The sequence below is a fragment of the Hibiscus syriacus genome, unplaced genomic scaffold (assembly GCF_006381635.1).
Source record: "Hibiscus syriacus cultivar Baekdansim isolate YM2019G1 unplaced genomic scaffold, ASM638163v2 tig00110015_pilon, whole genome shotgun sequence".
NCBI lineage: Eukaryota > Viridiplantae > Streptophyta > Magnoliopsida > Malvales > Malvaceae > Hibiscus > Hibiscus syriacus.
This window is the reverse complement of record NW_024062564.1, coordinates 1644224-1716312: the sequence shown is the minus strand read 5'-3', so window position 1 is coordinate 1716312 and position 72089 is coordinate 1644224. Positions and strand designations below refer to the sequence as shown.

Genomic DNA, 72089 nt, shown 5'->3' with positions numbered 1-72089 from the left:
AATTCTATTTAATTTAGGACCAAATTGATTATATAAATAATAAAGACTGGGTGTATAATAATGTCAATTCCTTTTAACTGCCACATCATCATTTTTATCAATTGGTAACAACTAGTGGCTTAGTTGAAACAATTAAATAATTATGTTGTATGATTGATAAATTTAAAAGATCGATGACAAAAGTAAAAAGGGCTAGATAGTTAAGTTGTCAACCTAGTAGTTTACACTTTTATTTATACGTCAAAATAACATTTTATAAATTTAAAATTCGAATTATTTTCAACCTCTTCTATATCCTAACTACTTTTTTTAATTAAAAAATTTCTTCAACTGATAAGAATTATACTATTATATTTATATAAAAAATACGTATCACATGAAATAAGATGAAATTAAATAATAATAAATCTGACATAATTGAATTTAATTGAATTATTTTGGAATTTATGGTTTAGAATGAAATTGAATTACTTTGGAAATTGGGGTTTAGAATGAAATTGAGGGATGTTTTGCAAGTTTTAAAAGTTAGGGGACCTAAATTCAAGTGTCTGAAAAGTTCAATAACCTTTTATATAATTTACCCTAATTTCTAACGGTGGTTTAAGTTGGGGGACCATATTGCAAACGGAATAAATGTTGGGGGATTGTATTGCAAGTTTTAAAAGTTGGGGACCTAAATGCAAGCTTCAAAAATGTTCAGTGACCATTACTATACTTTACCCTAAAAAAATAAATTATACCTAAAAAACGATTTGATGTTTAAATAAATATTTTTGTTAAAAATAGAATTTTTTTTGTTACATTTTTAATTGTCCGACATTAAAAGACACGTGTCACCCTCATATTTTCTGAAATTTTTATTTAAAAAAAGGAAGAAAACGAAAATTATTATAATTATTTTTAAAAAATCCTTATGTTTTCATTCTTTTCACAAAACACCCCAAAATCATAAAACCCCAAATACTCCCCAAGTCCCTAAATCAAATTCTGGCGAACTCCACCCACTGATGGCGAAACCCACTACCAACCATCCCTAACCCAAAGTCCGGTGAAGCTCAGCCATCGTCTTCGACCGATTTGCGCACGATTTGAGATGATTTGCGCAACGTTGTTTCCAATTTTGCTTGTGATTTACAGCGATTTGAGGCTGATTTTTAACCGATGACCGGTTTAGGGTGACGACTAGGGGTGGGAATAGGCCAGGCCGGCCTCCAGGGGCCTGGGCCTGGCCTGTATAAAGCCTGGCCTGGCCTGGCCTATTTAACTAAACAGGTCAGGTCCAGGCATTTTTAAAAGCATATTTAACTAAACAGGCCAGGCTTAGGCCTATTAAAAAGCCTTATAAGCCTGATAGGTCAGCCTATTTAGAGTGACTACTTTGTAAAATATACTAAGTTAGAGTGACTTAATAGGGATTTTATTCTAAAATTAATGACTAAACTGAAAATATTAAATGTTTATTGTTAAACAGGCTTTTAAACAGGCCAGGCTTTTAAATAGGCCCAGGCCAGGCCTAAATAAAAGCCTTTGACAGGCCACAGGCCAGGCCCAGGCCTATTAAAGCCTGGCCTGGCCTGGCCTATTCCCACCCCTAGTGACGACAAGGGACTTGACAGCAGTAGAATCCGACGCCCGGTGGGTATGCAATGACGACAGCAACAAAAGATTTTAATGATTTGGGTTTCGAAATCAAGGGATCATTTTGATATTTTTGAAACATTTGAGTTTTTAAAAATCTAAAGACGACACGTGTTAGTTCACAACTAATTTTAACGGTCATGCACCTAAAAGTGTAACGAAAAAAACGTTATGTACATAATTTTAACAAAAATTTCTTTAGACACTAAAACGTTTTTCAATACATAATTTGGGCACTTATTTTTATATTAAGTTTTTTTTATTACAATGAGATTATAAAGTAGTATATATTTTGAAAAAAAATTGATCATTTGACTATGAAGACTCAAACATTCATGTATACATCACGACTAAACACAATAACAATACTTCTAATAATAATAATCATCTCTTAATTACTAAGATAGTTTAATTTGTGTCCTATTAATTTTTTTTCTCGTCTCTTAGAATGAAATTACATCACCATTGTGCATGTTAAAGGTAATAAATATTTTTACTTTTTATATAGTAAAATTTTAGTTTTTTAATATAATTATTTAAAAATTTAAATTTAATTAATAATATTAGAGCTATGCTGGTTTAGAATATATCATATTTTTTTATTAAAAAATCACCTTAATAATTTAAAATCACGTCATAATAAATTTTTATAATATTTAGTTTAAATAAAAAAACCATCTAGGAAAAAACAGAGGGACTAAATCAATGGGGAAATAGAAGAAAATGATGAGTTATTGAATTATGTTATCATGTGTTTCCGTTTTCAACAGTATTTGAAAAATTCAATTTTACGAATGTTGAGTTCAAATTTCTAGTAGAAAATGTAGTTTTATGTATCAAGTACAATAAAAGAGAGGGATAGATTCGTAATAATTCAACTTCTCTAGATAGCATTGTCTAGAGTGCGTCCCTCAATGCTCAAGCATCTAATAAACCGTCAGTCGATCGCAATGAGTAAAAGTTACTGTTGTAAAACCACGTGCTTAAACCATGTTTCAGTTTCATTCTCCCTACAACTCGATCACGAGCTAATTCCATGGCTGATATCAACTTAAGCTCTGGTTTTGGACACACGTTTATTAGAAGTTAACACTGGATACAAACCCCAACTTCATCAAACACACCAAAAAGCATACAACGCAGAACACATGATGCAAAAACATAGTTAAAGTGTCAGTTGTAAGTCCTTAATACTCGGCCCTAGCTTCCTCTTCAACCACAGACGTCAAGAACGACCTGTTATTGGCATTCCTCACGGAGCAATTGGCACGAATTTCCCCGGTCTTACCGGTTAACACACTCAACTGGCTCATCTTCACCATGGCCACCACAAATTTCTCGAAGAAGAGAGTCTGGTTAACAGCAAAGCTAGTAACGATGCTCCTTGTTTTACCATTAGTGTACAGGTCTTGGTCCGATGTGAACAGCCCCTGCCGGTTCATCAGATCGACGTAGTACTTGTTGTCGAATTTGTTCGGGGTCCGAATGTCCAACACTGTGGTGTTTGAGGAATCTTCTGTAGGACAGACTCTCCTGAGATTTTTGGCGAAGGTTTGGTCCATGGTGGGGTCTTGATCAGGGTAAAGGCGCTCGGTGAATGAGCCGCAATGGCTGATGCCGATGGTGTGGCCACCTGAGAGGGCTACCACGTCGGTCGGGTTGAAGTTTTTGGTGGCGAGGCTGGATAGGATGGTGTCGGCATTGGCGAAGGGTGGCGGCAAGTTCTGCAATGTTGCGTCTCTTGTGGCGAAGGACAGTCCATCTCGCCTTCCCAATGGCACATCATAGTCCGGACCTCCAGACTGCAATGAAGAGAAAGGGAAAGGATTAGCATTGGATTCTACCTCAACAACATGATAATTGACTTTTCCTCCTATGTCCCCATAGTGAGGAAAGTTGGCACTACAAAATTGACTTTTCCTCCTATGTTCGGAAACTTTTTATAATAGAATATCAAGTAGTTCATTTAGATCCATTAAATCTAAGTTCATTTGAATTGAATGTTGATCAAACTTTGAGTCTCTCGAGTATAAGTAGTTTACTTAACTCATTATGAAATCGAATCAAGTTCATTTGAATGTTGATCAAATTTTGACGAAGTTAAATTTGGATAGATTATAATTTGTCTTGTGTCGTTTATAGCCACAGTCGTAGAAGAAAAAATAGGTAGGAAGTAGATAAGATATTAAATGAGTGGTTGAAGTAAATACCAGGTACACAGAGTCACGAGCAGCAAGAGCAGCGATATCAGCACAAGAGACGACTCTTCCACACTCCTTGTGGACAAGTGCACGCAAGTCATTTATTATTTTGAATCCTCTCAACGTCAGGTTCGGCGGAGCATCCTGTTCGCTTGGCCCACTTGCTGATCCATCCAGCAGCACCGATGCATCACACCCCTGCAAGTAATTTGACCTAATAATCGTAAATCTTCTATTAAAAATCCACCAACTCACTTTGACAACATTAAAATTGTCTTTTTTTTAAGCTGGAATCAAAGGCAATATTTCTTCACATCTTTTAGTCCTACGTTCTCAAGTAATCACTGGATTCAGTTCAGACAAGTGATCAAGTTTCAGACTAGTGTAAAAAGAAGATCCGTACTATCGTCCTTAACAAAAACAATTACTATTACTCCAACAGATCACCTGAACAAAGCAGTCATGGAAATGGAGACGAAGCAAGGCAGCAGCTTGGCCTATATCCTTCTTGAAAACCTTCTGCAGTTGTTTTCTAATGATGGATTCAACTTTGGGGCATGATTTTTGGTAGAATGTCCATGACAGACCACTCACTATAGGAAGAGCAGAGTTGTCTGCTTTTGAGACAGAAAAGTAAGAAGAAAGACACAGGAGACAGACCAAAAGGAAAGCAGTGAAGGGTGTAGCATTAGCCATGGCAGCTTCTTGTTTCCCTATGGACTTGGACTACACCATAAGCGTGTTATTTATAGGCTGATCACCAACTCATTTACTCACAATAGTCTTCCTTGTTTATCCTCTTCCCTTTACTTTTATTTCGATTTTCCACATACATTCATGTATCTAATATCTTCACGTGTCCATTGGTAAAAGATTAAAAGAAAAAAAAAAGTTGATAAAGACATTTTAGTATTTCCAAAAATTAGGAAGATGATTATGAAACTGCGAAATGGCATGTGGTGACCACGTTGCATCAGTACTAAACTAATAATGGGTCATAGTCGACCACTGAATTCATAATTCCAATTTCGTTTGATTTTTTTTAATTAATCATTGGTATCTGATTTATTGACCGATTAATTCAGATTAGATATTACAGAGACGAGGGCGATCTTCCCTACCCAGTTTGCTCCATTCGCAAACGTTAGGATTCGAACACCAGACCTTACTTAAAGGACCTAGTGTAATCATAATATATAAAATAATGTCATAATATATATTTTAAACAATTAAAATAATATAATTAATATTTGCAATATTTAATAAAATAAATTATATAATTTATGAAAAAATTTAATCACTTTATATTAAAAATTAAAGATACAATCATTTTTAAAGATTAAAAGATAATATATTCAAATAATTAATTAATTGTAATAATAGATCCAAGTATAATTTAATTGATGTACACGAAATACATAAGAAAAATAAAAAGATTAATTATAAATATAATTATAGTGAGGTAATTGTCATATTGATACTTCATGATGCAAAATAAGGAGAGAAAAACAAAACTTAAATCGTAAGATAAAGAAAAATATAATAAAATAGATTATTATTATTATTATTATTATTCTCATTCACCTAGATAGACAGTATTAAATCATAATAAATTTTGTTTCCTGCATATTTTTTAATGTTAATTTCACTATATTTTATTTTTGCTTAAGAATTTTTAACAAGTAATATCATAATCATGGTTTGAGTTACAAAATTTTAGAGAAATCTATTGTTGTGGATTTCATTTATGATATTGGAGACATATATGAGAAGTTTTACTGTAATGAGTTTTTAGTTACATATGCGTAATTTTCGATCGATCAAGTGGTACTTCGACTTAAAAATTGAAGTTGTTGATGGTGGAGCTTTAACATATAATTAGCTTACATAAAAACTGAAGTCGTTGAAGTTTTGAAGATTAATTTTCTAATGAAATGTATTTTCGTGGAGAGATTATTAGATACAGACTTAAATTCTATTTAGAAATTAAGTTGAATTTTATTATACTTTTGTTGGTTAAAGATTACTTAGTGATTAAGTTTATTTAACTAATAATTCTTACTGAATAAAAAATTACTTATTGACTAAGTATTTGACTCTACATGTAGAGAGTTTGTCTTAGCTTTTAGAGTTATGACATAAAATTATTTTTGAAAATATATAATCGTTTTATAGTCTTTGCAATTTTTATGGTTTACATTGTAGAGATGGTTTTGTAGAAATATTGAGAGAGTAATTTTAGAATATTTTAGTCTTGGTATAGATATTGAATTTTAGAATATATGTGATATCATGAATTATATTTACTCTTCATGATCTCAAAATTTATAATGGATTATTATTCTTCTCATCCAAGAAGATATGTAAGATTAAATCACGTTAAATTTCATCTATTGTGTGTGACCAATTTCATGTTGGTTTCGCTTTGTATATTTTTTTCCTACAAATTCCTACTATGAGGGGCAACTTTCATTAGAAAATTAGTCTTCGAATCTTTAACAATTTCAATTTTTACATAAGTCAAATATTAGTTAAAGCTTTATCGTGAAGCCTCCAACAACTTTAATTTTTAGGTAATAATTGTTGAAGTATTATTGGATTGATTGAGAAATACTCTCACGTAATTGAAAATCATTGCAATAAATCATCTCTTGCACGTGTCTTATTTATATTAACGTCACTTTTGTTATTTTTTGCTTGATAACCATAATATAAATCTTTGTTTTCCTCTAAAATTCGTTACACTCATGGAAAATAATTATGTCATGCTTCTCAAAATTGTTATACACATAAATTATTATTTTTAACCGGAAATCCTCTTCTATTTGATATAGATAATACATTTTTATCAGTAATGTCCTCATTTGACACAAATGAGGAAATAATAAATACATTGTCTAAAATTATTGAACTATATAAACATAAAATCTGACATTCTCTCTATGTTCTTTCACCACAGTGAGAGAATTCTTACAAATTTTCATAATTTTATCTTTCATGGGATATGTGTATTCTTTTAAATATAGAATATCCGATAAAATTAGATTTTTTTCCAAATCTATACTGATTTGAAGTTGATGTTATAATTTAACAACAAAATTTCATATTCTAAAAATTTTATTATCATGATTGAAACAAACAACATGAATACTCTAATATTATTTTCATAAATAATTTAATAAACAACATATGTAGCTAATAAAGACTGGGAAAAAATTTTGGACATGGAAATAAGCGTGTGTATTTTGCAGGACATTAAAAGGGGAAGAAGCCGTGGAGCGCGTGGCGCAATGATCAGGAAATCCAAGATATTTTCCTTTTGCACTTGTCCACTTGGTGATACCAATCCTAAATTTGACAACAATAATGGCTTTCAATTATGACGAGGGATTGGATTTTACAACATATTAAAACGGCATAGTTTAGTTTGAATTAACTTTTAAATATAGAATAAGTTAAACTAAAAATTCACTCACACTTTCAACTGAATCCATTTTGGTTTAAGGTTTTAGAAAATTTTAATTCATAATATAGTATTCAATTTTTGTTAAAAAAAAACTATCACATCAATAATTTTATTTTTCTCAATGATAAATGACAAAAATTCAAACTAAATTATTATATCATATAAATCTAAAAGAATAAGTAAATACGTACTTTATCCTTTATTTTATTGGGAAGTAGTTAAGAGGTCCAAAATTCTCCACATGGTCATGTTATTTTGTCATTACCTACTTCTCAACTAATGTGTTCAAATCGTCCATTATCCAGGTGGAACATATCACCGAAAGACTAAAATGTTCCGTCACGGTTCAAAACCCTATGAGCTGTAATTCTTTATTATATATATTTTATACACCTAATTACTCAGGTTTTAAACTTTTTAAAAATAATATATTTTATTATTTTTTCTCAATTATTGAGACGATTTAATAATTTTGTACGTTTATTAATTTTTATACTATGATTAAATTATACATTTATTAATTACATAATACATGTTGGCTTAAAATGATTAAATTAGATAAACGAAATAAAAACATGTATCTGATACAAAATTAAAAATTTAATAAATTTATTAATTACATGGATCATAAATTCATAGTTAAATCTTCAAAATATAAAAGTACATTAGTTAAAATTCCATTTCAAAATATAAAAGTTGTGACAAATCTGGATTGCTTGCTTGATGGGTTTGGAGACTAATTCCATTTCAAACTCTTGAGGGTGTGACCACTGATTTCTATTTGAACCCACCTACATTTAAATTTGTTATTGGAAATAAATGAGTTTTGTCAATTATAAATAATTTATATATTTTAATTTAAATAAAAATTATGATCAATGGATGAACGTTTATTGATTGATATTTTTATATTATAAAAAGGTCAGTCACGAGTAAAAGAAGAAGGATAGTTACAAAAGGTGTCTTCCTTCTACTTGACTAAGCGTAGATCCGAATACTGAGTACATCTGTTGGTTCAATCTTGAATTTTATTATGGTATATCATATGAGTCCAGAGGTCTTATCTATGTGTTGTGGTTGATTCAAAACTTTTTGTCGAGGGGTCAGGTTCTCTAAAGGCTCTGATAAGCAAAATGATCGATTCGGGACTTCTAGTTAATGAAAAACTAATGGTTTTTAGAGGTCATTCTCTAGAGAGATAACATGTCGTCCCCTTTAGAGAGAGAGAATTTTTTAGAGTGATTTCTCTTACTTGGTGAAAAATCATTTATCGAATCATTTATCGTGGATGATATATAATGATTTTTTTTTTTATAAATTTTATGGAAGTTTTTCAAAATATTTTTAAAATTGAAAGATGATTCTGAATTTTTGTTGAAAGATATTAATTTATTTATTTTTAAAATTGATAAGATATATATACATCAATTTATTAATTTACTTTTAATATCTAAATTATTAAAATTAAACTTTTTTATTAAAAATTAAGCTTAAACAAAACTGAAAATTTTATTTAAATAGATTTAAAGAAATAAACAATCAAATAATTTAAATTTACTAACTGAAAATTTATAGAAGAATTTAAAAAAAAAATCAAAATTTACTTAAATTAAGGATTAAAATTTGAGATGAGCATCAGATCTCCTAAGCAATGTTAAAGATTTGAATTTTCATGTTTATAAATGAAGTAAATTAAATTAGAAAAATAATCCTTATCTTTGCAATATATGATCCAAATTAATTAATTAATAAATCAGATAAATAATTATATAAAAATAAAAATCAGATTAAAAGAAGAAGATAAAAGTCGGCATACACAAAAATGCGACAAAATTTTCTCACAATGGTGTTTTCTAAGCAAATAGTGGATCCTTACCTTCTCGTCTACTTCCTTCCTTTACTTTTTTTATAATTTCAATATTAATTAATTAAGAACTACTACTTTAAATTAATCCTTGTATTTTAGAAATTAAAAAGTTAATTAATCAATTAAATATTTTAATATTACTTTAACCCTAAATTAATTTCGATTGCAATTTGCAAAGGCAGTGAAAATTTATTCCCAATTGCTTTTTCAAAAAAGGTTGGCTCTTCTTTTTAGGAAAGCTGTTAAATCTGTAGCGTGCTTGCCAGAGGAGTTGTTTATTATTTGAGATAATTATTTTTTTTGAAAAATATTAAAGCCTTTAATTTATAAATATTTTTAGTTAATTAAGATATTATTAATAATCATCTATTATTTATTAAGAATGATAAGAATGAACTAACAACTATTTGATCTAGATGTATTAGATCTTTTAAGTAAGGTAATAAATTTTATTTTATTTTTTTGTACAAAAAAAATTAGGTCGGGTGACTCCTCCAGTACAAGGTCAATGTATACCTAAGACCTAATTGAGATTTACATAGAAATTTATAGATTACCTACAAAAAAAAATGATAATGGTATGATTTGAACTTGACTTTACAAACTAAAATTCATGAATTTCAATTACTTATACCAACACTTGTTGCATTGAATTCCAATTATGATATTATGAATTAGAGTAAATTGGGTTATGAGGACTACTCTCATAATGGCCTTCTACGGTCTACAATACCTAATCTACAATCGACCAATATATTGAATCGGATTATTATAAATTTGATAAGAATATACTTTTATATATTTCTTGATCGAATAAAATTTTAACATTTTAGATCATATTAATTTTAAAATAATATATATTATTTGAATTTTCTTTTCATTTTTCATTGCATGAATAAATAAAATTTCTATAAAATTATTTGATTAATATTTAAAAATTAATTTTGATAATAATTTCTAATAACTTTTAATAGGATTATTTAAAATATTAACAATTTTGTTAATTAATTGAATAATATCATATATTATTAAATAATTAGATACTTTTTAACTACGATGTATTTTAGCAAATTAGAATAAAATGGTTTTAATATTACTTTAACACAAATTTTAAATATACTTTGAATACATTTTGCAAGGGTAGTGGAATTTATTCCTAGTTGCATTTTCAAAAGGGTGGCCTATTTGTTTCAAGAAAGGCTGCTAAACCTAAAAGTAGAAAGCTTCTTGTAATTAGGACCACGAACTTCTTTAGTTGAATGTGCATTTCTTTTGTGAAAGACACTGTTGTTTCTTTAAATATCTGGGTTTGAGTTGATCGTTAAAATAATCTGAATAAGTATTATTTTATAACCACATGAAACAAATTAATATGAGAAATAATAATTAATTGAGCAGGTAGTGGGCTAGACAATTAAAAATGTTGACAAAGCTGTAAAAAAGTTAGGTTTGCATTGAAAACGATAGTTGTTGTGATATTTTAATAGTTGCCATAAGTGCTGGATAATATTCTTAAAGATTTTTTCTTTTTAAGTTCAACACCTAATCTTAACACTTTTATGTTAGTTATTGGATAACTTATAATGTCTGTCCTAATTACAAAAAAAAATCAATCACCGAAAAGTTTATACATTTTTAACAATTTTCATTACTGCAACAAATGTTAAATAACTTTTATTAGTAGTTATAACTAAACTCGAATGTTTTATGTCATTTATCGGACGACTTAATAATAGCTACAAGAAAAGTTGAAACTAATTGAAAAATGGTTATAGCTACAGGAAATGTCGGACAACTTTCACAAATATGAAATCCATCTCCCAGAATTGTAGACCAACCTTCCATCAACAGAAAACAGCCCAGCTGTGGACAATGAATTGATAAAAAAAAAGGTATCACCAAACCTCGGGACGGAGCTCACCAGTTGCAGGGGGCATCCATCTCCCAGAATTGTATACATTTTCGCCTACTTTCCAACCGGGGACATCCTTCATCACTTCAGCCTCGTACTCGAGATACTTCTTCCACTCTTTGACAAATCTAAATGATGCAAGCAAGCAAACAAACAAACATGAAAATGATCAATGCAGTTTAGCTATGTACATTGAAGTGGTCTGGATTGTTAAATACCTTTCATCTTCTTCAGCTTGAAGCACAGGTAATATTGCTCTACGCGCAGCATACTTTTCTTCCTTCAGTGCTCTACAAGATGTAAATATTTCAGGCCTTTGTTCTAGAATGAAAAATATCAATTTGCATCTAGCATATGTATTCAAGTTAGTTTCTATGGTAAAAACTAAATCATGGATAAGAAAATGGAACTAGAATAGTTGTACAGGGTATACATTATAAAAAAATAGGTAAAGTACATAAATGGCCACCCGATCATAGGGTGTTGTTTTGTTGAGTCTCCCGACTATTAAAAGTTACAAAATTATCCCCCGAATTATAGGACATCATTTTGTTGAGTCTCCCAACTATTAAAAATTACAAAAAATGATCACCCAACTATTCATATGTTTCAAACTCGTCATTTTCCATTAGAAAAATAATAGTCATCTGAGTTGAACGTTAATATAATAACTGAAATATGATAAAATCATTTTAATGATGTCTATTGTCACTGTCGTTGCTTTCAAGCACTGGCTCGATGATATGATGTTTTCAAGCATTAGATCAATGACATAATGTAAACAGAGAGTCGATCCATAAAATACAACTCGAACGGTTCTAAGATTAAATATTATCATATATCAGTTAATAGCTGTGGCGGAACTTGGTGATAGAGTTTGAGGGGTCAACTTAAAACTTTAAAAAAATAGAGGTTTAAAATAAAATTTTCAAAAAAATTGAAGGGTTCAATTATATATATATTTTTTTAAAATTGGGACTAGTTAAAATTTTTGAAAATTTGAGAGATGAGATTTTTTTCAAATTATGAGAGGGGTTCAATTAAGAACATTAAAATATAAATCTTTAATATAAAATTTTAAAAATTTTGTGGGGGCCAAATTAAACTTTTTAAAAAAATTTAAATGTCTAAATTATAATTTTTCAACTTTTGAGGGGGCCATGGCCCTCACAAGTCCTAGCTACGTTTCGCCTCTTGTTAATAGGATAACGTCCAACTCAGACGACTGTAAATTTTATAACTGAAAAGAACAAGATTTGGAACATATGAATAGTTGAGGTGATCACTTTATAACTTTTAGTAATCAGAGAACTTAATAAAACAATATCCTATAACACATGATCATTTTATATCTTTTAGTAGTCAAGAAACTCAATAAAATACAACCTTATTGGGGCCATTTATGTACGTTAGCCTAAAAACATAGGCAAGGTCTTTAAATTACTAAATTAGAACATAGGCTGCGGCTCATGAAATTATCATCCATGGTTCACATATTCGGAACAAATAATATCATTGTCAGGAAATGTGTCAAAACTTTGTCTTGCCTTTTTCCTTTGTACCAGCTTCTTCATAGGTTACATGCTAAAAGCCATTTGAAAGAACCAGGAATCCTGAACTAATTGTTTTGCCTTGGGAAAAACCAACGAATTACTAAAATCAGTACATAAGCAGACTGCTGCAATTCCTAAACTCATATATAGGCAGGCTTATAAAATAGCCTCAGTGACCAAAAATTCCATATAATATACGATTTTAACTAACTTTTTTCGGATTTGCCAAAATGACCAACAAAATCGCAATGCGATCGCTAATTCGCAACACGATCTCCATTATCGCAAATTCGCGTTGCATTTTCGCAATGCGATAGTTGAAAATCGCGTTGCGATGGTCTACAGTATCGTTGCGATTTTTCCAATTCGCAATGCGAATAAATAAATCGCAACGCGAATTGGGAAAATCGCAATGCGAATAAGTAAATCGCAACGCGAATTGGGAAAATCGCAATGCGATACTTACTATCGCAATGCGATAATACAAAATCGCAACGAGATACTGACTTTCGCAACGCGATTTACATAGCGCCATTCGTATTAACGCGTATTTTTTTTTTCAAATTCCAAACACGAATTTTTTCTTAATAAATCGAAAAATGAACCGTCCACAGTAACGCAACTCATAACCTCAAACCCAAAAATACAACACTCAGTCCCATCTCCATCTCTCACTCTCTACGGCGAAATCCGTCCCCATCTCCGAAGATTTCCGTCCCCATCGCCGGCGAAATCCCTCACAACCATTCACAGTCAAAAATCCCTTACAATCATTCAGAAATGGAAAATCAACCTCCGAGAGTTAGTTTTTTTATTTTTATTTTGAAATTTTTGCATTATTTTAGGTTTTTCATATTGAGATTGATGATAAGTTTACTGGTAATTTCAATAATAGATTAACCATTTCACTTAGATTTCTTATTAAATTCATTCGATTGCTGCCAATACTGCAAAACTGTTTAGCCTGTGAAGTTGTATTTGTCTTTGCTTTGTCTTTTGGTTGAAGTAATGCAGAAGAAGAATAGTTTCGAGAATAAAATCGCAACACGGAAATAACTATCGCAACGCGAAATAAAAATCGCAACGCGAAACCAAAATAGCATTGCGATTTTCATTTCGCGTTGCGATTTTCATTTCGCGTTGCGATTTTTATTTCACGGTTGCGATTTTCATTTCGCGTTGCGATTGTCTGGTCGCGATAGTCATTTCGCGTTGCGATAGTCATTTCCGCGTTGCGATTCTCATTATCTCGTTGCGATTTTCATTTCAACCAAAAGACAAAAACAGTGTTGCAAATTTTAGTTTCAAAGAATAAACTACTATTTATGTTTATTATTTTGTTTTTGGTATATCTTGACAGTGTAATTTTTGGTATATCTAACTTGGTATGTTTATTGTTTTTTTGTAGAAATTTTTTTCGGCTTCATTGACATTAAGGAATAAAGTTAGCCTAGCCTCTTTGCAATCATACGCCACGTACAGTTTTTGTCAATCGTACACCTTGTTTCGAAACGATCTTTGCTTGATTTGTTAACTTTTAGTTGATAGCCATCTTCCACACATTTCGTATACAAAGCTATCTTCAAGTCTTCCTTTGTATCAAAACAATCATCTTTCTTGATACGAATAACTTTTGTGTAACAATCAACTGCTTTCTTTGCCAACTCTTCTTCCGGTAACTGAAGTAATTCTGGCATATTCCAGTTATACTCCCGTGGCATTTTCTTTTCTTCGGGGACTTTTTCTTCTTCTTTTTTCTTCTTCAGGATTATATGAATTACAGAATGGATGTTCAACATGTTCATTCACAGTCGTAACTTCCTCCTCATTATCATCAACAACATCTTCCTCGGCAACGGGTGTTTCATCATCAAAATTCGGGTATTAACCAATATCAAAATCATTACACGCAGGGTCTGTTTCTTCTTCTGAAACATCATCAAAATCCGTGTATTGACCAATATCAAAGTCCGGGTATTGACCAAGATCAAATTTCGAATACTGACTAGTACTCACAATTTTTTCTCTTGGCTCATCATCGTCTAATTGGTCAATACGAAAACCGGAATTTGGTGCTGAAAGTTGATTTAGATTTGGATTAGAGAAAGGCTGTGGGTTTTTTGACCCACTTAGTTGATTACTACCCGCTACTGACCCAACAATACTACTTCTAGGTTCAACAACATACAATGTAACATCATCACTTGAAACATTAATGTAAGCAATGAATTGTTCAACATCTTCATTGTCGGTTAACAAATAAACTTTACCATTTCTCTGATAAGATAGCCTAAATCCACTTAGGGGCTCTAAATTCAATTTCTTTGAAACACGTAACATTAGGGTTTCATAAGTTAACTTCTTTAATGACAGTTTTAGTTGAAGATTCATTGGTAAAGGCATATATTGTAAAACACCATGAACATTCTCCCATGACCCTCCAAAACACAAATCTATCCAAACATGATCAACATTAGATGATTTCATGGTTGTAACTAAACAAACGAGATGCGAAACTAAGACCTGTTGCCGGATGGGGAAGGATGTCGTTGGATATTGGAACGAATGTCGCCAGAGAGAGTGATAGATGGAGATGGAATGAGTTGCGATTTAGGGATTTAGGTTATGAGTTGTTGCTGCTGCGTATATATATATACACTAAAAATTTGGCTTGCGAAACTAAAACCTGTTGCGAACTTTGAAACTCGCATTGCGATTCTGTATTATCTCGTTGCGAAAGTCAGAATCGCGTTGCGAAAGGCAATCATTTGACCATCGCAATGCGAAATGCAAATCGCAACGATAGAATCGCAATGCGAAATGAAAAAGGCAACGAGGATTAACATGCATAAACTTTTAACAATTATTATTGAATTCTAGGTACTTAACCAAATATTTTCAAACCAAAAGGAGTATATATGTTAACAAAACTTGCATTATGTGTATTTTATGTGTGCACTTTTAACATTTTCAGTTAGGATGTATTAGTAACTTGAGTTTGAACATTGCTATGATCTGTTCAGTTGTCATCACTTATTAGACATTCATTTGACTATCGCAACGCGAAAATGGCTATTGCAACGCGAAAATGGTTATCGCAACGAGAAAATCGCAATGCGAAATGAAAATCGCATTGCGATTTTCTCGTTACGATTTACATTTCGCATTGCGATTTTCATTTCGCATTGCGATTTTCATTTCGCATTGCGATTTTCTCGTGGCGATAACCATTTCGCATTGCGATAGTCTGTTTTGCCTTCAACATGAAACAGATTAAAAATCAACAAATCAACTATTACATTTCAACACAAATTATGTACACATCAATTAAACAAATCAAGATTTACAAATCATCTTTTACAAATCAATTAAACAATAAAAAAATAATAATAATTCTTATTTCTATCAATTATTGAATCAATGAATCAACAACTTTGTGACCCCGTACATCCATTTCACGCAGCTCACTTAAGGATTAACCTGCAGAAACCAAACATTTGCTCAAACAAGACTTCCTACACATCTAAAACCTACAAACAGCAAATTATTGAATTCTAGGTACTTAACCAAACATTTTCAAATCAAAAGGAGTATATATATTAACAAAACTTGCATTTGACTTACCAATTAACAATGAACACTTTCATAACGCGGATGCAGGTAGGCAGCGTCTCGAATATATTGCTCTAGCCATATAATGCCGAAACCACAAGCCTACTGCAGCTCTATCTCTATCGGTGGGAGGTAAAAACTTTGTGCTTCTCGTCGTCAAACGCGCCAAGCAAAGGCATACGAGAGGACCACAATCCCCTCTGGCTCCCGGCGATTGCTGTGGCGCGTTTTCGTCTCTGACAACTGTGACATTGAACTTCTTTGGCTTCTTGTGTCCAGAATGACTCCAATACTTAATCCCATACAAGAATTTAGCCAAATGAGAGTTCCATCCCTTGAAAATATTTCTCAAATCAGACAGTGATATGTAATTGATCATGCTGTCATACACTATTATCTTCAGGGATGGGAGCTGAAGTTGGACGAGAAGCCAGTGACGACGTTCCAAAACAGGGATAAACACCTGCGATCATAAGTAATAATTCATTTATTTGCGCACTTATTTAGAACACCTTTAAAAAATTTAAAAAATAAATACTAACCTTATCGACCTCCCACCATGCAGGATAAAGTTTAGTTTGTCCATTGCCCAACAAAAATGATTCATCTCGTTGATTCTTCAAGTGAACTGCGTGAAAAGCCGTCGGCATAATTGTATATAGCGAATTTTTTTTATTTTTCCTAAGCTTCCTTATTATTAGTAGACGTGACACCCACGCATCGATATGCTGTTTTACAAAAAAATACATATATTAGTGAATTACATTAATTTTTAAACAAATTAATCAAAATCATATATAAGACAAATATAGTCTTACCTCCCCATCCAAATAGCCACTGTCTTCAACCCCTAATAGCACACCCCACCAAGACCGATCAAGCAACAAAAACATTTCATCGTTGAGTTTGCTGAGGTCAGTGTAACACCCTTGGCTCCGCTCATGTAGATAAAAATCAACTGCGGTCTTAGCCCAAAGGGTATTATCCACAATTGTTTCTGGTAGTTGTCTCCTCTCCACTTCAGATACCGGAAGGGTACTAGCCGGTAACTCATACGAGAGCCAACTCTCATCCATCATGTCCGGAACCGGTGGGGGTTTCTCAATACTTCGATATATTACCCCATGTGAATCGGGCTCTGGAATGGTGGGAGGGACCTCTTCAACGATGACAGTGGCATCTTGAACGGTGGGGGAGAATCTTAAGGGAGAATAGGTGCCTCTTGAACGATTGGAGGGGACTCTTGAGGGATGACCGGTGAGTCGGACTTCTTCTTGCGGAGTCTTCGCACCATTGGGGTGAACGGAGACGTAATAGCACGTCCACGCCGTCTGATGCGTGAACTCCGTCGTGCAAGGAAAACCCGACGTAAAGCATCCACCTTATCGGGCCGCTAAAAAAAATTAATACATAAATCAGTAAATAAACAGACATGATATTAAACAAAGACAAATATGTTTCAAACTAGCATTGTATTCACCCAAATCATTATTATATCATAGTTCACAAAATGCTCAGATAACATTCCAGAAGTAAGCACTTATATAAACATTTAAAATGACAACATATATAAACATTCCAGAAGAAGATAGTTTACTTTCGCAACACGAAACTTAAAATCGCAACGCGAAATGACTATCGCAACGCGGAAATGGCTATCGCAATGCGAAATGAAAATCGCAACGACAAAATCGCAACGCGAAATGAAATCGCAACGACAAAATCGCAACGCGAAACACAAATCGCATTGCGATTTTCATTTCGCGTTGCGATTTTGTCGTTGCGATTTCATTTCGCGTTGCGATTTTGTCGTTGCGATTTTCATTTCGCATTGCGATAGCCATTTCCGCGTTGCGATAGTCATTTTCGTGTTGCGAAAGTAAACTATTCTTCTTCTGCAAATTGAAACTTGAATGGATTGCATTACTTCAACCAAAAGACAAAAACAAAACCAAAAACAAATACTAACAACAACAGTTTAGCAGTATTGGCAGCAACCGAATGAATTACGAGTATGAAAAATCTTAAACTTACCTCGTTGCGTAGAGTATGAACCTCATTCTGCAACGATGCTACCATCTCACGTAGAGCGGCTACCTCACCGCGTAATGTAGACACCTCAACACGTCATGCACCATCGTCTTTGCGTAAAGTACCGACCTCCTCACGCAAGACATTGACCTCATCACGTAACTCCCCTAACTCATCCCGTTGAGGTGGAGGTGGAGAACAGGGAGATAAACGTCGTGGCATCTTTGCCGGTCGCCTATCTTGCGGTGATGGTGGAGAAGAGGCTTGATGATGTGACAGAATAGGTGATGGCTGTCGTTGTGGAGGTGTATAGCCGGGTCGATCAGATGATGGCTCTGGGTGAGGTGATAGCTCTGGGCGAGGTGATGGCTCCCGAAGTGGAGGCTGCTCATCAACCGTTCCATCAAAAAAACGCTTACTAGCTTGCCACCAATCAGTGGCAAGCTCAGCTTCCGTGGGTGTCAGCCTCTGTAGAGGAGTGTTGGCCTCCTAACAATATAAAAGCTCAAACAAAGTTAAACGTGTACTAGTAATAACTTGTTTATAAACATATGGTAGTATTTATGTTAACTTACATTATTTATTGTCGTATACCGTAGTAAATCTTCCCATTGCAAGGTCCGTTTCCTCTTCTAGGAAATAGTCCTGGGAATATCATTTGAAGTTTTTATTGCATATGTCTTCATGGCGGGAAAGGCCTCAAATATTTAAATCTACAAACAATATAATAACAAACATTAGTAATTGTTAAATAATTACTTATAATTTTGAAAACATCATATCAAAATTCTTACCTTAAAGGTTCAAATAAAGCCTGTCAAAGTGTATTTGGAACCATCGCCATGCAAAATTTTTCGATCATCCAAGGCAGACGATAACTTATTCCATGTAGCTTTCCATAAATACGAGCCTCACGGAAACATGTTCCACGCATTTAGGTCTTCTACCAATTTGATTAGATCATTTGGAATAGGTTGTCTGGCCTCTCTGCCTAAAAAGTCGGCATGTAAAAGAATTAGAAGGCATACTCGGACAACGTCGACGTCATCCATCCGAGTAAAACCATCTTTATTATTCAAAAATCTTGTCAGGTTTTCTACGTGTAGACTCGGCCTCTCCAGCTCAGGAAAAACCCGGGATAACCATGATGGGCGGGTAATGTGTCTAGTGTACCGACCTACATCATCGTGTCCGAAGCGTAGACCGGTGATTAAACAAAACTCGTCCCGCCCAAAACACGTATACGCCGGTGGAAAATCAAACCATATCTCTTCATCACGACGTTGTATAGTCTCTGGTAGATCGCTAGTCATGGTTTGAAGAAACAGGTGTGTCAACATCGCATCTCCACCGGGATGTTGTACTTTCAGCCATGGCCCGAAGCATGTATCCTCAAACATTTTTCTTTGTGCAGGTGAAAGCTTCGACGCAATTGTTTTGGCCAGGCTGACTTTATTTCTCAAGGTAAATTGAGCCGAATAAAAGTTCTACAAAAACAATAAACATACTAAATTAGATATACCAAAAACTACACTGTGAAGATATACCAAAAACAATAATAAACATAAATAGTAGTAGTTTATTCTTCAAACTTAAATATGCAACACTGTGAATTTCGTATTTGTCTTTGTTTTTTGGTTGAAGTAATGCAATTCATTCAAGTTTCAATTTGCAAAAGCAGAATAATTTCTGAAAATGAAAATCGCAACACGAAAATGACTATCGCAACGCGAAACTAAAATCGCGTTGCGATTTGCATTTCGCGTTGCGATTATTGGTTGATTTAATAAGCAATCTAAGTGAAATGGTTAATCTATTATTGAAATTACCAGTAAAATTATCATCAATTTCAATATGAAAAACCTAATAATAATGCAAAAATTTCAAAAAGAAAATAATTAAAAAAACTAACCCTCGTTGGTTGATTTGGTTGATTTTCCATTTCTGATTGTGAGTGTGACTCTCAGAGATTTAGATAGACGGATTTCGCCGGAGATGGGGACGGATTTCGTCGGAGATGGGTGAGAGAGTGAGAGATGGAGATGGGACTGAGTTGTGATTTTAGGTTGTAGGTTATGAGTTGCGATTACGGGATATACTGTGGACAGTTCAGTGTTCCAATATATTAATATTCATGTTTGGAATTTAAAAATAAAATACTTGGCCAGGATACTAATGGCGCTTTGAAAATCGCATTGCGATTATGTATTATCGCGTTGCGAAAGTCAGTATCGCGTTGCGAAGTAAGTATCTCGTTGCGATTTTTTATTATCGCATTGCGATAGTCAGTATCGCATTGCGATTTTCCCAATTCGCGTTGCGATTTACTTATTCGCATTGCGATTTTTCCAATTCGCGTTGCGATTTACTTATTCGCATTGCGAATTGGGAAAATCGCAACGATACTGTAGACCATCACAATGCGATTTTCAACTATCGCATTGCGAAAATGCAACGCGAATTTGCGATAATGGAGATCGCGTTGCGAATTAGCGATCGCATTGCGATTTTGTTGGTCATTTTGGCAAATCCGGAAAAAGTTGGTTAAAATCGTATATTATATGGGATTTTTGGTCACTGGGGTTATTTTCTCTATAAAATATTTGACAGATCTAAAAATATTTTTTAAAATAAACACATGTATATCAAATACATAAATTTTTTTTACAAACAAAATTTCAATACGGACACAATAGTTACTGCCACTGTTTTCAATATGACATGACAAAATAATGCCAGCCAGTCATAGCATGAAAGAACTAGCAAATATGAACGAAATATGATACTAATAATCAGTAGAATCCACCACATTTCCCAGGCTAATTTGAACAAACAACCTCAGATAAAGACCCATATATATGTAAAACAACAGAGCAAGATCTAACTCCAAGCTCCATCGAAAGCTAAAAATGTTTTCATTCCATCAAAAGCTTTCTAATAGAAGAGGTAAAGCAAAAGAATATTACCATACAAGATCAAGCAATGATCCCAAGCAACGAAATGAAAACAACAGTTTAAATGTAAACAAATACCATGAGCCAGATTGAAAAAAAACAACCCAGATAAGAAAATCCGGATAGAAGAAAAACAAGTACCTGCGGATCTTGTTCCCTTGGCCGACCCTGGTACATCCCATAGGAGAAAGCACCAAAAGCAGCTAGAAAGATAGCCATAGCACTGGGGCCCTTGTTGGGTATCCGACGGGCGTATCTGCAGGGGCGAACCCACCCGGAGGAGGACCAACATGGAAGATTGGCATGTCCTTTACACTCGCCATTCCTGACTTCTTTCTTATCACAGGCTCCGTCATTTTCCTTTCTTCTTTACTCGGAAAGTGAAGAATCTGGTGGCGGCGTTACAGAGGAGGGGTTGTCAAATCAGTTTGGGCTACGCTACCTGATGATTTATTTCCAGGAGCAGTTAGATTCAGTCACCATACTTTAAGGTTATAATTTCTCTCTCAAAGTTTTTAAAAAAATTCATGTGAATTATGGTGAGTATAAGGAGCCCCTTGATATACAATGAAGTTTTGTCAGTTTTATTATTATTTAAAATAAAAATTGATAAAAAAAATTTATATAAAATATTATTGTTTTTATTTAAAATTTTAAAATTTTTAACATTTTTAGTAAGTGTCCAACAATAATAAGACCGGTAGAAAAAATAATAAAATCAATAAAAATAATAATGTTTTCGTTAATTTTTTATCAGTTTTGTTATTTAAATAATAACAAAACCGATAATGTATTTTTAGGTGTATATTAAGGTTGTCGCATGTGATCATTTCCTGAATTATGATGTTTTATCATTCAATTATTTTTTCATTCATATTTTAATAATGGGTAAAGTATATAAACAATCCTCCAATTATAGAGTATTTTATTACCTACATACTATTAAAAAATATAAAATGATCTTTCAACTATATAAAGTTGCTTTGTTAAATCTCTTGACTATTAAAAGTTACAAAATGATCACTCAACTATTCATTATGTTTCAAATTCGTCCTTCTTCGTTAAAAAAATTGATGGTAGTCTAAGCTTTACATTAACCTATTGATTAAGATATAATAAAATATAATCTCATAATCTCAAACGACTATCATATCTCATTCAACATGCTTACATCCAACTGAGACGACAAATAATTTTTTAATGAAAAAGAACAAGTTTGGAACATAATAAATAGTCAAGTGACCATGTTGTAATTTTTAACAGTCAATGGACTCAATAAAACAACCCTATATTTAAAGAACATTTATAACTTTCAATAGTTAATAGATTCAATAAATGAATATACTATAATCGAATGATCGTTTTGTACTTGACCCTTTAATAATTGAAGTATAATTTTTAATTTAATTAATATAATTTTCTAATTATTCATTTTAAGATGATGTGATTTATTTTATTAATATTTTTATTAATATTTTTGGCTGAGAGCAATTACACTATAAACTTTTTGAAAGACTGAATTTGTTTAAATAAAAGTGAGGTCACGTTGCAATCCCTCTTTTCTTTTCTATATCTCTCGTCTTCTTCATACAAAACCTTATCTTCCTTCTTAGTAACTCGAGCAAAAGGTGAGAGCTTTACCAACCATCCTTCTAATCTTGGTTTGCGAAGGTAAGAATTGTCATCTCATTTTAGAGCTTCAATTCAAACCTCCAAATACAAATTTGATCATGGTAGCCATAGATGGGTTTTAGTAAGGTTTAGAGACCCAATAATTTTCAGTTCGTTTTCTGGGGGATTTGAGTCTTAAGAAGTGTTGTTAATCCCTCAATGAGTTTCAAATTAGAAATTAATTATTTCCTTAATCTTGTATAGTGAAAGAAGTGAGAGAAAGATCAAAGGCTAGAGGAAATGAGAAATTGATTTTTGGTTGAGTTGAGGACATTTTCGGAGGCTAGATCAAAGTCATTAGAATGCATCTAGCTAGTGGGTATTGAGTTTATGAAGCATGTATGAACCCGTGGTAAATTTGGTTGAAGTTGTAATCAACATGTTTATTGGCTATCATGACCCCTACTACCACACATAAGACTTAAATAACACTTGAGAACCTTAATGATTTTTTTTAGAGATTTGAGAAGTCTTTTTCATGCACAAATATGACTTTCTAGACTCGAGTATCAATACCGAAAGAATAGAACTGATATTGTTCTTTGATAGCCTAAAACGAGAGTTTTAGACTAGGGGTATCGATACTCGTTCATCGAGTATCAATACCATTAGCAAGTATCAATACCCGAGGGGTGGAGTATCGATACTAGGTTCAGGTCACAAATTCCAATAGTCCTTTTTGATATCGGTACTCATGTGAGTATCAGTACTAAGGGTAGGGTATCAATATGCTCAGTAGGGTTATCGATACTGAGTATTTTTTTAAAACATCGAAGAAAATTTGGTATCGATACTCAGGATGTTATTGATACCCCAACTTAGAATAATTAAGGTGGCGTTTGGATCGCTGGAATGTTTCTGAGGGAATTGGAATCTGTAAATGAATTGGAATCTGTCAGAAATTGGAATCCAATCCAATTATGTTTGGTTGGCAGGAAATGGAATTGGAATCCAATTCCATTTCTTTGGTTCGCAGACATGTCAGATGAATTTGATTTCAGTAATGTAAAATGACAGAATTGTCCTTGGTTTTTTTTGCTTTATTTTAGTTTATTTTACAACTTACATGTAGTAATATATTATAAAAAATTAAAAAAATATTAAATTTTTCATTTTATTGATTGATTATTCATTTCAATAATTATAAAAATCATGCTAATAAACATCATAAGTTAAAATCATCGCAATCAAAATGTTAATAAGTTACCAAAAGATATAACAATATTTCGATACATTCCAATCGGAGTATGTTAATTAGTTACCAAAAAATATACCAAAAACTATTTTATTCAATATATGAATTAGAAACCCGACACGACACGAAATAATAATAAAATTATTTTATTCAATAAAAACATTGACTTAATTGAAAAAAATTATATATAGAGGGGTATTATTGTAATTATTCCTAAATATAAGGTAAAATTATAATTTTTTTTCGGGTCGGGTCGGTTGTTTTCACCTAAACCCGAACCCGACCCGATCTGAATATCACACTTAAAAAACCCGACCCGACTCGACCCGAATATCACACTTAAAAATCCCTACCCGACCCGAACAAAATAAAGTTCACCGACCCGACCCGAAATAAAAAAAATATTTTTATTCAATAAAAATTGTGACTTAATTGAAAAAAATTATATATAGAGGGGTATTATTGTAATTATCCTAATTATATAAGGTAAAATTATATATATTTTCGGGTCGAGTATTTTCACCTTAAACCCGAACTCGACCCGACTGAATATCACACTTTAAAAAACGACCCGACTAAAATAAAGTTCACCCGACCCGACCCGAAATAAAAAAAAATATTTTTATTCAATATATGAATAAGTTACCAAATATTGATGATGGTAGTATAGTCAAATTCATTCCCTCCAACAGGGAATTGAATTCCATCCATTCTTGGATGGAATTCACTTCCTCATTTGATGGAAAGTTGAAGCCATGAGGGATTCAAATTCCCTTAGAAAACTTGAACCAAACATGGGAAAGTGTGGAATTGGATTCCAATTCCCCCAATTCCAAGGGATTCATGCCAACCAAACGTCACCTAAGGGTATCAACAATACACATTCTTCAAAGTTTCCAATAACCATTTAGTATCTGTACTAAAGAGTAAGTATCGATACTAAGGGGCTCAGTATCGGTACAATCGTACATTTTTGGGTAAGAAAACCAAGGGATTAAAGAGTTAGAATTGAGGGGCCAAATAATGCCAGAACACCATCGAATAAAACTAAAAGTGAAAACTGTGAAATACAATTACATTAGAAACAATATCAGCTAGGATGACATAAAATTGGCCTTGTTTGATGCTTGGGAAATAACCAAGACACTCGAGTTACTCTAGCAGTACGATGATCGTCTTATGTATAGAATATCTGGATATATCTAAGCAAGTACACGAGGTACTTCTATGGCTAACAAGGGCGCGAGGCCCGAGCACTCACGAGAAGTGGGTTAGTCGGGTGTTGTTTTTGATACAGAAATTTCAGATCTCACCCTAGGTATGCTAAAGGGATGTGTGTCCGAGATGTCGCAAACTCTCCTACCATACATGATGCCTACCCTAGATCCTGTACAACATACGTGTATGCTTATATTTATTTTACTTGTTAGCATGAGCATTTAATGAACCATGTAGTATGGTTAGTTGTTAGTGTGACATTGAGCTAGTGAGCTCATCGTTCGAAATTTGTTTTCGCGCGCATGTTTTTCAGGAGCATTCAAGGAGCTTATCGCGCAATTGACGTTCCAGATAGTCCAAGCATTAGAGTATGTCTTCAGTCTTATTAAAGGGAGCTCCCCGTTGTAAACTCAATACTTATGTTTGATTTTATGCCTTATTGAATGGTCTTTAAATGATTTTTTACAAATGTTTTAAAGAAAATTTTGGGTTAGCAACTACGGTGGTCCCGTGTGATATTCTAATTGGTCGACCTCGATTCATTTTGGATTAGAATGTTACAATCGCGACCAAAGTAGAGTATTAGGTAATCAACAAACACTAGGAATAGGGGTGAGAGAGATGTGCTCTCAAGCACGATCAGGAAGGTTTGAGATTTATAGGGTTGCGCACGAAATATTGAAGCGACACATCACAGGATGAAGGGTGGATAGAAATAAAAGGTGTATCAGATTGGATTCTAGAAACAAAAGGTTTTAATATTTTCTTTTAATTTGGTGTTTATACATGGAGGGTCAAGGATATGCAACGCCGATGCACAATTTTTTTTTGAAATATATGAATAAAAATTGATCGAAAATGAAGGGACATTTGCTTGGATACTAGGAAAAGCTAATGATTTGTGATTTTTTTTTTAATTAGGGCTTAGATGGCTAAATCGACGAGATAATGTGTTGGGATTATTTATTTCACGAGATAATGCTATCTCCATATTATTTGCTGAGATAGGATAAAATCCACAGTGCAACCGTAGGTCGCCATGCCGTCCCCGCAAGCTGTTGAAGGTCGCCATGCATGCATTGGAGGTCGCCATGCAATCCAACCAAGCAAGGTCGCCATATAATTGCTGCAACCAAGCTGGTAAGAAAGAAGATGAGAGTTGTATGGGGCTGCAAGATCATGACATGTGTTTCAAAATTTGAAATAAAAATAAAAATAAAAAAATTCAACTTTCACTTGCCAAAAGGAAAAGAAAACAAACGTAGGTGAAACCAACTTTACAACACTTGGGCCACACAACTCTCATTATTCTTTCTTACCAGTTTGGTCGCATCATCACATGGCGACCTTGCTTGGTTAGATTGCATGGCGACCTCCAACCATGCATGCATGGCGACCTTCAACAGCTCGCGGGGACGGCATGGCGACCTACGGTTGTATTATGAATTTCACCTTATCTCACAAATAATTTGGAGATAGCATTATCTCGTGAAATAAATAATCCTAACACATTATCTCGTAGATTTAGCCGGGCTTAAATGGTTGATTTGAAATGACACAAAATCGATTAATATATATTGTTGATTTGATGTTTTTACATATGTTTACATATCATTAAACTGATGACATTGCATATATTACATTATTCAAAAATGTGTGATGTGTCACGCCACTTAAAATGATGATATGGTATGTGTCACGCCACTAATTAAACCTATGTGAAAATGACATATTAGTAATGATCATTAATCAACTAATGATTTCATCTAAGAGTGGATTTTAACCAAAAATCAAAATATTAAGACTAAAATGCTAAAAATGAAGGAAAAAGTCATTTGTGTAAATATTGGAGTTAATTTTTTTAAATTATGCTCCATTTATATGTTTAATGAAAAAAATAAGTATCAAATTACATTATTTGTACATTTTAAATGCTTAAAATATTTTCGTTCAAAGTGAGTGTATAACGTTTATGATGTTACATTGTAGATACCTAAAAAATAGTGTTGCAAACGTTTACTCTATCTCGAATAAACATAATTTAAACGCATAAATGAGTAAAAGATATAATTTAATTATTTATTTGTACATTAATTCTTTATGATATAATGCATTTAATTTACATTGATACCCCTCATATATCAACGGTGGAAAGTTCACGTGAAACAATAAACCTAAAAACTGCTGGAATCACGTTCACGTAATTATATTGAATCTTCCTCCACGCACTCCTTGATTACCGTTAAATGGGTCCGATTTCAAAAATAATCAATCTTTTGAAAAATCCATATGAATCAATGGTGCTGATCTCAATAAAAGGATGTGGACACCATTTTTACTCATTTACAACACCATTATACGTTACGAACAAAACCCCAAATTTACAAAATCAATAATGAAAGAACCCTAAATATCAGATATCTCCTCATTCCCCCCATCAAAGAAAGCCCAACTTTTTTCTTGATAAAAGAAGAGATAAATAACCCACTCCTTTCGTTAGAGAAGTAGAGTTGTTTAGAAATGGAACCTTTTGATATGTCAGTTTGTTTCGACGACAAGTTATTAGACTTTGGCTCCGATGTGGGAGAGAAAGATGAAGATGAACACAGCTTCTCCGAGCTTAACCCTAATCCTTCTTTTCCGGTAAGTTCTTTTTTTTCTATTTTTCTTTTACCGGCTTATAGTACTGAAATTTTTCGAGCTTTCTCGGCGACGGAGAGGGTTTAAAGAGGCCAAGTTTGGTGCTAACTCGGCCGAGTCTTTGCTGTTTGGTAGTTTTTCTTTTTCTCGAAGGCTTGGGGGAACTAGGTAGGAGAGGTGACTCGGTTCAACTCTGTTGGGGCGGGGGATGGGTTGTTTGGTCCTGAGTCGAACTCGGGCGGTTGTTTCCGAGTCTGGGATGAAAATTGACCCGGTCCGGGTCAAAGTGGACGGCATTGAAAACTGGTACTTGCGTTTTTTTTATTGATTGCTCATGCGATATTTTTGTGGATGACAAATTTACCCATATTGGTCATTTTCATTATTGGATACGACAGGCACGTGAGGTTGAGGGTAGTTTTGGTTTTGTGATAGTTGGGGGAATGTCGTTATTTGAGATGAGCTGTCAAACACCATGCTTATGAGCTGTAGTAATAAATGAGTATTATATATATAAAAATAGACTAAACTACATACTTATTTTATTTTATTTAATTATTATTTTTAAAATATATTATTTTATTTATCTAATCATCAATTATTAAAAAAAATAAACATCAGTGATAATATGATATATTTTTTAATAATAATATGTTATTATCTTTCAGTGAATGAAAGTAGCACCATTAAATTTTTAACACGATCCAAACAAAATCCTAACATTAAATAAACTACAAGTAATGTTATTTATAAATTTTATTAATATTAAACGTTTATATATATAGATAGAAGTATTCAAATTTAAGAATCTATTTTACCATCAACCATCAATTGTTATGATTATTTTTAAAATTCTTTTCAATTCGAAAAAGTCAATCATGCCAACCTTTCAAACATTCTATTTAGCTGTTGCATGCTAAACCTACAAGACCTATCTTTGTCCTTTTCTCTGTTAACGAATGTCCACGATTTAAAACGTTTAGAGCCGACAGAGTTAGCCAGCTGAGTTAAAAATTTTGTTTTCAATGTTGGCAGGAATTCGCAGAGGAAGAGCTGGAATGGTTAAACAAGGATGCATTTCCAGGCGTGGAGACATCATTCTGTTTTAGAGAAGCAGCAGAGCCCGGTGTCAGTACTCGAAAACAGTAGCAGCAGCAGTACTTCAGGTAGTACCACCGGGAACATCACAACGTTCCCGGTGAAGGCGAGGTCGAAGCGTGTGCGTAAATGCCGGGACATGAGGAACCAAGAAAACAGGTGGTGGTGGGCTAAGGAGAAGGTGAAGAGGACGAAAGGGGGTCGGAAATGCCACCATTGTGGGGCGGAAAAGACACCTCAATGGAGGGCAGGCCCGGTTGGGCCTAAAACACTCTGCAATGCTTGTGGATGAGGTATAAGTCGGGGCGTTTGGTGCCGAGTATCGTCCGGCAAGCAGCCCTACTTTCTCCGATGAGTTGCACTCCAATTCCCACAGGAAGATATTGGAAATGAGGAGGCAGAAGCTGTTGGGAGTTTCTGTAATCAACCCTATGGATAAACGGTAGTGTTCTTGTCAGCTGAGCGGAGCACTCGATTTTATTTTATTTTTGTTTAATTTTGGGCCTCTTTTTTAGTATGTAACAAGTTCTTTAGGAGATGGCTTGTAATGGGGTTAGTGATACTCTCCTACTTTTCTTTTATTACTTTTATTTATGAAGAAGTCGAAAATCCATTAGGGAATTTTAACTTTGATGTGTTTTGGTTTTTAGTATTAGTCAAAATGTTGGGTTCCAGAATGCGTGTATTGGGGGGAGATGTGCTCATTCTTTATGAACTTGTGATGGAGTTGAACTTCACAGGGGTAAGAAAAGTAAAAGTAGGTTTGGAGTTTGAATAATTAGGTTTATTCCTAATAGAGATCTTTAATCTCTTATACCGAGAATGGGACTTCATGGTCTTTAGCATGAGGAAGGCACACTATAGGAAAAGCTGATGTAAACACCACCTTCACCACCTCAAACAACTCCACAGCTGATGCTATCCTCTATTTAAAAGGGGAAGCTGCATAATATCAAATATTCATTACTAATCCAAAGGCACACTTACAGAATCACAGAATGTCGATGCAACCAACCCAAAGTTTCATTACAATCTTGATTGCTGCCGTCTACATGGTAACATGTTTTGCAACAGAAGAGCCCGTCCTTGAGTTCTACATGCATGATATCCTCGGAGGCATTAGCCCCACAGGTCGACCGATAACTGGCTTACTCGGAAACGTTTACAGTGGTCGAGTACCTTTCGCTAAACCCGTAGGATTCCTCCCCCCCCCCCAAGGTGGGGTTGCAATCCCAATGGTGCTATTCCTACCGTCAATGGCGTCAAAGGTCTTCCTCTAGGAAAAGGCTTAGCTGGTACAGCTTTCGCCGGTAATCCAAACCAAAATGGTATCCCCCTAAGACCAGATAGCTTGGGACTAGGATTTGGAACCATCACCGTCATCGACACATACCGCTAGCCCTGAAATGGATCACAGACAATAGGGAAAGCTCAGGGGTTTACGTATCCAGTTCAGCTGATGGAACAACACAAATGATGGCATTCACGGCTATTATAGAAGGCGGAGAATACAACGAATACTTGAACTTCTACGGAGTTTACAAGGTCGGAAGCACCGTGTCACATGTATCAGTGATCGTGGAACCGGCAAGTTTAAGAATGCTTGTGGAGTTGCTGAGGTTCGACCGCTTATACCACCAGGTCAACATGTCACGGATGGCGCTGAGACGTTGCTGAGGATCACAGTCCATCTCAAATACTAAAACTCGAAAAGGTTGCATGTTTTTCTGCAAATTATGTGTACCTGTATGTGTGAAAATGAACATGGGCATCAATCTTCATTGTGACAATGTTGAAATTCAAAAGACTTCATTGATTTAGCAAAATGAAAATCCCCAAACTGCAATTTATAATCACACAAATTTTACGATAAGTGCGTAAACAGTAAAAAAGTAGGGAAAGGTTGATGCTCTATTCGGTAACGATTTTGACCAGAGAAATTACAGCCGTTTGATCAAGTCCGTGGAGAGAATCAATCAAGTGCATCCGCAACGAAGCCGGACCTCCAGCCCTCTCCATCCCGATCTCACCGGCAACGCCAAAAAGGCCAACGCCGAAGCCGTAGCTTCCAAAGCATGCGAAGGATCAATTGCCACAAAAGCAGCGATCAAAGCCGTGACAGCGCATCTGGTGGCTGTAATCTTTTGCATCATCGGCACGCCGTTTCGTACTCCGACGGCTCGATTCCCATCGGTGATGATATCGACCGCACCTGAAACCGCTACTACAGCACCACTGGAACTAACCAAGGATTTGGCGGCTTCACGGCGTCGGTTGAATCGTGAGAACTATCCACGCCTTTGGTGGATGAGGATCCAAAGGACGCGTTAGCAAAGGCAATGATTTCGGAGGCGTTGCCTCTGATGACGGAAGGCTTCAGGGAGATCAGTTCCAAACACGCCTTTAGCCGGAAACAGGAAGCACCGGCGGCGACGGGGTCGAGGACCCAGTGTTTATTGAACTTGGAAGCCAACTGGGCGGCGACTTTCATAGCCGGTAGCTAGTTGTCGGAAAGAGTTCCTACGTTGATATAAAGAGCGTGGACATGAGGGGTGAAATCTGGGGATTCAGTTGAGTGAAGCATGGCGGATGATGCATCGGCTGATAAGAGAGTGTTGGCCGTCAGATCCATGGAAACAAAGTTGGTGATGCACTGGATTAACGGTGAAACAGAGCGGACTATGCTGAGGTAGGCCCACGCCTTTGAATCCCATCCACTCACTTCTTCGTCTTCCATCTCCATCTTCTCTTTCAGTGGCTTACCGCAGTGCAGCGTGCTTAACCAATAACTGCTGATAAAAAAGTGACTTTTACTTTCTCCCCCGTTTCATAACCCAAAGATATTTATGGATAAATGGTCCCAGTTATATCATTATAAAATGATCTTTAGATATTATGCATCACTTTTTGAGTTTATAACCTTATAAAGTTACAAAAATATCATTAAATTATTTTTATGTTTTAAAATCTTTTTTTTAAAGTTGAAGGTCGTTTCAGCTAAACATTAACACTTATAGACTAAAATAAAATTTGGCCATAAAACTTATCCAAAAAAAAAAAAATTGGCCATAAATTGTTTGAATTGTATAGTCGTTTGAGATTTTCAGATTTAGATTTTATCATATTCTAGTAAATCATTAAATTTAGTTCAGACGTCGATAATTTTGTAGTAGAAAAATATTATTTTAAAACATATGAATAATTGAGCGATCATTTTATAACTTTTAATAATTAGGGAATTCAACAAAAGTATTGTCCCATAATCAGAAGATTGTTTTATAACTTTTAATAGTTGCAAAACTAAATAAATTAACACCTTATAATTGAAGATCATTGTATAATTTACCCAATATTATTTAGTAGTAAACTATATCATTGAAATATAAATAAATATTTGGGTAAACTACACTATTGACCACTTAACTATTTAGCTATTTTATTTTTGTCATCGAACTTTTATTTTTTCCAATCAGACCACTTAAGTATTTAATTGTAATCAATCAAGCCACTAGCTCTTATCATTTAATAGAACTACTGACATGACTGTTAAATATTTTTATATAATTATACATATGGTCCTTATTGTTTATATATCCTTTCAATTTGATCATATTTTTATAAATTAAAATAAATTTACTCATCCAAATAAATGGTGTAAATGTCATCATTCAATTGTATGATTAAATTTATTTTAATTTGATATATTTGTTCGATCCAGGATGGAGGGGAAGATAAGAACAAACCCAACCATTGAATCAAGTCCAATATTGGTTTAAAGCGACAACACTCTCTATATATATTTTTATCTTTGTGTATAAACATTTAACTTAATTAATAACATTTTATATTATTTAAAATATATTTTATTTTTATCTCAACTTATTAAATATTTATTATTAACTTAACTTAAGATTGTTTTCGTAACACCCCAAATAATTCCTAATTTGAAACCCTAGAATTTTGGGGAAATTGTTCAAATCCCTAATTTCTATTTGGTCAAATTGAAAATTTGGAAAGATTGAATCCATATTTCGTGAAACCTAAACAGTTTGATGACCAACCGTGAAATTAGACCAAAGTTGGTTTAAAACCAATTCTAAGTCCCCCCCCCCCCGCGCGGCTTTGTTCTCCTTTATTTATTTTCTTTACACAACCCTTCGCCGTAACCCTAGCTGCGCCGCACTCTTCACACGCTCGCCTCGCCGTCTTTAATTATCAAGGTGAGTTCGCCGGCCATCCCTATTGACACCGTCGTAACCCCGTTCGCAGTCATCGTCGTTTGAGCGACTTTTCATGAAACCCGCGAGCTTGACTCGTAATGTCACCCGTTGTTGATTTCCTCAAATTGAATATGAAATTATTTTATTAATTCTTTGATAATTATTACTTTAATTTGGGAATTGGTTTATTGGGGATTTGATTCTCGGTCGTAATTTTGCAGGAAATATTGAACCGAGAATCGAGTTACCTCCTCTGTCACCGTTACCCATGAATATCAAACCGAATCGTATAACTCATGTCGACCGTAAGTGATAGCTGACAAATTTTAGTACGTTAAATCCGTAGTTAATTTTAGAATTATTTATTTATTTAAATTACTTATTGTAGACACTGATTCGGATCGAACTTACTGCTCGAGCTAATCGTGGTAGAGGTTATTATCGTCGTTAGCTATCTGTCGAGGTGTGTCTCTGTCGATGCTATATTAAATTATGTGTTTACTTGATTGTTTGGTATGTACTGATAAATTGTGAGATTGACTGTTTTGTGAAATTGGTTGAAATTATTTGCATTAAATTCGGATAAATATTATGTGTTGTATATTGATATATATGTTGTGCATTTGGAATATCTGATTATTATGATCTGTTAGACAACAATTGTGTTATGTGTAAAGTGTTATTTATTAGATTCAATTTATGCTATGTGTTCGGACTCTGGAATCATGTAACTACATTCTCATTCGGATCAGATCAAAATTTAGATATACGATATTCGAGTACATGTTATTCGGATATGTGTCATTCAGATCGAATCATAGATCAGATATATGTGTCATTTTCATATCATAGAGACTATTTCTGATAGAGGAAGTTAGTACATTCACTCGACGGAGTAAATGTCACTTTTTTAGATTCAGTGACATCTGCCTTTGTGGCAGACCCCACTCACATAGTGTGTTTAGTTGGTATATAATGTGGTTCTAGGGAACCCACTCTTCGGATGGCGTGTTAGGAGTACACGCAGATGTATGAACATTTGCATCACATTTAAATTGTAATTACCGTTCATGTTTTGGCGTATGAATAGTCATGTAAATGTTTTGGATTATGCTTTTACTTGTGATTGATTGCACTTTAAAGACACGCCAAGCCTTATAGCTTACTCCTCATAGTTTCTCTTTCAGACACTCGACTTAAGAGATCCGGTACTTAGAGAATCACATTCAATATTCAGTTAAAAACATTATTTAGTATGAATTTTTATTTTACATTTCTTTATCGATTTTGTTATATATTTTTGAATTATCTAATTTGTAAATTTGAGACTTTGGACATTACAGTACTTTGAAACGTTTTTGCATGATTTAGAAATAATTATTATTTATATAAAAAATTTCTTCGAATATTTTACTTTAATAAATTATGAATTATTAACTTGGGATTTGTTACTTTACTATAAATATTATTTTAAGTTTGTAATGATCATGACATATTTGGGGGAAATTGATTTAAAATAGACTCTTTAGATTCGATCTAATTTCTTTTAGATCAGATTTAGGGGTTATAGTTTTATTATTATTTTTATTTAAAAATTAATTTTTAAAAATATTTATAAATTAAGATAAAAATAATATTTATTTTTAAAATTAAAATAAGAATAATTAAGCTAAGATAAGAATAATATATATATTTTTAAATTAAAAAAATAATAAAACACTTTTAAATTAAGTTAATAATAAAATATATTTAATAATTTAAAATAAAAATAAAATATATTTTGAAAGATATATAATATTATTTTTAAATATATACACGAAGATACAAAATATACAGAGTGTTGTCTAGCTTAAGCTATAGTTTGAACTTACTTCAGTGATTGTGTTTATGCTTAACTTCCCTATGTTCTTGGATCAAATCCTCTTTGCCCCAATTTTGCTTGGACATAATTTGATTAGATGAGTAAATTTATTTTAATCTATAAAAGTATGACTAAATTGTAAGGATATATAAACAATAAAGGTCATATGTTGATTTATATCAAAATATTTATGACACATCAATATTTTCGTCAACTTAGAATGGCTAGTGGCTTGATTAACTACAATTAAATAGTTAGGTGATCTAATTGATAAAATTAAAAAATCAATAGTAAATGTAAAAAAGACTAAATAATTAACTAGTTAATAATATAATTTACCCTAAATATTTTTAGTATTAAAAATTTAAAATAATATAATTATTTTTTAATAACCAAACTTTAAAAATAATAAAACGATTATAATTTTTTTAGCTAGAACCAAACAACCTCAATCATAAAGAAATTATTGTTATTTTTTTAAGTTTCTAATTCAAGCACCAATAATGATAGGAATATGAGCGTTCAATTTCAAATGTTTGAAAGTTATATTTGAACAAATACTATCTTATACTTATCCTAGATTAAAAAAATATATCTTCCTAAAAAATTGTCATATAATTTTATAAAATATTTAATTTGTCATCGAATTATGTATATAGTGCATAGAAAGCGAGATAAAATAATTAGAAAAGAGGTCGAGTCAATTTGGTCCATTAGGCATTGCTAGGGCAAATAGAAAACTACGAGAATCCCTCGATTTTTTTCTTCTGGTAAACCTCCACAGCGAAGGCTACAGAATATATCTAAACGAGCAAGAGCAGCACCAAAAAAGATAGAAACGACATGGCCCACGGTGGCTACGGTAAGCGGCGCGTGGCGGAAGGGAATCGCGTTGGCCGGCGATCAAAGGGACCTAGCGTAGACAAGAAACCTAATCCAAAAGCCGTTTCTCTCAAGAACCAGATACGCTCCATTGAACGTATATGTTTCACTACACTTAAAAATTTTATTTTTGAATATTCTAATATGATTATTAGATAATATATATGTTCGATTTTAAATCCAATTAAAGTCGTATACATTTACAAACAAAACTGCTAGAACTCAAAACATCAGAAGAATAACATTCATTTTATCACTAATACCATTCTTTATGTTTGGTGAATCGTATTTTCTTAAACAAAATATAAAATAAAAAATATTATATTATAAAATTAAATTTTTATGTATGCTTCATTAATTGTGTTTTGTGATTATATGAAAGTTCATTTAATCACATGTCCTTAATTATGAGCATCTTCCTTTTTGTTCAGAGATTATACAGCCTTGCAAATCTTTCTATTTGTTGGATAATTGCTAAACCCGTCATATATATATATATTAACAAGGATGGGTTAAGGTGAGGTTGTATCCCTAAAATTTTCAAATTCCCTTATATTTTAGATTTTTTATTGTATTTTCTATTGATTATTCATTTTATACCTCTAAAATTTTCTAACTCCACCCCTCTTAATTTTTTTAATATAACTTTTTAAATTCGCAACCACTTACATAAATTTTTATGTACGTCCATGTATATATATATATCGTAAATCTTTCAATTTGTTGGATAGTTGTTATATATATATAAAAATTAAATTAATATGGGTGATTATAAGTAGTAAGGCCTAAAAAATTTACGGAGAATAATATATATTTTTAATCACTGACATAAGATTTAAAAAGTATATAAATTTTATTTTTTTAAAAATACTTTTTTATTTAAACAATTATGAAAATGAGTAGAATCTTACGAAAAGATGTGATGATGGAACCCAACATGTAATATATGAATTAAGTCACTATCTCGGGATTATATAAATTAAATTGTATATTATGATTAATTAATTAAATGTTCAATATTCTAAATACCCACACAAGATTTGCCTAACCTTTTCGAGATTTAATTGTATGTGTTGATTCATGTATGGAATACTAATTAATTATTATTGGTATTAAAATCGTTTTTCTTTTCCCCTCATTAAGAACATATTCCTTTGGGTGTTATATTCCTCAAATAATCATAGCCAACTTATTTTGATATTAAATAGCAGTGAGCCAATCATGGGTTTACACTTCTTAAACCCTATAATTCTAGGACTAGGTTTGTCCTGTCTTTGTAACATGTTTTTCATTTTCTTTCTCGATCATTTGGTAGGTCATTTTATTTTATGTTTTCTCATGGTTGAATTTGACGGCGACACGACTAATCAAGATGTTGCTTATCTATAATCTTGTTGATCTTCCCTACTATGGACCCTCGGATTGAATTTGGATACGCGGTTTTTGTGTTCGTGAATAGTTTCTCAGGACGTTCGTCTCTAATTTGTTATTCTCGGTGGTCTTTCAATAGCTTAATCACTTTTTGTGATTCATTTGTCGATGGATTCAAATTTGTTCGTATCTATTTTCGTTTGAGCCTTTTGGTGAGGTTTTAACCTTTTTCATGTATAACCATTGTATGATCTAAAGTGACTAGTTTCAATGTCATAGAAAAATGTTCAAATTATGTATTTAGTTTACCATGATAGTTGCAAGGCAAAAATACATCAGTGGTTCTTGTACTTAAAAAAACAATGTGACCCTCAAATTATTTTTCTCTCAGTGTGACCCTCCAACTCAAAAAATAAACCCGGCCCTTTAACCAACATTTTTCGTCATTAACTGTTATAGTGCTAACGTGACAGTTCACGGTGCTGATGTAACAGTCTATGGTGGTTGATAACATGGTAGATAACATGACAAATGAGCTAAATTGATAACTCAAACATGACAAATGGACTGTCATGTCAGCTCTGTAACGGTCAACATTGAGATAAAAATTAATACAAGAACCATATTGGTTTTTTTTCAAAAGTATAGAGACCTCTAATGCCTTTTTACTTTATTGTAAACTCTTATTGTAATTTTGTATATTCATTTTTTAATAAGACTAGCAACTTCTATTGAAAAAAGTAATAACACAGAGGAAATCAATTTGTTTCGATTCAGTTTTTTTAATAGAATGAATCCAACTGTATTACACAAATTTTAAAAATGAAATTGACATAAATACCAAAGTTTTTGGTTTAGGTAAGTTTGGTTTGATTTTGTAATTTTTAATTGTTCATCATTTTTCAAACTTAACATCCAAAAATATATTTTTAAGCTTAAATCGAGTACAAACACACAAATTTGAATTAAAAAAATAATACTATTAGTTTTTAGAATTTATTTATCTAAGTTTGTCTTGTAACAAATTCAAAACCGATTTGATTTAGACCATTAGTCTGTCCTTTTTAATTCAATTTTATTTAAAAAAAACACAGATTTTAAATGAAAAAATCGCAACCGTACCGAATTATAAAAATCAAACAATAAATAAAAATTTCGAACCGAATGGAATAGGGTATGGTTTGAATCAGTTTTTTTTCTCAACCCTATTAATAGAAACAAATATTTCAGTACAATGTAAGTGGGAGAGACGACAAGGCTGAATGTCTCATTAATCGCTACATGAAAACCGACAACATTTGAGAACCGAAACCGCTTAGATAACAAACATATTAATACAAGAGACCAAATTAAACATACGCCCATGAAACAGTAGGGCATGGCGTCTGAAGAGACCAAATTAAAGAAGAAAGTAACTATTACAAGCGTTGCCTTCATTCGAACAAAATCTCACTACTACTTCTATGGCTTCTAAATATTCCTTCTTTGTTCTTAAATATAAAATCCTAAAAATTCCATCAACTCTTTTGCTTTAGCAGTCGCCAGCAGCGACAATTGTCTCTCTTATTTCCATCACCAAAAACATGTTGGACCCTCTCCTTTTGTTTTGCGGTATGAACACCTCGTTCATTCGATTTTTAGTTTTAAATTGACCCCACATTCATTCCTTTTTCTCTCTTATTTCCATCACCAAAAACATGTTGGACCTAGTAGGATGATTGGAAAGAAATAGATGGGAAAACTTTCTTCTCTCTGTAAAGAGAAAAGGCCAACCAACAAAATTCAAGTTTAACATTCAGTTTTTGGCCTTCACCAAACATATAAATTTCAGGATCAATGACTAGCCCTCTATGTTATTTCCCCAGTATTATATGTTCACGGAATTGGTTGTTTACAATGTAATTAATTAATACACACTTCCATGTCTGGGGGAGAAAAGCAACCTATCTATTTAAATTCAACCAACATTAATAAGTCATAGACGACATTTCATTCTGCTGGATGTTTCATTTACATAGTGCGCTGGAATACAATAAAAATGAGATCAATCACATTCACAAAGGCCTCGTTCTGAAAAATACGAGTACAACTCAAGGAGTACTTGTACATTGATTTATTTGATTACTAGCTATGGATAGGGCAACCAAAATTAACTACCTACAACAAATTACACATCTCAATAACATTACACGTAACACTGACGGATATGTCTCTAATAGCTAGCTAGTACACAATAAAACTATGTCAGACCGCTAAAGCCTAGTTAGTACAACTACACTTGTGAAGGTGGTAATTAATTCCTGGTGAATAACATCTGATTCCCAATGAAACAGTTCATGAAAATGACATTCATGCAAACAATAAGAGGAAATAATTATTAAAAAACTTCACCAACCTAAATATTATTAACTCGAATTCCTGAATTCATTTGTGTTTGAGCAACATATCATGAAGGCCTTCGGCTGTTGGGCGATCTACGGGATTTTCTTCTGTACATTGACGGAAGATATCAATAAGAAATCTAATTGTCTCAGTTTCGGCCTCTGTCCCAGATTGGGTCATTGCAGTTTCAGTCAATGATTCCACTGCCTCTAGCTCCTCAGGTAGTCTTGGACGTTTCCCCATCTGCAAATATAAAGATCAGAAGAAACAACCTACTTAGCTTAAATCAAAGGCACTCAAAGGAAGACTGATCAGTTCGGAATTACTGATTGTCGATACCTGAATAAGGTCATGAATGTGCTGCTCCGATACCCCAGAACAAGGAAGTTGGAGAGTCAAGAATTCATAAAGCAGGCATCCAAATGACCAAATGTCCACTTCCTGCAACCAGTTAGTAATAAACTTCACACCCACATAAGCAAAACAGTGTGTAACACAGAACCAAGCAACATATCAATTCAAGCCGATATCTAAATGCTACTCCTAAACATTCTACCCACTTAACCTCTCTCCTTCCTCTCCTCTCTTCTCAACATACAATATAAACATTACCAAGTATATTATCTTTTCTCTATCATCAAAACAATTTTCATGTTACTCGAATAATTTTTTTCACCAAATCAAGGAATTACAAATCATCAATCCAATAATCAATGCAGAAATGGAAGAGATAAAACTTACCAGTCCATAAACATTACGCTTATGCATTGCACGTACAACCTCAGGAGCCATCCATCGAGGCGTTCCAACACACACATCTGGAGGAGGTATCCCTAAATGAGCAATACAACATGTATGCAGGAAAGACCTAAGAGGTACTGCATTATCAAAATCACAGAGCTTCACGATCGGGCTCCCATTAACTCTCTTCCCATCCAAATCAATCAGAATGTTTTCACTTTTTATATCACGATGAATAATGTGCTTTGAGTGCAACTCTGCCAGTGCAGACACAACATCACGTGCAATACACAATGCAAAATCCACAAGGACATGTTTCTCACCAGCTTTAGCTAGTTTCTCAATATGAGCCTTCTCAGAAGCAACAGGATAATCAGGCTTAAACGCAAATCAAGTAACCATAAGGTAGCATGAAGAACAAATCACGTAACCATGAGGAAGAATTATTAAAATACAAATACCTTCAATGATCCTCCTTTTATGTACTCCATCAAAACTGCAGACTGCAGGATTCGACGTTCTTGTTCTCCATCCCCTACAGAAATCCACTTTGAAGATATCTGATGTCCTTACATTTCTACAATGCATGTGTGCTTCAAAGCACCCAGTATTCTTACTTCCCCCAGGCACCTATACTCAAACTTTTTAACCTCATCGAATGAAGCACCATTTATTTCTAGAGTACGCACCTGCAAATCCATATTGAATAAAAATCAATAGCTAAAAAGGAACTAGCAGTTAATTGAAAAGGCATGAGAATGTCGTGACAAAAAAATCTGCATCAAAAAACATTCACTTAACTCGCATATCTAAAAACACAATAAACAATCTTAAACCTGACGAGGATAACAAACCTTTGCTACAGCATCCATTGATCCAAATTTGCATCGAATGAGAGAATTGGAAGCCACTCTTTCAATTTCATCACTTGTGGTCATAGAAGGGAAAGAACTCAGCACAGAAAGGCTTTCAGTTGCAAGAGATCCTTTTGTTCGACTAAAGGGAATGTATATACAACAGAAAGCATATAGCTATTAGAACAATGAAAAAATAAAAACTCCTTTTCAAAGCATAACATCTAATCTAAAACACGGATCCACTTATCTCTACTAGACAAAAGGAACAAATAATTCAAAATAAATGTTATATTGCTAATAATTATAAAATGTTTAACACATTACAAGCTCTCTTTCCAAATTCGATATCTGCAATGGTACAATGAGAGCAATCTTTGAATGAAACTAATTGGTTATATTACAAAATATGCTAGAAGCAGAAGAGAAACTCCAAAAACACTTTACAAACACAGACATCTTAAAACATTTGCATCAAGAAATTCACCTGCAAAAGTATTCAGGATCCATCTCTTCACGTATGTCGTGTGGATGACAAGCATCAACCACCATACGAACCCATGAATCACCCCTCTTAAGGGGAATGACATTCCAGGCATGAGGCATAAAATCCAAGTAGCCCCTGATAAACTCGCAAGGAACCGGCGGTTCCATTAGATCACATAAATACTGCAGCAATTGAAATTATACCATGTCTTAATAAAAAGATGACAATGAACTAAATTAATAATACCAAGAAAAAATGAAATGAGAACAGGAAAAAGTCACCTTCATTAGCAGTGCTCTATGCCTACACACACCAAATTGAAGAGTACCAATAGGAACAACAATGGAATTACGCCTTGACTTTATTGAATGTAAAGATCTCTCACAGAGCTCAGAGAAAACAATATCTTCTACAGTATCCAAGGTTTTGCTAGATGCACTAGAACTGTCACTGTTTCCGGTTGAACAGGTGCAAATGAAAGGCTTCTTATAGTTAGAACCAGATACTGCTTTCCGATTCCTTTCTACAATGCCGCTTCTATCACTCCCTCCAAAATGATCTGATACAAAAAGAGCAAGCAATGACGCTATCTGAAAGTTATCAACAGCAACCCGCCCCTTATCTTTAGATAAACCATTCAAGTGCTTCAAATGACATACCATAGCTTGAGCAGAGCGAGCAATTGCATCTAACTCTTCATCTCTTTCCCTAAAGAAAACAATATAATCATTACTCAACTAGAAGATCAGAAATATAATTTGCAAATCCCTAAAGCAGAATCTAGTACGTTTGATTTACAAAGTAACTTAAGTCCTACCCACAAATGTAAAATTACCTGTCCACAAGAATTACTTCACGTGAATCGAGTTTAAAGATCTGCTCACAGGGTTTTTTAAAAAATAAAAGTGGTTTCTCCTCCGACAGTGTTTCGTCGTCCGCTGCCGCCGTCTGCCGCCGCCGTCAGCAATCCGCCGCCATACTCGGACCACCGTTTGACGCCGTTTTTTCCTGGGATGGTCGTCCGCTCAAGGTGAACACAGATCTGGACCTTTTTTTGCGAAAAACTCTCATTCGTCGCAGATCTACACTCCGTCAACTGCAGATTTACACCGCCTCCTGCCGGCCGAGTTCGACTCCGCCACATTACCGATCGCAGCGCCTTATTGCGACCTAATCTCGAGCTTTCTAGTGTCGAGCATCGTTAAACAACTGAGAAATCACCATGGAACCCCAACCCCCGTCCTAGCCCAGCCGTCTTCGAGGGTTTGTTTCAGTTGGCGTGAGGCATTCTACCGTCCCTCCTTCATCTTTTAGGATTTCACAACTCCTTGAACCAGACAGCAGTGGTGCAGCCGGTGATTTTCCTATGGAGTCTGCCAAGGAACTAGAAGCTAGAGTTAAGGCTCTAAAAGTACTAGTGGCAGATTTGAACGAGCGGGTAAAGGATTTAAAAATGAAGGAGAATGCAGTTTCACCGGCAATTTTCTCAGAACCTCTGGATCCGCCGGTGCAGCCTCTTCTTCTTACTCCAGTAAAGACTTACGTGAAAATGAGAAAGAAAAGGAGAGGTCAAAGTTTCGGAAACGGAACAAACGAGTTTTTACTAGACACATGCTGGCCGGATTGAGGCAGTTTGGTAACTTCCCAATTCCCCCGCATGCTACTAGGAACGATGTTCTGGCAGCCTTGGCACGTGAGGCTGGTTGGACAGTTGAGCCCGACGGCACCACTTACCGACACTCTCCTATGCTCCAAAATCAACAAAATTTGGGAACTTATTCAGCGAGGTCGGGTGATAGTCCATTATCATCTAATCCTTTGAAGAAGTGCTTACAAGAAGGGAAACATAGAAATGGAAAGCTGTCTTTAGCACACGTAAAACCAGCTCTTCCTGGTGCTCATGTTGATCATAATGGATCCAAGGAGATCAATTCGAAAGGGTATTCCAATGTTAAAGTGTCCGAAGTGGTGGTAAGTAGAAGAAACGGGTTTAATAATCAGTCAAAGGAAGGCCAACCAAATATCGTCAATGGGTTCAGAAAGGGTTGTTACACGATTTTTATCGAGAACCTTCCAGAGAAGATCCATTGGAAGAGACTTGGATCTATATTTGGCTCACATGGTCAAGTTATTGATGCATTCATTCCCAAAAAAAGAAACTCGAAAGGGTTTCGCTTTGGGTTTATTCGCTTTGCTACAATTGAAGAAGCAAGGACATCGATTTCTAAGATGAATGGTAATCATATTTACGGCAACAAAATTAGAGTCTATCTGGCTAAATATAAACCTAGACAGTCTTTCTGGCGAAAGTCCTCGACAGCTGTTCAAAGTAAGTCTGGGATGGAAGATCTTCCGAGGTTTAAACACTGTGAAGTTGAGGGTGCTGTGGACGAAGATAAACTTCAAGTGTTGAACAACTGTCTTGTTGGGTGGTGCAAGAACTTTATCAAGATTATCTTGCTAACCAAATGCAAGCCAAAGGACTAGCGGGTTTCACGCTAATGAGAGCTGCTGGAAATGTAGTTCTAATGGTTTTTGAGGACTCGGATTTGTTGAGAAGCGTGAAGGAAGATAAGTTAGAGACTCTTGCAGAATGGTTTTCCAGAGTGGAAACTTGGTCAGAGAGTCTTGTGGTGGAGAGTCGGCGCGTGTGGTTAGTTTGCGAAGGTATTCCTTTTCACACTTGGAATTGGGATACTTTCAAAAGCATAGCTACTAAGTGGGGCAAGTTAATAGCAATTGATAACAGTTGTGAGTTCCCTTCGTCTTTTGACCGAGCTAAAATTCAAATACTCACAAATGCTCAAGGGAGAATTGATGAGTTGTTAGAGTTGAAAGTCGGGGATAATTTATTCAAAATCTTGGTGTATGAAGTTGACCCTTCCTTCAAACCTAATTCTTGGGTCCCTGAAGATTGCGATATCTCTTTAGAACTTGTTCCTCCAATTGGACTGTGATTGTTCGACAGCTGTATTCAGAGGCGTTTTTTAGTTTGTGATTGTAATTGTTGGTTTTTGTTTTGTTATGTTATCTTACATCTTGAGGTGTATTTTAGAAATAGGGTTATTGTCTTAGGGCCTTTTTGTTTGAAGATGTAAGATTTTTAGGTGATATGGTCTGTATTGGTTTTTATTCCCCTTTGAGGGTTCAGTGTTACCACTTGTACTTGGTCTTCTATTTAATAAAATATGAGGTACTCTTTTCTCCCTTCCAGTGTTTTTCAACATACTTCTAAGTATGTGGAAGAATATGAAGGGAGTTTTAATGAGACCTCCAACTTCTATAAAAAAAAAAAAGATCTGCTCACAAGTAGTCAAGGACATGAAGGGACGATCGCGCCCAGCATCATAAAACCCATCTGTTAGGTAGTCTTGAGTTCCACAGAATGAGGTGGCACTATATTTTTGTGATATATTGGAGCAATAATCTGTTGGTTTCCGAGACTTGCATGGTTTTGGATTATGAAGATCCCTCTTAGAATGCCTTTTTGACTTAAAATTAGACTTGGATGTTTCTGAGGATGAACCTTTATCCTGTTCAATAGCTCCCCCTCTTATCAGGGCCAAAGATGCATCAAGCTGAGAAGATTCATCTTCACTCTTCAACTCATGACCAACTGAGGGACTGTTTTTTACATTGATTCCCTTTCTGTAAGTATGTGTGTCAGCCTCGTGTCTAACACTACTTATTTTGTCATCTTTGTCTTCTGAGAGAGGTAATGGTTTCTCATCATCTTTGCCTATAATTTCAGATCCAGCTTCCACGCCAGTGTCAGAGACCAGGACATTATTATCACCGGGAGCTTCTCCACCTGCTTTCAATGTAAACACCTCAGCATGTCCTTCACCTTTCCACTTCCTGCTGTTATTTAGACGTTCTTGTCGAGCTCTTTGTTGCAGATAATCTCTCATCTTCCATCGTTTACTTGATCTCTGAGATGCAAAACATCTATTATTTGCCAATGGCACGGTTAAGACGCCTGATGAGGTCTTATGAGAGCCTATTTCAAAATTGAATAGAATTATTTAACTTCACTATTAGGTAAAGATAAATGCAAGATAGTGGGAAATAATATCATGAGAGATGCGATAAGAGAAATATCATGTATCATAAACTTAAAATAAACACCTTACCGTCATAAGAAACACTTCCATCAGTATCCCGAGCAGAAGCTTCATAAACATCCATTTCAACTGAAGAACTGGTGAACTCATCACTAGATGAGCCTCTGCCATTTCCTTCCAAATAGCAGCATACCCAAGAAGGTATTTGAAAGCAGCTTACAATTTTATTGTACTGGAAAATGGTGTAGATGCATGAAAAAAGGGAACAAGATTAGCTTCAAAAACTACAGATTACCATGAAAGCTATCTGCTTCAACCAGGGTTTCAAATCGTGGCCGCGGTCGCGTTTTCGGTCATTTCGGGTTTACCGCAATGGCGGCCAAAACGGACACTATTGCCGCCGTAGCGGGCGCTATTGCAGGTGTAGCGGGTATATCGGAAAGCAGCGCTACCACGAAATCACGGGCGCTATCGCGATAGCGGACCGCGATTTGAAACCCCGGCTTCAACAAACCCAAAAAATAAATAGGAATTGATACTTATTGCATACTTTGTGCAACACAGATATTATGCAAAATAGCACAAGTTGGAAACAAGCATATAAAATGGCATTAGGACTTAGGATAACAGGAAAATTACTAATGACAACCAACTTTAAGTGCAATGAAAACCAAGCACAAAAAATAGATATAAATATGATGTCACATACAAGATACAAACCAATTAATATATAATCCAATTCGAAGTAGTAATGTCTATATCAGTTTAGAGCCAATGCATTTTGCTGCTAAAGTATAAATAGCATGCCAGAACACCTGGAAATAAAATTTTAGTTGAAATAAAATTAACTGCATCCTACAGAATCATATGGGCAGGACTTCAAGCTAGGACTACTTAAACTGATCAGGACAAGCAAATAACGGGTGATGAAAAAATTGAGTAAAATTGCTAATTTGAATCCATTATAAGAGATTCAAGGATAGGGATCCATCTAAGTATTCATTTATATAAGCACCTGAAGATTCAAAGTCTGAAGGTTATGCATTAAGCTAAGATTAAGAGAACCCAATGAAGTCAACCTATTATTTGACAACTCCAAGTTCTTCAATCTTTGCAATGAAGACAAGCTCGAAGGTACTTCCACCAATTTATTATTTGCAACTTTCAACAAAATCAAGTCATTCAAATAACTTATTTCAATTGGCAAACTCTTTATTTTATTGAAGGACAGGTCTAGATATTCCAAATTCTTTAAGCATCCAATTTCGGGAGGAAGGTATCTGCAAGAAAAGAAACACAAAAGGTCATACATTTATTCCATTTCTTGCACACCCACATATTTACCCCATCAGCACAATGGACAGAGACCCAAAAAAACATATTTTCTTGTTTTCTTTACAGTTCATCCAAATACATTATCAAAAACTTGAAAGTGTTCATAATAGTAGTAAGTACTATTATTGACAGTCGTGTAGCATAATCTTAAATAACAATTTCCACTGCTTAAATCTCCATTATTTCATATGCAAATTTGAGGTTTCGTAGCATTAGAAGCACAAGATTTTCTAATCAGAATCACACTTTAAATCTGGAAAAATACCGCTAGTGGAACAAACAAACCAAAAAAATTCCTCCACTACCATAACTTTGCATAAGAATAAATAAGAACATATTTGCTGAAAAGGTAACCTAAAACATTAATATAAATTAAAAATAAAATAGAAAGGGTTGATAAAATATATACCTAATAGAAAAATAACAAACGGAAAGCTTGGTCAAGCACTTAAGCACAGAAATCTCACTCAAAAGAGACAAAACCGAAGATCGAGGTGGAACCATACCAAGTTCCAGCTCTTTCAACCCTTTCAACTTGCTTAAAGACATTGCATTGAACCCCGGCGACGATATCTTCACCTGTAAACACTCTAACCCTACCAAACCCCCACTTCTACAGGAAACAAATTAATTGGTTCCCAAAGAACTTCAAATTTCTTAACCGACTGAATGCCCCAACCGATTTCGGAATCAAATTGAACACGTTCTTGTAAAAATAAAGCCCGTCTACGGAATCCTTCGAATCCCCCAATAGAGAAAACTCCACGCTTTTCCCGGAAACATCAAGAACTGTTACTTCTTCCGTACAACTATTACTGCGGTCGTTGCTAGTGGTGTTGTCGTGAGCTTTTTTGCCTTCGACGGCGGTGGGTTCGACCGTGCTATTAGAGTCATTTCCGTCGTCGTTTTCGTCTTTTTGTTGGTTGCAGTTTCGGTCGGGAATCTCCGGGAGGGCCTCAATGATGTCGGTGGAATCATGTAGCTGCATTGGGGTTGGGGGCAAATTTGTTATTTTGGAGACGGGAAATTGAAAAGGATGAGAAGAAAAGAGGGGCTCGGGTGGGGAGATAGGGTTGGGGATAGGGATTTGAAGAAGAGATCTGTTTGGAAGGAGGGAAAAGCGAGGGAAAATTGACGAGAAAGTTGAACGGAGAGGGAGCGGAGAGGAAAATATCGGAAGGAACCGCTCCCCTGGCTTGTTTAGTAGAAATGAAATAGAATTCCTAGAATCTAGAGGAACCGTACTACTATAGTTCAATTTTTCTTTTTCGTTTTTATGCTATGATAAAACCTTTAGGATAAACTACACAAATTATCACTCAACTTTATTCTCATTCTTATTTTAATTATTTAAGTATAAATTATTTGATTTAGTAACAGAATTTATACATTTGAAATTTTTAGTCACTTCACTGTTAACATCGTAAATTCTTTATGACATAACCTAGTATTATTATTTATATTGGCTTCAAGTATTTAATTGAATGCAACAATATATTAATGAAGGGTAAACTATACAAATAGTCCCCCTTATTTTCAGTATAATCAACTTTGATTACCGACTTTTTAGTTAAGCATGTTTGGTCTCTTACATTATCGATGTTTAAGTCTATTTAATTTCCGTTATCCCATTAACAAAAGTATATATGAGGTAACCCATCTGTCCCTTGATAATTGAACATAAAAATGTAAACAAGCTTCATTATTGCATAACTTTTGTTAAGCTTCAACTCCATACCTGTGTAAACTAAAGTTGTTTTATTACTGATATTGTTCATTGTTAAGGTTATGGCAGCTTTTCTTTGAATGTTTCTTGAACCTTCTTGGGAATCTAGTAAATACAAAAGAATTAAAAAGTTTTGCACTGTTTGATGATTAGTATGTGATTTTCATTTTTTTAAGGAATTGATTGTTGCAAAAAAAAAAAAGTTTATTTCGGGCCTAAGAGTCTGATATTTTTATATTTTTACATATTTTCAAAGCGTTAAAAAAAGGTCGTGAAGTTGAGCTTTCTTTGATACTTATAGATGACATCTGAATGTTGACGAAGTTGTTATTGTTGTACTCTCATTTAAGAATGTCTTTAGTGTATCTGAGAGTTTCATCGACAAAATCAGGCTCCAAGTCGATAACTATGAAAACGTATAACTTACTATTTGCAAGCTAATCGAATAGCCTCAAATAGAATCTGGGATACATGACTCTTTTACAGGAAGAAGAGGGGGAGGAGGAGGAAGAAGAAAAAGAAGAAGAAGAAGAACATGAACTTTTTTTTAAAAAAAAATTAATTCTCATGTAATACTTCTGTTAAAGGATTAATAGGAGATAATAATCGAGGGATTAAAATCGAATGAATCGATAACGTAAAGGACCAAACGTATTTAATTAAAAAACTGGTCATCAAAATCGATCATACTAAAAACAAAAGAGATTATTTATATAATTTATCCTTAATTAAATGATAACAATACTTTAGATTTTTTATATAAAAAATCAGTTGTTCTTATTATCGTCATGATGAAGTTTCTGAAACTTAACAAGGTCATGATTGTCCTCTATGGTCGATACGATAGTTACAAAGCGTTGATAGTGAAATCATTCAACTAATCGACCTATTACGACCTTCAGGGTGTGTTTGTGAGATTCTCATGAGAATGAAATCTATATTTTTTCGTTTGGTTGGCCGGGAATGTCATTCTCGGTAATCTTACATTATCAATAGTGGATTTTTTAGGGTATATTATCGTGAATGTCATTAACTCCCTTTCTTTAGATTTTGTTGGATTATCGGTATTTTGGACTAAAATGCCCTTAAATTTTTTTTCTTCAAAAATATCTTTATTCTGTCATTGAATAATAATAATTTTACGAATATTAAATTATAAATTTATCCTTAATCTATTTTATATATACAAAAAAATCTATAATTAAAATTTTATATGAAATTCGGGGTTAAAATAAAATTTTACCCTTTCATTAAACCTTTTTATATTTTCGATTTTGTAAAAAAAAATTATAAATTTTATGAATTTAAATTTTTTAAAGAAAATATATAAATATTTTTCAATTTGTTAAAAAAAATATATAATAAGGACAATTTGGTCAAATATACATTTCAATAATATTTTATTTTTTTAACTAAACACGGTAATCTTACATTCCTGTTAAACCAACCAATCACAAAATACAACATTCCCAGTAATTCTATTCTCTGGTAATCTTTTATTCTCACTGGTAATCTTACATTCCGTGTACTAAACGCACCCTTATGGTTGAGTAATTTTGCCCATACGATGAAATGGGAAAAAAATTATCGGTTAATGCAAGGATTAAATATATAAAAGGTGTTCAATTTATGCTTGTTTTTTTAGTTTAGCGACTAACGTTTATTTCGTTCTAGTTTGACACCTAAGATTTCATTATGTGACTCAAAATGGGTCCAACCATAACAGACCGTTAAATTTGACCATTAACCCATTAAAAATGCCACTTGACATATTTTTTCTCGCAATCTTTGTCGTCCGATGATCTCTCAGTCTCATCGTCGCTATTCCTCCCGATCGGAGACGTCGTCGTCGCAAATGATGAGCCTCTCCAGTCCTCTTTTTCTTCCTCATCCGTCTTCGACAACCACCTCCTTTCCTTCACCAAAGACGACGGGGATTCGAAGATAGAAATATCACAGGCGCACCTCATCACGTGGCCAAACCCCGATGTTTCGATCCTGTCCAACGTGGTCGACATGGTTGAATCTTTAACCTTTCACCACCTAAAATAGCAAGCAAAAAAGAAAAAATAAACCACAGAGAGAAAGGGAATCAAACGCATATATGAAACAAGGGGATGAAATGGAATCAAAAGCATATGGGATTATCGAAATCATAGCTGAAATTTCTATCCAACCATATTGTCCATTTCCATTATCAAGGTTTCCACTTTCATCGTTACTTTTTTAAGTTCTAGCTCTCTTGAAAAGCTTTTAAAACTCTTAAACAGAAGAAGGCGTTTTTGTTCAACCTTGGTTGGAAAAGTTAGTTGTAATCTACAAGGGTGAAAAAGAAAACCATGAAGCAAGTTTTGATACGGGTTTTGAGTTTGTGGACTGTAGTTGGAGTAGCCGATCTGAAGCTGATTTAGAATAACTCAACACTAAAGAAAGATTACTTTTGTTCTTGGAAAAAGATGTTGTACCCCCTGGTGCCAACCTCTTCTAGTTCCCCTCACTATCATTCAAGAAGTTGTTTTGAAAGGAACTGGTAAAATTTCAAAAATCATTTTTTAATATTAAAAAATATGTCATGTGGTATTTTTAATGGGTTAACGATTAAATTTAACCGTTCGTTACGGTTGGACTCATTTTAAGTAACGGAATGAAACATTAGACACTCATGTGGTATTTTTAATGGGTTAAAGATTAAATTTAACCGTTCGTTACGGTTGGACTCATTTTAAGTAACGGAATGAAATATTAGGCACTAAACTGGAACAAAATAAACATTAGATACTAAAATAAAAAAGGGACATAAATTAGACACATTTTGTATGTTTAAGCCTTAATGCAACCTCACATTGATTTCAAATGGTATCTTTTTTACAATACCAACGGGAAGACATTCGAACCAATTAAAATATTCACGAAGACAGAGTGATGACATGACATCTCATATTCTATGTTGGAGCATTATGGTTGACCTAACTCTCTATTGTAATTATATCCGACTACATTATCATGGTTGGCCTCTATCTTTGTCATGCATTGGTAGATTCAAAAATATTTTTAAGAATAGATACATATATGTTAATAATATAACTTATTAATAGAACGAGCATAAATTAAATTTCAGGGTAAGTGTCATCAATAAAATAAAAAATTAATTGAAGAAAATTTAAATTTTAGAGTGACACTTGCCCTCTCTCAACTATATGTGGCTTTGCCAGTGTTGGCCATGAAAGCTAGTATCATGGTTGGTCAAAACACTGGTTGGCAAAACTAAAAAATTTAAAGACGTCGGATTTTTCGACCAACTTCCCAAATATATCGTGTGCTCCGACTGTCTTTCTCATCACTGTTCATTTTATTCTACTTCAAAAATAATAATAATTTTCCACAGCCTCATATCAGTTTTTTTCCCAACACCCCCATCTCATCATTTTTGCCCCCATGGTCCCTTTCTCATTGAAATCACATCACCTTTTCTTCTATTTCAAACCATTAACCTATGTTTGATTGATCCAATATTTCCCCTCCGTTTCTTGAACTTTTGATATGTTCAAGCATAAAACACCTAAAACGACATGCAATGGCCAAAACTGAGAACTTTGATACAATCATTCTAGAAATCGGTTATAAATTTTTTTAGTCAATGAATAGACTCTCGTTTAGTTAATTTGATAGTATGATATAAAAATATTTAAATTTTAACTCGATTACTAAATTTTAAATAAAATATTAATTTGATCATGAATTTTATATAAAATATTAATTTAATCTTTAAATTTTAAATAAAATATTAATCTAACACTTAAATTTATTCTTATCGGTCGTTGCTCACCATTAATGCCAATCACCATCAATTTATGTCATTCAAAGTCCTTCGTTAACAGTCATTGCTCACCATCAGTGCCAATCACTATCAAATTACGTCATCAGTCACCATTGATCGATAGTAATTTTTTGTGAACATATAATCCAAGACCTGAATATTATGAGTATAACGATTTCTACTCCGAGTCATGTACAATTATAATCATTTCCAAGGCTTGAAGCTTCAAAATTGTTATTTGCTTTCTATAAACAACCCCATTTGAAACAAAGAGATTAGAAACATCTAATCCCATCAAATAATCTTACCGGTTAAAACGAGTGTTTTAAGTACAAACAATTATGTCTACAGGGTACGTGTTTTATCAATGAATAAGAAAAATTATTAATAAATACTAGTAGAGGTGCTTAACAAGTTGACCAACTCAAACTCGACTCGGTCAAAACTCGATAAACACTAGACTCGAGTTGGCTCGACTGGAACACGAATCAAGACCTTAACGAGCTGAACCGATCAAAGTCTAACTCGTCTCGGTAAGTTAACGAGCAACTCATTAATTTTTTAAATATAATTTTAGTAATTACTTCAAATTTATTTAATTCAAAAAATAAATCTAAATAATAATTATTAATTTATTAATAAATAATAAGTTAACTAATATATTATTTTTTAATAAATAATAAAATATTATTAATTAATAATATTATTTTAATAAAAACCCCAACCTTAATATCCTCATATAGTATTAATAAATTTTATTTTTACTTAAAAAAAGATAAAAAATTTTAGTGAGCTTAACGAACAATTAGTCGAATTGAACATCAAAATTTTAACGAGCACAAGTTGAACACAATTTTAACGAGCTTAACGAGCAATGAGTCGAGTCGAACATAAAAAAATTTTAACGAGCACAAGTCGAGTACTATCCATCTCGTGATAAACTCGCTCGATAAGTATCCCTAGATACTACCTTATAATCACATTAAACTATTAAAAAAATTAGAAGCATTTATGATAGTATTTTAGTTCATGTAATGTAGCATGTCAATCTCAGTTTTAATGGCAAGCAAACTCCATAAAACTGTTGTTTTGGTTTGAAAATAGGAACCCGCTAATTCAAACATGATACCATTTCTAAAGCTCAGTAGTTTGTGGACCAGTTTGCAGCACTTCCAACCTTTTTCATTCCAGATGACTCCTTCGCATCCATGTCCACACTGAAAGTTGCGCCGCAAACTTGACCGGAACTGTCCACCCGAGGCATTGCCTTCAACTCGTTGAGGGGGTGTTCATAACTCTTTAACCCTCTAGAAGAAGAGAAGAAGCACCCTGAAATAGAAATGGCAGAAGTTTGAAACATCATCAGCAATTAAGTTGTCATTGTGCTCCTAAAATTTGCTAAAGATCTTAATTAGAACTAACAAAATAAAACATGAAATAGATGGATTAACCACAAATTTCAAACATGTTTAAAACATAATGAAACAATAATTTTGATAGACAAAACAACATAGGGATGAAACAGATATGAAAACATATATATATCATGCATATTCATCCATTGAAATGTATTTATTTCTACGCAAATTCATCTAGACACGATAACGTATAATGGAAGTCAAGGGATCCTAAGCTTGTCAAATGACTTGCTGATTGATAAAAAATTACGACCTTTCGGGAATGGAGCAAAAGACTTCCCACAGCCCTTCTTGACAGTCTCCACATCATCCGCAAGAACAAGGTGGCCTTCACCATCGGTTCCCCAGAAGAAAGGTACACTTCCATCAGCATCCTGCACAAGACAAGGGCAAAAAATTCAATCATATAGAAGAACAAAACGATTAAATCAAATATCCATTGTATTGGCTGACAAAATTAGGTTGACTTACAGAAGCTATAAATGTGGCTTTTGAAGAGCTATCATAGATCATGAAAGCAAACTTCCCCTGGATATCTCTTACCACATGGTCAGGAGGGTAAGGACCTCTGTCTCTGAGGGTTCGGTAAGCTTCTATTACAATGATCCCCTCGTTTGCTGTTTTGTTCAAGCCATATTGTTGCTTAAGAACAGCAATGTTCTCAATGTGGCCTTGAAACAAGCAGAATATATCATCCACAACCACAAACAGTCTGGAAACATGTAAGCTAATCAGTATGGTCTGGCTTCTCATGGAAATTGTGTTTATATGAACTAAACAAATTATTCACAATCCCAAAACATTTTCAGTTTGAAAAAGCAGAAACTGTGTCGATAAAACGATCAAGAAACTTACTAATGCCGAATCATTTAAAATGCTCTCTCAAAATCATTTCATTAGATCTTTAACTTTGGACTATACTCGCTGTCTACATCCCATGGTAAAACATTCATCTATATATAAATACAAACCAGGCCTTAAAAGCCGTTGAAAAAGATGACAAAGAAAACAAAAACATTTGAAGCTAGCAAATTACATTAAAACTTATCATAAAACAATCCACATTACTTTCCAGTAATACCACATTGGTGAATGGATCACAGGTAGAATTCTACCAAGCTGCACATTGTTCTCAAATAATTACAGAAAGCAAAGGACAAGTAAAAACCTAGAAAATGGCTGTCCCTTGTTCCCATATGTAATAGGGATAAGGGGAGGTAAGATAGTAGACTGCCCCTAACATTAGGTTGAGAGCAGCTTCCATAGGAGACCTCCAAATTATGAAATGGACTCGATCCCACGACCTCAAAGTTAAAAACCTGGTAGTCTACCAACTGAGCTGGATGGTCATTTCAAGTAAAAACCTAGAAAGACGCTCATAAATGACTAGCAAGCAACCATTAAATTAAATTATTCATTTCCTTGTATATTTCATTTCCCCCCTTTCTGAGAGTAAACAGTGAAAAGAGCAAGTAGGGTTATTCTATATTGAAAATATTATTATTACATCTTAAAATTTTATAATTTCCAAACTTTAAATTTATAATTTCATACTTTTAAATTTCTAATATAAGTTCCGAACTTAACGACCCTAACAAAAAATCATGCTCTGTCCCTGTCCAAGTCCAAGCATATAAGAAAAAAGATATAGAATCAAAAGCTTGGATTTCTTCACGTCAATACCATATAAAATCTTTTGCATCAGATAAGGACTATGAGCCATACAAAAGCACCACCATCACAAGAAAAAAAACAGAAAAGCAGATAGAAAACCCAAACTTTCTACAAATTCTCGCCACCCGATGAAACATCAAAGCAAAGAAACAAAACCCAGAAAAGATCGGGATTAGATCGAAAAAACCCACCGAGCAGAAAAGAGAAAAAAGACGCATGAATGAAATCTTCAGCATGATTATAAATCATTAAGAAAAGAGAAAAAGTTTTTTCCTGGGGAGAAGTGGGTTCGGTTTTTCAAGAGAGTAAGCCATAACGCCAGAAGAGCCAAGACTGATGGTGACCGAACCAGGATAAAGAGTGGCAAAGTGGTTAGCAAAGAAGCCATCTTTGAGAGCAGAAAGTGCCTGCTGGTTAGCAGGAGCATTAAGAGCATCTGGGCTCTTGGCAACCGATTTGTCGAAAATCGCTAGCATTTCTTCCTTTGAAAAGATCCAAAACTTAACAGAAACAAATACCAAGAAAAGGGATTTCTGATGCTTGCTTTGATTGATAGATGTCGGGCAGTCTAAATTGGACGATTTAATCTGACCTGTTTTTTTAAAGAGAAAATCGCCTGACCAAAAATGCCTTATAATATACGATTTTAACCAACTTTTTTTGGATTTGCCAAAATGACCAACAAAATCGCAACGCGAAATAAAAATCGCAACGCGATCCCCAGAATCGCAAATCAGTTTCCAAAATCGCAACGCGATTCTTGAAAATCGCAATGCGATAGTACAAATTCACATTGCGATTTTCAAGAATCGCAACGCGAACACATAAATCGCAACGCGTATCCGTAAACCGCAACGTGTATCCGTAAATAGCAACGCGTATCCGTAAATCGCAATGCGTATCCGTATATCGCAACGCGTATCCAATCGCAACGATAATCCGTAAATCGCAACGAGAATCTGTAAATCGCAACGATAATCCGTAAATCGCAACGAGAATCTGTAAATCACAACACTGAAATTTTGGGTATATAACTACGCAACAGCAGCAAATCATAAACTAAATCCCTAAATCGCAACTCATTCCATCTCCATCTATCACTCTCTCCGGCGACATCCGTTCCTATATCCAACGACATTCTTCCCAATCCGGCAACAGGTTTTAGTTTCGCAGCTCGTCTGTTTAGTAAATTAATTTACAACCATGAAATCATCTAATGTTGATCATGTTTGGATAGATTTGTGTTTTGGAGGGTCATGGGATAATGTTCATGGTGTTTTACAATATATGCCTTTACCCATGAATCTTCAACTAAAATTGTCTTTACAAAAGTTAACTTATGAAACTCTAATGCTACGTGTTTCAAATAAATTGAATTTAGAGCCCCTAAGTGGATTTAGGCTATCTTATCAGAGAAATGGTAAAGTTTATTTGTTAACCGACAATGAAGATGTTGAACGATTCATTGCTTACATTAGTGTTTCACAAGATGATGTTACATTGTATGTTGTTGAACCTAGAAGTAGTATTGTTGGGTCAGTAGCGGGTAGTAATCAACTAAGTTTTTCTCAAAACCCACAACCTTTCTCTAATCCAAATCCCAATCAACTTTCAGCACCAAATTCCGGTTTTCGTATTGACCAGTTAGACGATGATGAGCCAACAGAAAAAATTGTGAGTACTAGTCAGTATTCGAAATTTGGTCTTGGTCAATATCCGGACTTTGATATTGGTCAATACACGGATTTTGATGATGTTTCAGAAGAAGAAACAGACCCTGCGTGTAATGATTTTGATATTGGTCAATACCTGAATTTTGATGATGAAACAGCCGTTGCCGAAGAATGTATTGTTGATGATAATGAGGAGGAAGTTACGACTGTGAATGAACATGTTGAACATCCATTCTGTAATTCATATAATCCTGAAGAAGAAAAAGAAGAAGAAAAAGTCCCGAAGAAAAGAAAATGCCACGGGCGTATAACTGGAATATGCCAGAATTACTTCAGATACCGGAAGAAGAGTTGGTAAAGAAAGCAGTTGATTGTTACACAAAAGTTATTCGTATCAAGAAAGATGATTGTTTTGATACAAAGGAAGACTTGAAGATAGCTTTGTATACGAAATGTGTGGAAGATGGCTATCAACTAAAAGTTAACAAATCAAGCAAAGATCGTTTCGAAACAAGGTGTATGATTGACAAAAACTGTACGTGGCGTATGATTGCAAAGAGAATAAAAGATTGCGAAATGTTTCAAGTTAGGACTTTTATTGATAAACATACATGTTCAAGAACCCAAGTTTTTCCTCACCATAGACAGGCAAACAAAAAGGTGTTGGGTGGTTTTCTGGCTGAGTTAATGTTTTTGAATGGCAGGGTATATCGGGGACATGAAATTATGACTGACATGAATGCTCGGTTCAAGATTAGTATATCATATCTCAAGCTTGGAGAGCCAAATGTTATGCCTTGGAATTGTTGAGGGGGTCGCCAGAAGCATTGTTTGCCCAACTGCCGGCTTATTGTCACAATTAAAAGCTGAAAAATCCTGGGTCGGTAACTCATATCAAAACAGATAGAGATGGACACTTTGAGTTGCTGTTTATCGCCATTGGTGCTACGGTTAGTAAATCAATATAATTTTGTTGACTCATTTTGTTAGTTACATGCATTTCACATTTAAATGATTATATTCTTGTGTATATTATTTTGTAGATTCGTTCGTTTATTACTTGCATGCGCCCAGTTATTATAGTTGACGGAGCACATTTGAAAGGTCGATACCTTGGAGTAAACTTATTAGCAGTAGCCATGGATGCTAACAATGGGATATTGCCAATAGCTTACGGGGTTGGCAAATCTGAAACCTCTGATTCATGGACATGGTTTATGGGGCATCTTAGGGATTGCATAGGTCCTATTAGCAATCTGACAATCATATCCGATAGGGCAAACTCAATTGACAACGCTGTTAGAAGGTGTTTCCCAGATGCTTTTCATGGACTTTGTGGTGTTCATTTGTATAGAAATCTAAAATCAAGGTCTGCTGGTATAAAAAAGCACAAATGGACATACTGGAAGGCTGTAAAAGCTTATCGGGAAGTGGATTTCAATAAGCATATAAATTTTTTAAGACGTGTTTTGCCTCAGTGTGCTCAAACACTAGAAGATGTCGGGTTTGAAAGATGGTCAAGAGTACATCAACTTGGAGCAAGATATGGTTTCATGACGTCTAATAGTGCAGAATCAATCAACGCTCTAAGTCGTCATTCCCGGAAATTACCCATTACTATGTTAATGGAGTTTTTTCGAGCCTCTATTCAACAGTGGTACTACAAGAAAAGAAACCATGCAGGTATTATTTATTTGAATTCGTAACTTATCATATTTATATATTTTACTAAGTATTGTTTATTTAAATTTACAGGAACATTGGAACATCGTGTTACACCATGGACTGAAAAAAAGATAACGAAACGTGTTGTGAAGTCAACGTCATGGAGAGTTGAACCATGTTCAAACACTTTGTTTCAAGTACTGGATAATAACTTAAATGGGCTAGTCGATCTAAATGCAAAGACGTGTAGTTGTATGAAATGGCAAACATCTGGTTATCCGTGTGGCCATGTTATAAAAGTTGCTCTTCATTTAAACCAAGATGATTCAAGCGCATACGCTATGGATTGCTACACTACAGAAGTTTATCGACAGACTTATGCCGAGATTGTCTACCCTATTCCACATCCTTCTGAGTGGGACATACCAGATGACTTACAAACAGTTTTGCCACCAGCCATGGACAGAAGGCTACCTGGCCGACCAAAAAGTCACGATCGTATACCGTTTAAGGGTGAAGAGAAGAAGAGATCGACATGTAGTCGGTGCAAGGAAAGTGGTCATACAAGGTTGACATGTGGATCACCAGTGCCATCAAAATCATCTTTTCCTCTACCAAAATATGGATCCTCATCAAAATCCAAAGCTCATATGGTGTCAAGCAAAAGGCAATCATCTTTAAAATCCCAATCACAATTGGCTTCACCTTTTGGGACTGTTAACTTAGGTGATTTTTAAATGCAAACGTTGTATTATGTGTGAACTTTTAACATTTTCAGTTGAATTAATGACTCAGGCCAACCATTTTGACTTAACCAACTCTTGTTATTCATTTGTTATCATTTATTAGGCATGCATTTGACTATCGCAACACGGAAATTACAATCGCAACGAGAGAATCGCAATGCGAAATGAAAATCCCAACATGAAAATCGCAATGCGGAAATGAAAATCGCAATGCGAAATGAAAATCGCAACGAGAGAATCGCAATGCGGAAATGAAAATCGCAACGAGAGAATCGCAATGCGAAATGAAAATCGCAATGCGAAATGAAAATCGCAACGAGAGAATCGCAATGCGGAAATGAAAATCGCAATGCGAAATGAAAATCGCATTGCGATTCTCTCGTTGCGATTTTCATTTCCGCATTGCGATTCTCTCGTTGCGATTTTCATTTCGCATTGCGATTTTCATTTCGCATTGCGATTTTCATTTCGCATTGCGATAGTCATTTTTGCCTTCAACATAATGCAGATTGAAATCAACAAAATCAACCATTACATTTCAATCAATTAAACAAGCACAAATAAGAATTATGTTCGCATCAATTACACAAATCAACTTTTACAAATCATCTTTTACAAATCAATTAAACAATCAAAAATAAGCAATAATTCTTATTTCCAATCATCTACTATTGAATCAACTTTTACAAATCAATTAAACAATCAAAAAACAATCAATTAAACTATTGAATCAACTTTTGTAGCCATACATCATTTTCACGCAGTTCACTTCTGAGATTAACCTGCAGAAACCAAACATTTGCTCAAACAACACTTTCTACACATCTAAAACCTACAAACAGCAAATTATTGAATTCTAGGTACTTAACCAAACATTTTCAAACCAAAAGTCTATAAACTTACCAATTGTTTATGAACATTTTTATAACGCGGATGCAGGTAGGCAGCGTCTCGTATATATCGATTTAGCCATATAATGCCGAAACCACAAGCCTACTGCAACTCTATCTCTATCGGTGGGAGGTAGATACTTGGTGCTTCCCGTCGTCAAACGCTCCAACGCCAAGCATACGAGAGGACCACAATCTCCTCTGGCTCCTCCCGTTTGTTGTGGCGCGGTCTCGTCTCTAATAACTGTAATATTGAGCTTCTTTGGCTTCTTGTTTCCAGAACGAGTCCAATAATTGATCGCATCCAAGAATTTAGCCAAATGAGAGCTCCATCCCTTAATAATATCTCTTAAATCAGCCAATGATATGTAATTTATCATGCTGTCATACACTATTGTCTTAAGGGATAGGAGCTGAAGCTCGACGAGAATCCAATGTTTACGTTCCAAAACAGGGATAAACACCTGCAATCATAAGTAATAATTCATTCATTTGCGCACTTATTTCATAAAACCTTTAAACTCAATCTAAAATAAATACTAACCTTATCGACCTCCCACCATGCAGGATAAAGTTTAGCTTGTCCATTGCCCAAATCAAATGATTCATCTCGTGCATTCTTCAAGTGAACGACGTTAAAAGACGTCGGCATAATTGTATATCGTATATTTTTATTTTTCTTAAGTTTTCTTATTATTAGAAGACGTGTCACCCACGCATCGATATGCTGTTTACAAAAAAAGACATATATTAGTGACTTACATAAATTTTAAAAAAAATTAATCAAATTGAAATATAAGAAAAATATAAGACTTACCCCCCCATCGAAATAGCCATTGTCTTCGACCCCTAATAATACGCCCCACCAAGACCGATCAAGCAACAAATAGATATCATCGGTGAGCTTGCATATGTCAGTGAAACACCCCTGGCTCCGCTCATGTAGATAAAAATCAACTGCGGTCTTAGCCCAAAGGGTGTTATCCAGAATTGTGTCCGGTAGTTGTTTCCTCTCCTCTTCAGATACCGGTATGGTACTGGCCGGTAACTCATACGAGAGCCAACTTGAATCCATCATGTCCGGCACGTCAGAGGGTTTCTCAAGAATCCTACATATGACGCCATGTGAATCGGGCTCTTGAATGGTGGGAGGGACCTCTTCAATGATGACAGTGGCCTCTTGAACGGTGGGAGGGGACTCTCGAGGAATGATAGGGGGGCCTCTTCAACGATAGGAGTGGACTCTTGAGGGATGACAGGCGAGTCGGGCTTCTTCTTGCGGTGTCTTCGCACTATTGGGGTGTACGGAGACTTAATAGCACGTGCACGCTGTCTGATGCGTGAACTCCGTCGTGCAAGCATAACCCGACGTAAAGCATCCACTCTATCGGGCCACTAAATAATTAAATACAAAAATCAGTAAATAAACAGACATGATATTTAAACAGTGAAAACAAAGACAAATATGTTTCAAACTTGCATTGTATTCACCCAAGTCATTATTCTATCATAGTTCACAAAATGCATCAGATAACAAAGAAAATATGTTTCAAACTAATACCCTGAAGTTAGTATTTGTCTTTGTTTTGTCTATTGGTTGAAGTAATGCAATCCATTCAAGTTTCAATTTGCAGAAGAAGAAATAGTTTACTTTCGCAACACGAAACTTAAAATCGCAACGCGAAATGAGAATCGCAACGAGAAACCAAAATCGCAACGCGAAACCAAAATCGCAACGCGAAATGAAAATTGCAACGACAGAATCGCAATGCGAAATGAAAATCGCAACGAGAGAATCGCAACGCGAAATGAAAATCGCAATGCGATTTTGGTTTCGCGTTGCGATTTTGGTTTCGCGTTGCGATTTTGGTTTCGCGTTGCGATTCTGTCGTTGCGATTTTCATTTCGCGTTGCGATTCTCTCGTTGCGATTTTAAGTTTCGTGTTGCGAAAGTAAACTATTTCTTCTTCTGCAAATTGAAACTTGAATGGATTGCATTACTTCAACCAATAGACAAAACAAAGACAAATACTGACTTCAGGGTATTAGTTTAGCAGAATTGGCAGCAACCGAACAAATTTACTTTCAACCAAAAGACAAAACAAAGACAAATACTATTTCACAGTGTTAAAGAATACACAGTTTAGCAGAATTGGCAGCAACCGAACAATTTACTTTCAACCAAAAGACAAAACAAAGACAAATACTATTTCACAGTGTTAAAGAATACACATTTTAGCAGAATTGGCAGCAACCGAACAAATTTACTTTCAACCAAAAGACAAAACAAAGACAAATACTATTTCACAGTGTTAAAGAATACACAGTTTAGCAGAATTGGCAGCAACCGAATAAATTTACTAAGCAATCTAAGTGAAATGGCTAATCTAAGTGAAATTATGAGTAAATTTATCATTAAGTTAAATATGGAAAATCTTAAACTTACCTCGTTGCGTAGAGTATGAACCTCATTCTGCAACGATACTATCATCTCACGTAAAGCGGCAACCTCACCACGTAAAGTTGACACCTCCACACGCCATGCACCATCGTTATCGCGTAGAGTACCGATCTCCTCACGCAAGGCATTGACCTCATCACGTAACTCATCCCGTGGAGGTGGAGAACAAGGAGATAAATGTCGTGGCCTCTTTACCGGTCACCTATCATGAGGTGATGGTGGAGAAGAGGCTCGATGATGTGACGGGATAGGTGGTGGCTCTCGTTCTAGAGGTGTATAGTCGGGTCGATCGGGTGATGGCTCTGGGTGAGGTGATGGCTCTCGAATTGGAGGAAGTGGATGCTGCTCATCATCCGTGCCATCAAAAAAACTCTGACTAGCTTGCCACCAATCAGTGGCAAGCTCTTCCTCCGTGGGTGTCAGTCTTTGTAATGGAATGTTGGCCTCCTAACAATATAAAAACTCAAACAAAGTTAAACGTCTACTATTAATAACTTGTTTATATATTATATGAAAGTATTTGTGTTAACTTACATTATTTATTGTCGCATATGGTATTAAGTCTTCCCAATCCAACAGATTTTTCCTCTTCCAGGAAATAGCCCTGGGAATATCATTTGACGTTTTTATTGCATATGTACGCATACTGGGGAAAGCCTCGAATATCCAAATCTACAAACAATATAATAACAAAATTAGTAATTGTTAAATAATTAATTATAATTTTAGAAACATTATATAGAAACTCTTACCTTAAAGGCCCAAACAAAGCCTGACAAAGTGTATTTCGACCCATCGCCACGCAAACTTTTGCGGTCATCAAAGGCAGTAGACAACTTAGTCCAGGTAGCTTTCCATATATACGAACCCCACGGAAACAGATTCCATGCATTCAGGTCATCTACCAATATTATTAGCTCCCGAGGAATAGGTTGTCTGGCCTCTCTGCCTAAAAAGCCGGCATACACAAGTAGTAGAAGGCATACTCGGACAACATCGACGTCATCCATCCGAGTGAAACTAGCTTTCTTATTAAACAATTTCTTCAGGTCGTCGACGTGTAGGTTCGGCTTCTCCATTGACTCATCCGGAAAAACCCGGGATAACCATAATGGGCGGGTGATATGACGAGTGTACCGGCCTACATCATCGTGTCCGAATCGTAGACCAGTGATTAAGCAGAACTCCTTCCGCCCAAAACAAGTATACGCTGGTGGAAAATGAAACCATATCTCTTCCTCACCACGTTGTATACTGTCGGGTAGATTTGATGTCATGGTCTGAAGCCACAAATGGGTCAAATTAGCATCTCCACCCGGATGCTGTACTCTCAGCCATGGCCCGAAGCAGGTTTCCTCAAACAATTGTCTTTGTGCAGGTGAAAGCTTTGAAGCAATTGTAGTGGCTAGGCTAACTTTATTCCTTAATGTCAATGAAGCCGAAAAAAATTTCTACAAAAACAATAAACATACCAAGTTAGATATACCAAAAACTACACTGTGAAGATATACCAAAAACAATAAACATAAAAAGTAGTAGTTTATTCTTGAAACTAAAATTTGCAACACTGTTTTGTCTTTTGGTTGAAATGAAAATCGCAATGAGAGAATGACTGTCGCAACGAGATAAATGAAAATCGCAACGAGAGAAACGCAACGCGAAATGAAAATCGCAACGAGAGAATCGCAACGCGAAATGAAAATCGCAATGCGATTTTGGTTTCGCGTTGCGATTCTCTCGTTGCGATTTTCATTTCGCGTTGCGATTCTCTCGTTGCGATTTTCATTTTTCTCGTTGCAGATAGTCATTTTCACGTTGCGATTTTCATTATCTCGTTGCGACTCTTCTGCAAATTGAAACTTGAATGGATTGCATTACTTCAACCAAAAGACAGAACAAAGACAAAGACAAATACTAACTTGAAAATCGCAACGAGAGAATAGCAACGCGAAATGAAAATCGCAACGAGAGAATCGTAACGCGAAATGAAATCTAAGTGAAATGGTTAATCTATTATTGAAATGACCAGTAAACTTATCATCAGTTTCAATATGAAAAACCTACAATAATGCAAAAATTTCAAAATAAAAATAATTAAAAAAACTAACCCTCGGAGGTTGATTTTCCATTTCTGAATATTGTGAGGGATTTCTGACCGTGAATGGTTGTGAGGGATTTCGCCGGAGATGGGGACGGAAATCTTCGGAGATGGGGACGGATTTCGCCGTAGAGAGTGAGAGATGGAGATGGGGCTGAGTTGTGATTTTAGGTTTTAGGTTATGAGTTGCGATTACGGGATTTTGTCTTAATATTCGTTTTTGTAATTTGAAAATAAAATACGCGTAGCGATTATAATGGCGCTTTAAAAATCGCGTTGCGATTTACGGATACGCGTTGCGATTTTACGTATTGTCGTTGCGATTTACGGATACGCGTTGCGATATACGGATACGCATTGCGATTTACGGATACGCGTTGCGATTTACGGATACGCGTTGCGATTTACGGATACACGTTGCGATTTACGGATACGCGTTGCGATTTATGTGTTCGCGTTGCGATTTTCATATTCGCGTTGCGATTATGGAAAATCGCAATGCGAATTTGTACTATCGCATTGCGATTGTCAAGAATCGCGTTGCGATTTTGGAAACTGATTTGCGATTCTGGGGATCGCGTTGCGATTTTTATTTCGCGTTGCGATTTTGTTGGTCATTTTGGCAAATCCAAAAAAAGTTGGTTAAAATCGTATATTATAAGGCATTTTTGGTCACTGAGGCGATTTTCTCTTTTTTAAATTCTCTCGTTCTAACATACGTCCTACTAATATTTATCGAAATAGTACTTTTTCAATTGAGGTGACATAAAATCGTATCTCGGATATGTGTTTCACCTGGATTTTTATTGAGTCGGATATCACGATGTGTTTTATATGAGTTTTATTGAATCAAATGTCACGCTGATATTTCTTTTAATAATAAAATTATTATTTTTATTATTATGATAAATAATTAATATATTATGTAAAGTGTTTTGATTATAATTTAAGAATTATCAAATGTATTTTTTAAATGTGTGTTAAAGGTTGAGCGAATTTAGGTTTTAGTGTTATATGTTTCAGGGACTTTGGCATTCACCTATTCCACGCGACATTAATTGGATGAAATAATAGATGAAAACCAGCTTTGATCTTATTGTAGTTATAGGAAAAATGTATGAAATTATAATATTACACGTATTGTTATATATCTATTTTTTTATTATCGATCTATTAATTTTATCATTTAATTATTTAAATGTTATCAATCTAGTCATTTGTTATCAAAATTTAAAGAAAATATTGATGCATAAGTTAATAAAATTAATATAATTACACATTTAATCTTCAATAGTTATATATTTTATAAATTTAGTCTTACTTTTAATTTGTTTAATTTAACATTTTTTCTCTACTTAGAAGGTGAATTATTAAAATATTTTAAAATTAATAATTAATTTTTTATAATAAATTATATTAATTATTACATTAAATAAATATCACAAAATAATTTTTAAATAAAAATTTAAAAAAATTATTTAGGTGTACATACATTGAGAAATTATAGAAAATACAATTATATTTAAATATAATATTAATTACATAAGGGTTAACGGTTATGTGATGATAACAGAGCTGGACATTTTTTTCTATTGTGCTCGATGTTTCTACAATGCCCGCATCGTTTTTGTTCTGTTGACTTCTCGCGAATATCCATATCACAATGTATTCTAGTAGATTTTGGATGACCTGAGTCCCTCAAAAGCAATGGATCTGGTACAATTGTAAGCCAAGTTTGAATCTCATCTGGGTCTCTTTCGTTTCTTATGAACGGAAACTCAAATTCATATACCTTGAATACTTGTGAAAGTTGGTATACGGGATCAACATAATTTTTGTAGTCCAAATGCGAATGTGAGCAAGCTGCAATGACATGAGAACATGGATATTTGAGTGCTTGAAAGAAACCACAATCGCACCACCTCTATTGCAGATTAACTCTGAAAGAGTTAGCTTCAATCCCTTGCAACGGACGTGGCATTTCGGTTACACAAAACAATTCACGGGTGCGAGAAAAATTTGTAACCAACATCTCATTTGATGCATCCATTTTTTTCTATAAATCAGCTACTAGTCTTGGGTGGTAAATATGGTCGTTTTGCATCCAAGTAAGAGCTTGTCCACCGAGCTTTGCAAAGAGTTGACCAAACAAAAATAAGTCATTTTGACCAACGCCGTGATTGGTAAATGACGCGCCCCCTTTAAGGTTGAATTTATTACTTCAGCCAAGTTGGTTGTCATATGACCATAGCGATACCCCCCGTCATATGCATTTGTCCACATTTCTTTGCTGATGTTTATAATGTACTCGCACCCCTTCTTATTTTTGTCAAACAGCTCTTGTAACATAGACTCAAACCTTTGAGATAAGAGTTCGTAACCTAAGTCATTAGGAATATGTAATAGTTAATATGAAGTATAAATAAGTAATATGAAAATGATAGAAAAATTGGGAAAAAGTAACATACACATCCGCACGAATAACTAGCGTTCATCGTTCTTCTTGTATTTTCCGTAATAGTTTGCAGTAATATGACGGACACAATAACGATTTTGAACATGTGGAGGTCTATACATTGTACCCAAAGACTCAATTATTGCTTTTATCCCGGCTCCTCGGTCTGAAATAATGCATACTCGTTCCCTGGTGACAACATGTAAACGTAAATTTTTAAGGAAAAAAGCCCAGGACTCAGTGTCTTCTCCTTGAACGAGGACAAACACAACAGGAAGAATATTGCGGTTTCCATATTAGACTACAACCAATAATAAAACTTGCTTGTATTTCTCATACAAGAAAGTACCATCAATTTGGACAACTAATTTATAGTACTTGATTGCATTAATACACTGAGGGTAAGTCCAAAAGACATGGTAGAATTGGCAGCGATCGCGAACCACTTGATCATTCATGTAATGATGTTGAGTTTTGAACTCAACAATTGTCCCAGGATTGAGTCTTTGCACAACATGAAACCAACTGGGCAGTTCGTTGTAAGAGGAATCACATTCGCCATGAAGTTTGCAAATGGCATTATGTTTTGTCAACTAAGTTTTTTTATACGAGACGGTGTACTCATATTGTGACTGTATAGCACAAATTAACACTGCAACAGCTATATGAGAGCTTTGTTTCACAATGGGCATGATTGCTTGGCAAATAATGTTGGAGTCCAAGTTGGGATGATCTTGGTTTATACCTCTTGCACAACACGTATGAGACCGTTGTATCTGGTTAGTTCCCATAAGTTGTTCTTCCTCTTCCTCTTTGATACACGAGTTATCCATTGACATCTGTCGTTGACTGATGACTGAAGTCCATAGTTGCCAACATCAGAAAGATCCAGAAATTCAGGCTCCTACATTGCATCATAATCAGCACCATACATATGTGCAGGAAGTTCGGTTGGTGTTGTATTTATCGGAACGCCATCCCATCATCATCAGAATGTACGTTAAACTGTGGTGAGTCAAGTTCAACGAATAATCCCGTTTCAGCACCATCTGTACCTGGCTCCTGAAGAGGTTCTTCTGGTGGAGATGAGGGTTCCTCCGATAATCTAATGTTGAGGTCAAATAAGTTCCCGCTTACGTGTCCTCCACTTGAACTTGAGGCCATTATATCATGTGGGATGTGAATAGACTGTCGTCTCGATGGCATTTCCATATGTAAGTCAAAAACATTGGAAGATGAATATCTTTCCATAAGTAGAAGAGATGTTGCCATAGATTATTGGTGAAGCCACGTGGGTTGAGATCATAAACAGTTGCTGATGAATGTCTACCTATTGAACTTGATGGCATAACATCTGGCGTTGGATCCGCCATTAATAATGTGAAATCATTACATATCAGTTGCGTCGGGCTATCAACATGATCAACATGATATGCAATGCCAAAGTGAGAGGAATATGAGAGATCACGAGAAGTACGAACCTCAATAAAAGTGGCATACATTACAATAAGAGATTGTGAACTCCCCATATGAGCATCAACCATCATAGAAACATCATCATCGTTGGAAAGCTGAAATGATATATACATGAGTAGAAAAAGTTCAGTAGGAAATCTATATTGAAGTGAAGATAGTCTTCTCCGGCCAGCTACACGAATCTTTAACAAAATTTTTGTGATTAACTCCTCAAGAGTGATGTTTCTCTTCAAGGTTAAGGGGATATAATGATATGACTCAAAAACAACCCCATCTTCGCTTATTTAATTTCTCCATCATATAAAACAATAGCAGAAAGACGACTCATTTTCAGAAAATAGAGGAATGAGATTTTTGAGAAATTTAGAGTTTGAGAATTTGAAAGCTTGTGAACTGAAGTTTGTTTTGAAAGTCCATAATATGTTGCATATAATAGTGTCTATAACCGGGGTACTATTCACGTAAAGGCGTGTTCCCGGGGGCGCGCCTTCAATTATTTTGTCATAGAATATGTTATCATTGCCCTATTATGTCACTCATGTCCCCCGGGGGTACTATTCATGTCAGTACCTATTATTTATGAGGGGACTTGGCAAAGTGGTGAAAGCGCGTTCCCGGGGGCGCACCTTCGATTATTTTATCAGAGAATATGTTATCATTTCCCTATTATGTCACTCATGTCACCCGGGGGCACTATTCATGTCAGTGCCTATTATTTCTGAGGGGACTTGGCAAAGTGGTGAAAACGCGTTCCCGGGGGCGCGCCTTCAATTATTTTATCAGAGAATATATTATCATTATCCTATTATGTCACTCATGTCCCTCGGGGGCACTATTCATATCAATACCTATTATTTTTTAGAGGACTTGGCAAAGTGGTGAAAGCGCGTTCTCGGGGGGGGGAGCGCCTTCAATTATTTTGTCAGAGAATATGTTATCATTGCCCTATTATGTCACTCATGTCCTCCGGGGCACTATTTATGTCAGTACCTATAATTTCTAAGGGGACTTGGCAAAGTGGTGAAAGCGCGTTCCCGGGGACGCGCCTTCAATTATTTTGTCAGAGAATATGTTATCATTGCCCTATTATGTCACTCATGTCCCTCGGGGCACTATTCATGTCAGTACATATTATTTCTTAGGGGACTTGGCAAAGTGGTGAAAGCGCATTCCCGAGGGCGCGCCTTCAATTATTTTGTCAGAGAATATGTTATCATTGCCCTATTATGTCACTCATGTCCCCCGGTGGCACTATTTATGTCAGTATCTATTATTTCTGAGAGGACTTGGCAAAGTGGTGAAAGCATGTTCCCGGGGGCGAGCCTTCAATTATTTTGTCAGAGAATATGTTATCATTGCCCTATTATGTCACTCATGTCCCTCGGGGCACTATTCATATCAGTACCTATTATTTCTGAGGGGACTTGGCAAAGTGGTGAAAGCGCGTTCCCGGGGGCGCCTTCAATTATTTTGTCAGAGAATATGTTATAATTGCCCTATTATGTCACTCATATCCCCCGGGGCACTATTCATGTCAGTACCTATTATTTCTGAGGGGACTTGGCAAAGTGGTGAAAGCGCGTTCCCGGGGGCGCCTTCAATTATTTTGTCAGAGAATATGTTATAATTGTCCTATTATGTCACTCATGTCCCCCGGGGCACTATTTATGTCAGTACCTATTATTTCTGAGGGGACTTGGAAAAGTGGTGAAAGCGCGTTCCCGGGGGCGCGCCTTCAATTATTTTGTTAGAGAATATGTTATCATTGCTCTATTATGTCACTCATGTCCCCCGGGGAACTATAGATGGATGGTGAAATCAGGTAAATTATAACCAAAATTTAAGTTCTTTTTGGAATAGGCGCGCAAGTTAAGGATAAAATTATACATATGGATAAATTTAAGTTCATAACTTAAATTAAAATGTTATGTGAAGTTTGAATAAATTAGATAAAATATTATGAATAAATTGAATAAATGTTAAGTGATCAATTGATTGTTTGAATATATTGGATAAAATGTTATGGATAAATTGAATAAATGTGAAGTGATAAGTTGATCGTGACATTGAAATTATATGAAATGAGTATCGACATGTTTTTACGAATAAATATGAAGTGATAAGTTGGTTTTAATGTATATGTTTTAATGTATATGTTAAGGATAAAATCATGTGTATGGATAAATTTAATTTCAATTTAAGTACTGTGAACTATAATTGGAATATAACTTTTAATTTTGAATAATATTGGAATATTAAGTTGAATTTAATGTTAAATTTCGAATACCATAATTTGTATTTTAATTTTAAATTTCGAATACTATAATTTGTATATTAAAAACATGTAATGTTAAATTTGAATAAAAAAATATCATTAAAAATATTGTCTAACAACCATGAAACATTAAAATAACATAACCAAATTACATAAATTTATGAAATATAACTATTTAAATAACATTAACATAAAACTGGATCATCGATGTCGTCTTCTCGAATGAGTTCCACATGGCGGTGGTCATCTATTTTGCTGAGGATTTCTTCGTGGAACTTGTTCTTCAGCCTCCTCATCTTCACTATTATCATTGGCATTTTCTTCGGCTGGTGTTGTAGATGACGCTGAAGGGCCTGTATAAAATAACGACCATGGAGGAGTGTTACTAACAATCCCACCGCTCATAGAAAATTGAGAAAAATGTGAAAACATTGGCATCGATGTGTGTGATCCAGATGGAGA

At 34.6% G+C, this 72089-nt stretch overlaps 3 protein-coding genes, 2 long non-coding RNA genes and 4 pseudogenes across 5 annotated transcripts in view; 4 read left to right on the top strand and 5 right to left on the bottom strand.

Annotated features, from left to right (window-relative positions):
* LOC120212734 overlaps window positions 1-3717 on the top strand; it is a 14645-nt gene extending 10928 nt beyond the window's left edge. Inside the window, exon 3 of the long non-coding RNA XR_005524736.1 lies at window positions 3707-3717. This is a non-coding gene — a long non-coding RNA (uncharacterized LOC120212734). The remainder of the gene's footprint in view (window positions 1-3706) is intronic.
* Window positions 2608-4585, bottom strand: LOC120212732 (peroxidase 12-like). The gene is made up of 3 exons (XM_039210948.1): window positions 4287-4585; window positions 3849-4037; window positions 2608-3440 (listed from the first exon to the last, which is right to left on the bottom strand). Exons 1-3 carry the CDS (start codon window positions 4533-4535, stop codon window positions 2826-2828), a joined length of 1053 nt encoding a protein of 350 aa, XP_039066879.1. The 5' UTR covers window positions 4536-4585; the 3' UTR covers window positions 2608-2825.
* A 6420-nt stretch (window positions 4586-11005) lies between these two features.
* On the bottom strand, window positions 11006-21605 carry LOC120212733 (annotated as a pseudogene).
* Window positions 21606-27654: 6049 nt separating this feature from the next.
* On the top strand, window positions 27655-30155 carry LOC120212727 (annotated as a pseudogene).
* Window positions 29962-31854, bottom strand: LOC120212725 (annotated as a pseudogene).
* On the top strand, window positions 30055-30733 carry LOC120212785 (dirigent protein 16-like). The gene is made up of 2 exons (XM_039210974.1): window positions 30055-30274; window positions 30474-30733. Exons 1-2 carry the CDS (start codon window positions 30055-30057, stop codon window positions 30731-30733), a joined length of 480 nt encoding a protein of 159 aa, XP_039066905.1.
* A 1332-nt stretch (window positions 31855-33186) lies between the features above and the next one.
* On the top strand, window positions 33187-33852 carry LOC120212730. Its single transcript, XR_005524735.1, has 3 exons — window positions 33187-33276; window positions 33498-33581; window positions 33665-33852. It is a non-coding gene; the product is annotated as an uncharacterized LOC120212730 (long non-coding RNA).
* Window positions 33853-39716: 5864 nt separating this feature from the next.
* On the bottom strand, window positions 39717-48412 carry LOC120212728 (annotated as a pseudogene).
* Window positions 48413-53937: 5525 nt separating this feature from the next.
* LOC120212726 (stem-specific protein TSJT1-like) lies at window positions 53938-56403 on the bottom strand. The gene is made up of 4 exons (XM_039210946.1): window positions 56166-56403; window positions 54686-54930; window positions 54468-54588; window positions 53938-54125 (listed from the first exon to the last, which is right to left on the bottom strand). The coding sequence occupies exons 1-4, from the start codon at window positions 56362-56364 to the stop codon at window positions 53938-53940; spliced, it is 753 nt and encodes a 250-aa protein (XP_039066877.1). The 5' UTR covers window positions 56365-56403.
* Between the last annotated feature and the right edge of the window lie 15686 nt (window positions 56404-72089).

Bases quoted from the DNA above. Each gene is read 5' to 3' on its own strand.
- LOC120212732 (XM_039210948.1), bottom strand. From the start codon at position 4,535: ATGGCTAATGCTACACCCTTCACTGCTTTCCTTTTGGTCTGTCTCCTG. The intron at 4,038-4,286 runs GTGATCTGTTGG...AATTACTTGCAG, and splicing joins TCCATGACTGCTTTGTTCAG to GGGTGTGATGCATCGGTGCT. The intron at 3,441-3,848 runs GTATTTACTTCA...TCTTCATTGCAG, and splicing joins CTCGTGACTCTGTGTACCTG to TCTGGAGGTCCGGACTATGA.
- LOC120212726 (XM_039210946.1), bottom strand. From the start codon at position 56,364: ATGCTAGCGATTTTCGACAAATCGGTTGCCAAGAGCCCAGATGCTCTT. The intron at 54,931-56,165 runs CCAGGAAAAAAC...GCTTACATGTTT, and splicing joins AAAACCGAACCCACTTCTCC to CCAGACTGTTTGTGGTTGTG. The intron at 54,126-54,467 runs GTCGTAATTTTT...TTTCTATTTCAG, and splicing joins TTTTGCTCCATTCCCGAAAG to GGTGCTTCTTCTCTTCTTCT.
- LOC120212785 (XM_039210974.1), top strand. From the start codon at position 30,055: ATGTCGATGCAACCAACCCAAAGTTTCATTACAATCTTGATTGCTGCC. The intron at 30,275-30,473 runs GTGGGGTTGCAA...AATGGATCACAG, and splicing joins ATTCCTCCCCCCCCCCCAAG to ACAATAGGGAAAGCTCAGGG.